Genomic DNA, 72,089 nt, shown 5'->3' with positions numbered 1-72,089 from the left:
TAAATTGTAATAATAAAAAACCAATATCTGCTATATGAGCCACTGTGGACAATATGCTGATACAGAGTGCTTAATGCAGCAGAGAGAAATCATTGAGTATGTTTAACACAAAGGATGAGACATCTATCTAGAAGGCAATATCTTGATGACCCTTTACTGCAACCTTAGCAAGAAAAGTCTTTATCAGGTGTTGCTTGATTGCTAATTTATGCCATGACACAGTCATTACTTCAGAACCTTTGCAGGTGGAGTAATGAGAGTTATTTATATTTACATAAATATTTACATTTACATATTTTACATACATATGTTTACATTCTAATTTATACTAGTAATAAATTTTATTTTAATACAGTGATGATTGACTATAAAGAAAGAAAGCACTGTTAGTAACTGTACGGTTTATTTTAAAACTTCCTGAAGTTTGAGAGAAACATGTACAAGCAAGCTTTTGTCTTTGCTTCTCCCTCACCCCTGCAACACGCATCAGCTGACCAAGGACTTAGCACTTAAGCTAGGACAGGAAACAGAGACCTGAATCTGGGTCATCCAGTCCCAATTGCAGTAATTCACATCATTGTCACCTCAGACATTTCAGTGTGTTTCATCTTCTTGCCAGAAAGTCAATCATAGACTTCAGAAAAGTTCTTGGCAGCAGACACTTGAACCTCCCACTCAAACTGTGCTAATCTTTCATATTTAACTCAACTGGGTTAAGATTACAGGACAAAAAAAAAAAAAAAAAAAAAAAAAAACAGCAAAAAAACAAAAGTAACTAACCGTATAAACCTCCATACAGATTTGGACTCAATGCATCTTTTGCATATGTTTCCAATAAAAATGTAGTATGATTTGGTGACAGCTAGACAAAAGAGCTAGCTGGATACCCTTCTGAAGGATATGCAGTAACTCAAGCAGAAGCAATGCATTCACTGCAGAAAGTAGTGTGACATTCTATGATCTGAATTTTTAAGATCGTATTGAACTGTATGATTTAATTTTATGATGTACCATATTATATGTTTATATAATTTAGAATGTATTATTCAAATGTATCTTAACTGAAAAAATCCAGCGTGGGAAAATAATGCAAGTTGCATAATTTTGAGAAATGAAACTATCACAAAGCTTACTTATGCATTTGATGTTGCTATCCTCTTTATGTGCTCAGCTACCAAAGGTAGCAGCAGTGACAGTTGTGTCATAGGGAAGTTCAGTACACACATGCACTATTGGTTAGTCTTCCTCCCTAGATCCCATTACTTCTTTCTGCCACAGTCAATTATCAATAAGTTCAATGGCTACATCATACATGTTCAGAAGACATTGCATCAATTTTTCTCATTACTCTGTCCTGTCTGAATGGTAATTTTTTCTTCTGGGTTTAGTCTGAGTCCATTTCTGCTTCTGACAATCGTGATTGTTTATTGCATTATATTAAATTCACTGTGACTGACTGGGTAACAAATGGACAAGCTGTAAGCTGGGGCCATAGGGGCTGGCAGTTGTCAGCTCTGTGATAAGCTAGTGCTTTATCACCAGAAACTAAAGACTACTTAAATGATACTGACTATAGTTGTAGCCATAATTTATTGGCCTCAAGTGACTACTTGCTGTATGGTGCCCTGCCTTTTCTCAATTTCTTTTCTTTCATAGTTGGCATTATAAAATCTCAGCAGTTCTCTTGCACAAAATCTTTATCTCTGTAATATAAGAGAAGGGAAGAAATGACATAGAGCAGAGAATTGCAGAGGCTAATAAGACACTGTGAAGTTTAATGTAAGGCCTTAGGAAAAAAAGCACCCTTCTGTCAAAACAGTGAACATACCCATCTTTACTGACATGTCTTCCATCCTACTATTTTTTTGTTTTTGTTTTTTAAGATTTTAGTTAAACGACATTTTATTTCATTTGCATTTTGATTATAAACTTAAAAAGATTTTCGTAAGTAATCCTAAAACTGCACAAGAAATCAGTATTTTGAAAACAGTGTAAGTGTCCTGCTTTCATATATGTTTACTTTCACCATCATTTTTCTGTGAATACACATAAATATTTACAGTTTTAGAATATTCTTTTGCCAAAAGGTCTTTTTCTCAAAATTATGTTTCTTGGGCACTAGTCAATGCCTAGGTATTAAGCAAAGAATTAGATCCATACAGCTAGTCACTGTGAATATGAAATGAACTTCAAAGCTCTGCTTCAAAAAGCTTAGTATCTAAAAACATAGGTGGAATAATCATTATCACAAAGATGTCCTGTTTCTGATACATTATTTTCATGTGATTTCTGTTGGTCTGATACCAAAATTTTGCATCCATGGCATTATTCCAATATCAGCTTTACAGACTAGTGAAATCAGGAGACCATTTGGTACTTCACTTTTCCTCATTGCTTTTGTATGTATTAAAGCAAGATAGACAATATAACAAAATATAGGTGATGGAGCCAAGACAATTCCCATCCCCATTTGGGTTAATACATTACGTGGATTGGAATTTAAAGCCCAGTAGACAAGGTCTGGATATCCTTTTCACTCCAGTTAATGAGTTGGCTCTTATGAATTCTTTATCCTGAAGTTGTTCTACCATTTTGGTCAAGAACCAGACTGCTGCTATGCATCTTGAGATGAATCCCATACATTTCCACATTATTTTGTCCACATGCCCAATTCCATCTAAGTAGAACACAGGTGTTCTTCAGGTCAGAAATTAACTCACATCCATATCACAAAACTCATAATTTCTGAGGGCCTGCCAGGGTGTCTGTCTGCATGTAGCTGGTGGGAAAACCAGTGTTTAATTCATGCACACATTTATACCTAGATTATTACATGCCTTGGTACTCTGTTTAGGCTATGATGTCCTGAGAGTGAAAACATTCTGTTACTATTGTTGAGTAGTTCTTCCAACTATTAATATGTTAATATTGCTTTTTAATGCACAGAAAATTACCTCTTATAGCCACTCTATTTCTTTCTACTAATGCTTTCTTTCAGTTGTTGCCAGTGTTCTGTGGTCTGAAAAGGAAAGAGAAATATGTTGTGGGTTTTTCTCCAGCATTTAAGGATCGGTGACACCACATTTCAATATTCTTTTAAAGCTTTTCCTATCAGCTACATTCTCCTTCCAATTATTACTGGTTTCTAATTTATTTTCATCCACTTGTGCTTTTCATCCACTTGTTCTTATACTTTCTGCTGCTGCAGCTTCTATTCAACTTCAGAATAAAGGTGATTATAACTTTCTTTACCCCACAGTAGCATCCTAATATGTTGTCTTGATCCAGGCTTGCCTACCACCTCTTTTTTTTCTTTTTTCTCAAGATAGTTTTTTTTTAGAATGACAATTTTCATGTTCACTGCTTCTTGGTGAAGAGAAAGAAGAGCATTTCCACAACATCATATTTTCCAAGGTGTCCAAACTTAGAAGATCTGTGTCTCTGAAATTAAATTTAACAGATATTTGTCAATTTTGATTCTTCTAGGTGACAGAGAAGAGTACATTAATATGTAAGAAGTTTTAATAAGTTTTAATATTCTATTTTTTCATATGTATATTGAATACTTGATGACTTTTGCAAGCTTTCAATGGAAGTGGCATGTTTAAAATTTTGCATGAAATTTTAGTAAATAGGTGTATTCCATTAACAATGGCAGGAAGAGATTCTAGCATACCAATGGAGTAAGGCTTTCTGTCAAATCATCTTCTATTTTTTCTGCTTTCTGGAAGAATTCTACAACAGACACAGAAATCTTGAGTAAATTCTGTCAGAAAAGCACTTATTAAAGATTATTAAAGATTATTAAGAATCGGAAATTTAAGTGGTCACAGGCAGTGTCACAGATTTCATGGGTAATGTTAGAAAGGGAATCTGAATTCTTCACGTCTTTTTTCCTCAAATATAAAACACAGATTGACTACAGTGCTTGGTCTTAATTGGAAAACACCACTGCTCCTTTAGATTTTGCTTTTCCTGGTGCAGAGCTTTTTTTTTGCTTTGTGCATTGAGTTGGATGTTGTTGTGTCTCGCTCCAATTTATGGGAGGGAGATGAGGTTCTTTAATATCTGTATACCCGGTGTGAGATTAAGAAACAACGGTTCATATGTTTTTGCATCCAGTTTATTACTAAGACCTAATCAGGGAGACGGGGAAGGGAAGGAGGGCGATAGAAAAGGTGGAAAAGAAGCAGGAGTTGCGTAAAGCGGGGATAGTCACCAGCAGGATCCAGCAGCGGTCCCGTTGCACGGTGTTTGAAGGTCCCAGGCAGAACGCAGCAGAAGATGGGGAGCAGCAGCGTGGCCGGCCTTGGGCAGCAGGCAGGTAGACGAAGAAGTCGAGAAGCCAAGTCTTGAAGCAGCAACAGCGGTCAGGCAGCAGGCTCAGGAGAGTTCGACAGTATGCAGGAATCACCTCAATCTTCAGGAATCCTCTATCTTCCGGAATTCCTCTCTGTTCTTCTTCATGAGGGATCTCTTGTCAGAAAACCCTCCCGTTCTTCATGAGGAATCTGTTGTCAGAAATCCTGCGTTCGTCATGAGGAATCTGTTGTCAGAAACCCTAAACCTCATGGTTTTCAGTTCCTCTTTTATCCTCCTTGTTCTCCTGCCTACGTGACAAGGATGGGCCTCGAGCAAGAGTCATTGAGTACCTCCTGAGATGGCCATCATCCGGAGATAAGCCCACACAAAGGAGCACTTCACAGCTATTCAGCTGCAGTTCATCTCGCTCTCGTCGCCCCTGGCCTTGTCCATCAGCGTTCCCCCAGACAAAGGATCTCACAACCTTTGCCCAGGACTTGCCTGAACTTGTTCATCTGTGTCCTTCAAACAAAGGATTTCACAATCCTTGCTCGGGACTTGAACAAGTCCATCTGTGTCCCCAGCAAGCTTTGAGACACAGAAGTTAACAGTATAGTCTCTTACATGTTGTAATAACAATAAACAGCATAATGCTGCAGTCTTTCTCAAGAATAAAAAGAAAATTTATATTTATTTCCTATTTTGATAATTCTATAAAAATTGAGCTGAGCAACAGTCTGTTTCCTATCACCTATAGCTTTCCTAGAATAAGAAAAATAATAATTTTACAACTAAAACCACTACAAATGTTTCATAAAACATTGAAGAGAGAGCCCTACGTATACGATGCCTGCAAGAGTGTAACACAGATCTCTTAAAAACCTGTTTTCCCAAGTTCCACCAAGTTAAGACAGCGTATTACGTTTTAAAAGGCTGCTTGATGATCTTCTGCTCGATTACGGAGGTTATTCTACTTCAAGTGAACAAGTCAGATTAAGTCTGAATTTCTGAAGATGCTTATAATTGATCAAAACTGCTATTGTGCTTACCCTACCAAACATATATTGGGTACCAAGATAATCAATAATTTGTTACATGCATTTGAAAATTCCTTTAAATTTGTCTTATCTGAACCTATATTCTATTGGGGAAAAAAGAGAGGGAAGGGAAGGGAAGGGAAGGGAAGGGAAGGGAAGGGAAGGGAAGGGAAGGGAAGGAAAGGAAGGAGATTAAAAAGTCTGGTTCTATATAGGCAGTGTAAGGAGACAATCTTCTAATAGATTGTGTTTGGTTGTGTTTGTGTTGTATTACTAACAAGTGGTGTTTTTCAACATCAGTTACAAATCTCTACGCAGAGAGAGTAACTTGGAGAAACTGGGCTTTATGGATGCAAATATGAAATACAAAGTTCATGTAGTGTTCTCATGGCAGTATTTTAGCTTAGGTAACCAGTTTGGTCTTGAAAAATCATGGATCCATCTAAAAGAAAGGAAAACTGGAACAGATGTTCTTGAGATCAGCTACCAGAGACACTTTGTCATTACTGTTTAAAGTGATTAAAGACAAAATGCAATTTCTCTTCTTTTGAAAAAATGTCCAGGATATTTTATATTTGAACATAAACTCAAAGCAATTTCCAAAATTGTTTCAAGATAAACAAAGAAGACTTGAATAGTCTTGCTGCTAGGACTTCATGAATTTTCTTCTTTATCCTTCCTTACCCATTTGGTTGTCTGACAGCTTCATCAACTAAAATTTCCCACAAAAGTCCTGCAGCTTTATAGATTACATTATCTATTCAACTCCATGTAGGAAATTCTATGATAATCTAATTAGGCATAGCAAGGAGAATGTAGTCCACTGGACTGCAATTAAGCTGATACATAATCTGATCCCACTTACTTCTGCTAGGTGGCTTGAGTAGTTCATATCTTCACTTTATTTTCATTCAGAAACTGGTCTTTAGACTTTCACTTGTGAAAAGGGCTGAATATTTTTGTCTAGATGTTGATGAGGTGTGCATTACCTGATGTTATAATAATAGATATTTTTCTAATCATGTATTTAAATTAAATACTGCTATCAACTCTATGCTGAGTCTAAACTAGATAGAAAGACAGGACTAAATATTTCCCTATTTAAATAGCCCTACTTAGCCATGCTGCTTTTTACAGTGTGCCTATGACTCAATTCTGAATATTTCATTAATGTGATCATTTTATGTAATCTTTATTAATATATTACATTTAACTCTGCATTACTGACTTGGACATACCTAATATACTTCCTTTTTTCATCAAGAAGTATACACATTCAGCTAATATCAATTCGTTGAATTGAAAGCCAAGCATACCACTAATCAGTTTGACATCTTTCAGTGACCTTAAAAAGTCAAATTTTCCTAATAAGTGCAGTGTGGAACAGGCTTTCCATGGGCTTTACCCAGGCAAAGTCAGACTAGAAGTCTATGTTATCTCCACAGCTGTTTTGCATCTGCTAGGCTAGCTAAGACACATTTTGTATTTTACACATACACAGTTGTAGTGAAAACATTTTTGATTAACTGTACTTCTCAGCATCTGTGCTACATATCCAGACTTGTTTGAAATCCAGGAGGAAGAGGAAGGGGAATGACATAAAGAAAATTCATGCCAGCCTTTTTTCATGGCAGTCAAAGCTCGAGCACAGGATATATATTCTGGTGTGTTCTGCTTGAAGGCTGGTGATTACATGTCCAAGATGAAAAGCTACCCTGCATTATGGAGCTTTTAGTTACAAATGAGCGTTTCTTGATGCATATTAAACTTGACACATTAACTCCTGGCTGAATTACTTACAAAGGGAGATGCTTAAGACTATTAAGATATATACAGTGAAATCCTAGGTGCTAAGTAGAGTTAACATTATTCCAAAGTGTATTTGTTGTTAAAGTGTCTGGTTTAGCTTAAGTTTCTCTCTTTAATCATGTATACTGCCCCAGGCTGCCAAAAAGGCAGCCATCAGCATTGCTTAGTGAAGGCAGCTTAGTGCTGTCAGCCATCTTATCTCCCCTGCTGCATGGGTGATAGCTTTTATCTGTAAGTATAAACATTAAAATGGAACTATAATCCTACCTTAGTCCTGCAGACGACTTCCAGCTGTTTCTCAGATATGAAGACACTCCTCCCATTACAGACAGACATATGTGTTTTAGTGTGCTTATGTTAGTTTGAACAGTAAAAATCATAGTTTTTCATTGTAAATGCATTTTATTTTGAAAAATAAATATTACATTTGGAATTTTTTGGAAATATTTAGCCAAGCCAAATAACTAATTTTATATAAGAGTCCCAGTAGAGCATGGTGAATGCCATTTACAACATTTATGCCTACTAGGAGCCTGGCATTGCAGCATAATGTTCTTTAAAACATTTTTCTTATTAATGTACAGCTCAATTCTTATTTCAGAGCATTTCTTACAAAGCATTTCAGACCATCAGTTTACATAGGGAAATAAATAGAAGGAAAAGTGTGAACATAAGAGATCATGAAAATAAGCTTTTTTCCAGCATTATTTTTGATACAGAAACTTTTTATAAATTTGGAAGGGAATTTCATCATATGTACATTGGTACTGAAAGCTCTTTCCTTCTAAATCAACAGCTGAATACAATAATATTTTCCAAAGCACGTTAAAATTAGTATACAAATCTAAATACATATAGTGTATATATATATATGTAAAATCTAAATTCAAGAAAAACATGCAGTATGGTTTAAAAAGAGAATGTCTCATCACTTCTATAACTCTATCTGCGTCTTGTCTCTAGTCCTGCCTGCAGCCACATTTTTTACTGTAACAACTCTTTTTTTCTGACCTTAAATTAAGATATCAGTTAGTCAATCTTAGTTGCTTTCCTCTCCTGTTAATATCATATGTTATTGATCTTTGGGAATACAAGCAATGCTATCTGTTGAGCTGAGGTTGGCACAAAAGAGGGAGGGTTCTGGGCTGTGTCTCTTTCACTGTTGTCATGTTTCCTCAAAATGCAGAACTTCTCTGGACAGGAAATAGAAAGTAAGAAGATGTCATCCACTGAGACAAAATTCCTAGCTTCTCTGTTATCCACTGAATTTCTGTGAAGCTTTTGAAATATTTCTACTTTGTTCAGAGATTCTGAATTAAACCCAAAGCTAGGAAGAAGTGATGAAAAAGATGGGTATATAGTTAATTTAGAAAGCCTAAGTAGTTGTCTTAAAGTTAACTGAAATGCATAGATTTCCTCCTGCATACTTACAGAAGTCCTTAAAATATGTTTGTAAGGTTATCAAAACCATACAAAGGGTTTTGATTCCCAATTATCATTAGAAATTAATTGAAATAGGATATTCAAATCCCTTATGTACAGCATATGCAATTCGTGTGATGTGAATAATCAGAAATTAATAGGAACTGGCTTCCCCCAATGCATTGAAAGTCTAGATACCAAGTGATACTGAAAATAAAGTTATGACATTTTTGAAAATTCTAACAATTCAAATATTATCCCATAGCTTCAAAAGACAATGAGGGTGTAGCATCAAACAATAGAAATCTAAGCTGTCATATTTTAAGATATCAAATATATATATTTATACAGCACATAGAGATGATTACAGTACGAATAACTTCTGTTAATTTAATGAGACAGGAGCACATTAGTAATAATATAAAAAAATAGAAATGTATTATTATACTTAATAAATTCACTTTAGCTTTTTCTATCTTTTCACCTAATACCTTTCAAGGAGCTCTGATATTAGCCAGTTTTTAAGCTTCTGTAGAAGCATTTGACATTTTTACTCTGGGAATTTATCCAGAAATATGTCCTCAAATCAAGATAAGTCTCAGCAGACTGGTATCATTACTGTTCTCCCTCACCAAAATCTGTGACTTATACTAATTATATTGCATCGAGCTAGATATGTGAGATGTAGTCTTGTTATGATTGTTATTGTATATAAGTAAACATATAAAAACAAAACAATGGAAATAAAGAAGTCAGAACAAGTGGCTATCTCCATTTGGAATGAAATGCCTTCATTAAAAACAAGCAAACACAAAAAAACATTAAATATCACTCTGTTACTGAGCATTTCATGCATATGAACATAGCCATAAATCTGGCAAATTATTCTAGCTGGTATTAAAATCAGTAGAAAAATTCTTTCTTTTTCAATAGGCAGTAGATCAAACTCCTTGCAAGCAATACAGTAGAATTTCTTATGACAGAATTTGGTCAGAACTTTTAACAATTATTCAGATAACAACTGAAGCAAAAATAATATAGTGGAAATTAAAAAGACAAAGGTGCTATTTTTAATCAAACTCAGAGGTTTCTTTGTGTAAATTTTTGTCTTGTATTAAGATTATTAAAATGGAACAAATTGCTAGAATAGTTTCCAACTTCCTTGCAAAACTGAATAAGGGTAAAATTTTACACTGAAGAGATAATTGGCATATTTAGCTAATCTTTTATTAATGTAGCACAATTGTAACATACTTCTTGTCTCAAAAAAGTCAGCATGGAAGGTTTTATGTCATTATGCTGTGGCTTCATTTTTAATAATTCTCTGTAGATTCACTTTTTCATAACAAAAATGAGATTTTTCATTTTTATGTTCTCTATAATACACAGTTCTGTTCCACAAAGAGCAGATTTCCTTCAGTATTAAATCTTTGTAAAACACACCACTATTGTGAGAACTGTGAAGAAATATCACTGATACACTATAATCTAACGAAAAATAATAATAATTACACTTCATGCTTTTGATGGAAACCATTATTTTACATAAAATCTTGTTTTATGTAGTACATAAAAATAATACATTTTCAATCTCAAAAAGTCACTAGTTTACCAAGAGATTTGTGATATCTCTCAAAGCTATACAGAAAAGTGATTAATTATAACTGTCTGGTACATTAATATGAAAAAATAACTCCTAATTTTGCAGTCAGGATTCCAGAATAATAGATCTCCTGAAGACTGAAGCAGTGCATGCTATAAGTTAATGATACACTCATAACTGACATACCTTCACTGGATCTAGATGGTAGGATTCCTTAATTATGGAAAGGCAAAGAAAAATATCTTACTGAATTTTAAAGAGGAAACAAATATCTATCATCTTTAAATATGCAGTTCAGTTGATCAGAAAATTTCAAGGAATCAGAAATGAAATAATTTTTAGAATCCAATCCTCATTTTAAATAGATATTTAGGGCAAATTTGGAAAAATTGGTTAATGCTACTCAAATACTCATACTGTGAAGATCTGATCAATAATACCAACAGCTTTGAATTTCTGCACTGATTTTTTATACTTATTTATTTGAACTGTGGCAATTTTATTAATTGCAAATATAATTCTCCAAACATCTGAGCATTCAGAAAAGACACATTATCAAGAACTTAAAAACATGATGTAGTATATCTCAGGGCTTAATAATTACATATTATATATATGAAATTAGACTTCTAGATTCACAGTAAATTTAGATTGGCAGAGAAGTCCTGAAATCACATAGACCAAAGCATTACTCAAAGCATTTCTATTTAGGGCAGTCAGCTCACAGCCATGTCCATTACAAATTTTTGTATATGCACAAGGATCAAGATCGCACAGTCTCTGGCAACATCTTATATTCATTTGCCACTCTGAAGAACAAAAAGAAATCCTTAAATCAAATGGGAATTTCTCACATTTCACCTTATGTCCATTGCCTTTTGTCCTTCCATCGTTCAATTTTAAGAAGCCTGGCTTAGACTTGTCTACATTCTGTTATTATGTAGTTTTAAGTATCATTAAGATCTCCATTAGCCACCCAATGAACAAATTAGACAAGCCCAGCTTTCTCAGCTTCTCCTTCTATGTCACATAATTCCAGTGACCTCACTGGAACACTTAACTTCCTCCATATACCAAATATCCTTCTTGTACTGGGAAGCCTAAACATGGTCATGATATTCTAGACACAATTGCACAAATGCTGACTAGAATGAAGGATTGTCTCCAGTTGCTTGATCTACACTCTCACTAATGCACAGAATCAGAGAATTGGAGAGGTTGCAAGGGATCTCTGGGCATCATCTAGTCCAACTTTCTTCCTAAAGGAAGTGGAAAAGTGTCTAAGCAGGTTTTGAATATGTCCATGAGAAGGAAACTCCACAACCTCTTTGATTCCAGAGCTCTGGCCTGTTCCAGTGCTCTGGCACCCTCAAAATAAAGTTTTTCTTCATGTTCAAATTGAACTTCCTGTGTTCCAGTTCATGCCCACTGATCCATATCCTCTCACTAGGCACCGCTGTCTCATCCATTTGACTTCTGCCCTTTATATACTTGCAAGCACTGATAAGATCCCCTCTCAATCTTTTTTTTTTTTTTTTCAGGCTGAACAGTCCCAGATCTCTCATCCTTTTCTTACGAGGAGGATTTCATAGCAATACTGACGTTTTTTGACAATGGCATACATAGTTAAGTGTCTTGGAGGATCAGTCAAGGTACATATGTTCATTTTGTCCACAGAGCCATCTTTCTCATAATGATTTACCAAGAAACTACCTTCTCTTGACAAATTCCTGCTAATTGCTCCTGACCACCACCATCTTGTTCTTTGTGTGCTTGAAAATGGCTTCTGGAAAGATTTACTGCATAATATTCTCAAGAACCAAAATGAGACTGACTAGTCTGTTGTTCCGTTTCTTATTTCTTGCTCTTCTTGAAGATATCTGTGATGTTTTCCTTTTTCTAATAAAAAGCAAATTTCCCTAATTGGTATGACTTTTAAACATGGTAGAGGTCTCGCAATAACTTTGGCCAGTTCCCTCAGTACCCTCGGCTGCATACCATCTCAGCTCATTTACTTCTGCATTTCCAGATGGCTCATGTGCTTCCTAATTGTATCATTTTCTACTGTGAGCACTATTTAACTCCTAAAGAATCTGCTAAGTGTCTCAAAGATCTGAATGATCTAAGGCAGATTTTTAAGAAATATAAATATTTATTTATTTACATTTAAATAAGATATCAAAAAGGTATTGAATGTCTTGGTCTTTTCCATGTCCTGTGTCACTAAATTCACTACGTTTATGAGGATCACTGAACAGTGAACCCTTTAAGAAAAGCTGTTTTGCTCCTGTTGTATCTGTAGATATCTACTAAGTAGATATCCCTTAAAAATAAGTGGTATTAAGAATTAATATTTTGTAGTTTTCTTTCTGTACAAAATAAAGGATAAAAAGTTTCACCAAGCACTGTTTTTTATCAGAAAAGAGTGATTGCAAAAATTACATTTTTTTCTGAACTGCTGATATTAAAAAACAATAAACACTCAATCAGCTTGTTCTTCATTAGTCTGAAATCTCCAGTAAACAACAGGTTTATTCTGGAAAATACTACATATAAGTATTGATAATTAAAATAAATAAGTTATTAACATGATTGACATGCATTTTCTATTAAGTATCTTAAACTACCTACTTTCCTTAGTAAACCAGACATAATAATAGGCCAGTAGAAGCAGAATTGAATTGGGCTACAACAGTTCCCTACTCTCTCTTCCTTTGTAGGAATTCTCTAGCATTCCCTTTAGCACTGAAAAAGTGTTTTCCAATGTTCAGATGGCACCTCATTTGTGCCAATTTGTGTATGTTTCCTGTTATCCCGTGTCATCTGTGAACTTATTGAGGATGCACTCCACTGTTTTGATATGGCAATGGAGAGCCAGAAAAACAGAAGTACAGAATCTTCTCCAAACAAGAAGCCAGTGTTTGAAGCAAAAACAGATTTCTGGTCCTGTTTATTCAGTTTGGTGTCTGACTGCTAGAGAAAGAAGAAAACAAACAAAAATAACACAAAAGGCTTATGAGTGTTTCTGTTCCTAAGCAGTCAGCTCTCCACATATGGATACTTGACTCTTCTCCTTGACTTGTAGTTATCTTTGAATGAGAAGGATTGAAAGTGAAATTTTAGTTCTCAATAAGCCAAAGCAAAAACAACATTTCACTTCCAGTTCCAGCTTATTTTAATCAAACGGTAGCTACTGAAGCTTGGAGTACAAATAAATTCTGAGATAGGTCTCTCTATGTAAGTTCCACAGAGCAGATCAGGGGAAAAGGAGAGTAGGAGGTGCTTGAGGCATAGCTGCAGCAGAGATCTCCTGGCAGCCCTGAACAGGAGATAGCAATGGAGCAGGGCTTTCCCTCAGCCCCTGGGAAGGCCCAGCTAGAGAAGGGCGGGGTATCAAGTATAGGTACAAGACAACAAAGAAACTACAGACAGTCTGTTGATATGGACATGCATTCATATTTCTGTCCCAGAAGATAACTTTGGAGAGTATCATTTGAAAAATGTTGAAAATTAATTTTGAAATATCCAGATATGGTGGAACATTAATTACTCCAACACTGTCTTTGTAAAGTTGATGCACTGAGAAGCAGAAACTAGAAATGGCACTAGAATTATAAAGCTCCTAAAAATTTCTTCTACTTTGTGTTTATTTATTCAAAACTTCACAATATAGATCACAAAAACATTTTTAACTATTTGATTAATAAGGATGTGGTTAAAAGCACTTTGAGATTAAGTCTTCACTTTCTTATCTGCTGAATTACAGCCCAATTCGGATTTCATAGCAATACTGACGTGTTTTGACAATGTTAAATGTCATTTAACTATGTCCAAGACATAGTTAAATGTCTTGGAGAATCAGGCAAGGTACACAAGTTCATTACAATAGAACATTTTCTTTATTTACATCCATAATAAAAATGCATTGTATTATCTTAAGCATTTGAATTTTATATCTTTAAAGAAGATGGGCCAGGTGAGCAGTAAGTTTTGTTCTCAATAACTCTGCTTTTACAAAGCTCAGCTCAATAATGGCCTTGAGGGCAGCAGAACAACATCAGTTGTTGCAAGAGAAAGACTGTCTTACATATCTGTGTAATCTTCTTCAGGGATATAACCCTGGATCATCAAACAAATGGAAGCATTCACTTCAGTTGAAAAGTGACTTTAGTTTCATTCTGTGTAGCTAGAACTCATTGCCTGGCATAGAAAGTTCCACTTCAAACAGAAAGACTTTGCTTTGGAAGACAGTCTCCTTGCTAAGGGCAGTTATTCTGGATGAGTTCAGGATCATAGTTGTTGACTGAAGTTTATTTGAATGCTACAGTTAGACAGATAGCAAATAACACCCAAGATTCATAAATCTCATTTTCTAATTCCACAGATTATTTGTTCTGGTACAGAAATTAGGAGATACAGCTCTTGAGGCTGAACTACATCAGATCAGACTGTGCTATTCTTCGAGCACATGAAATTTGTGAGAGTATGTGCTCTGTTGCTGAACTTTTTGTACCAAACTTTTTGTTCTATACAGGGGCTCCTTACTTAATGTAACAGTTTTTACTTACCAGCATACAGGGCATCAACATGCTTTGTGTAATACTATCTATCAAATCCATCGTGAGAAAATCACCCACTGCAAATCTCAGTGAACATGCACTGCATAAATTGACAGGTTTTGTAAAACATTCTCTGCTGTTCTTTAATATGATAGAGGTTACTGTTGTAGAAGATACTACGCTATTTCATCTGTAAAGTACTGAATTTTAACGTGTATTTGATAAGATTTGGGATGAAATAACACTTTTGTGTTTTACAATTCCTGTTCCTGAATTTGTACTTCCATATCTTATTAGTTACTGTTCTTGCTGTTGTTTGGTACTTGCAAGCCGCTAGCAACAGACCATTTTTATTTTACTTGATTACAGTTAGACCAAACTGTTTAGTACAATATAGTGTAATCAGAACTACTCAAAAAATCAACTTAGCCTTGATCTTGCAAAATCATGAGTGGTCTAAATACACAACTTACCCTTTTCAGAAAGATGTTCTCTTGCAAGAGTGTGGATGCTTTTTATTCTTTTTATTCTTTCTTTCAATAAAGAGCAAGAAGACTGAAATGACAAGATCAATCCTGTATGAACGTTCCCTTTGGGACTCCAGGGAGAATTGAAAGGAAAGATAATTCATTTCTGATCCGGAGAATAAGAAGGGCTAGCAAGTTTCAGCACAAAGTTGGAGATGCACTAGAGACACCTATATCAGTAGAAATTCAAAAAGTCCAGAACTGAAAAGGTCTATTTAGAGGTTTTGTTTTGTTTTGTTCTTACAATATATATTTTTTCTTACTTTAGAAGTTACCTCTTAATCCACCAAATCTGTGGAGATACTTCAGGGACAAACCATCATTATGTATGTTCTTTTGGACAAGGACAGAACTACTTGGTTTTGTAATCTGTTTTGTTCTTAGTCTGTACTGACTGCTAAAGGATCAGTGTATCTGACTTCATAATGCAGTGACTGCAAAAATAAACTGGAATGTAAACAACAACAGAACAACACAGAACAATTTCTAATTCTAACTGAGAACTGCAGTATTTAAAAGAGAATAACCTGGTATAAGTCACATCCTTCCTAAATCAAGTTCATCCTCATCAGGTTTGTGAGCATTTTCACTTCTTACTGAATTAAATAAACCTCTGTAAAGTGGTTCACTCTCCTGAAGAAATGGAAAAGCTTTATGACCTTGAAAATATACACCAGAACAGGAAAAAATTCCAACACTGTTTAAATAACTTGGCTAATTAAGAAAAAAAGTATTTTACGGCCACACCTCAGACTCCACAAGGACATAAGTACATAAGGTCTCACAAAATTTGAAGTCACATTGCCTTTCATTATCAATCATTTTTGCACTTGTCTGAAAAAGAATCTAAATATTAGCATATTAAATTCTAAAAATTAGAAATTTGTTTTGCTCCCTTTAAAAATTCCCCAATAGATATTTTCTTAACTTTAAAGGAGCTTACACGCAAGAGAGAGACTGACTTTTTACGCGGTCTGATTTAAACTAAAAGATGGGAGATTTAGGTGAGAAGTTAGAAGAAAATTCTTTACACAGAGGATAGTGAGACGCTGGCATAGGCTGCCCACAGAGCTGTGGATGCCCCATCCCTGGATACACTCTTTTCCAGGTTGGACGGGGCCCTGGGCAGCCTGAGCTGGTGGTTGACACCCCTGCCCACTGCACATGGTTGGGGCTGGGTTGGCTGCAAGGTCCCCTCCAACCTACAACACTCTATGAATTTATGATTAACTCCCAGGCAACTGTCAGAGTTAGCTACCTAATGACTCTTTTACTAACACCAATTGATTCCATGTTACAGTTAAACCCTTTTCCTTTCTTCTTCATGAGAAAGATTGCTGAATAAAAGAAACAAAACAAAACAAAACAACAGCAGTTTTTTTAAAGGTACAGGTACAGTTTAGAGCAACTCCAAGTGCCATACTGCCACTAATGGCCATTTAATCTGCTAGTCCAGGTACGAAGACTGCTAAAGGAGCTGATAATTCTAGTTCTTGCCCCAAATGCAAATGTTATATCAAATACATATTATTTGATTTTTTACTGGTTTGTTTTTTACCAACTCAAAACACAAAACTGGAGTGTGGAAAGATTTACATCAAGTTTATGAAGTTTAGTGTATTAACTCCATCAAAGGAAGTCCTCAAGTATTTCTCATCATTTTAGAGACAGAAATTACATGGAACAGTACAGTTTGTATACAAGTGTTAGTGGCCTTTTCAATCTAATTCTAACCTAGAGCTATAAATGCAAACTAAAGTGAGAAGCTGCCATCTTTTCCTCTAGTATTATGTTTGTGTAACTATGCCATCCGTGCCTCAGATCATTGACAGCACATATACCAGCAGAAGGATTTCTCCCTCAGTAATTTTGCTACCTGCTGCAAAAGGTACTGTAAGCTGACAGATCCTATTTGCTAGGAAAGCTGTATCCATGTAAGAGTTTTCCCCACATCAGAGCAACTTTGGCTCTTGAATTGCTTTTTTAGAATTACGGACTGACAAAACTAGCCACCAAAATTTGTGGGTCAGGCTTAACTATCTGCTCTTACTGTCTTGGTCCATTTCCATTTGTCTGCCATCTTCCTGGCAGTCAAGTCTGTCTAGCAAATCTTTAAATCTCCTGATTTAAAGCCAAAGCAAAAAAGAAAACAAATAATCTATAGGCACATTTGAACTCTAAAATAGCTGGATGCCATGAATTGCCTAATTTGTAGTTTCAACAAAACTTGATGTTATTTTTTGCAGTAAACTAAGCCATATTAATGTTGTTTTAATTATATGCTGTTTAAGAAGCATATGTGGAAATATTACCCTCCCCAAACTAAATTACTAGGGATTACAATTCTTTTTAAAAATCTTTACTTTTTTTCTGGAGTTTCTTAGAACTTTCATCTTCAGCTCAAAAACAAAACATGTATAATAGCATGATTGCTGAACGAGGCTGTTTTGATATGTAGCTAGCTTACACCAGCAAAGAGCACCAAAATTATCTTTGCTGTGTTTGGATTTTTTTTTGCCACTGGCATAAAGAGTACCAAAATTTCACTCAGCCAGGGAAAATCTTCATGTCTTTATAAAGCTTCTCTTTCTCTTCTACTCAAACTAAGTACCCAGACTTAACTTCATGTTTATACTATACATATCTATATATGTTAAAATAAAATGAGATTTAGTTATTTAGCTTGAGTTGTGGACTGATATTATCATTGTGTTAAATCATATTCTGTGTTTATTAGTATGTAGTTATGGTATATTGGCCTTTTTGTCAGTTTACCCTCCATTCATGAAACTAGCTCAATAGTATAACACTTCTTAGAATGGCCCACTGCATCAAGAGGGAGAAGTCTGTGCAGCTCCAACTTCTGTGTCCCTCAGCTATCGTGCATTTTGTCTTTGATACATTATTGGAGCTATCTCAGTTGATGGTGTTAAGCCATTTCCTCAGGCATAGGATGCCTTTTTTCCAGACCTGTTCCTTTGAGATCTGGGCAGCAAATTTGGGTTTAATCCACTTCTATCTTCATTGCAGCTTTACTAGAAGCAGCTGTTACCTCTTCTTTAACAGTTTGCAGGTTGTAAGGCAGCCTGAGGGACCCACCATATGACATCCGTGCTTGATTCTAAATATACACCTGCACACTGTGTTTTCTTGGGGCAAGAGTAGAGCAAAGGGACTCTCATTTTCTTTTGCACAACTGTACTTTCATCTCTTGACTGGAAAACTTTATTTATTCCCTGTAGTTACACTTACAAACTTATCCTTCTCTGAGCAGAAGGGTTCATTCTACTTTTAGGACTATCTGAAAATGTACTACAATTTCATTGCCTGCTTTAGTAGTTATAAACATTAATATTTCAAAATGCAGATCTCTTACTTCTTAAAGCTTATTTCAGCTCAATAGTCAATAAAGAAAATACAGACAGATTTTGGTTAAGAGAATGGTGGAGCCTACAGACACATCCCATGAGGCTCATCTCAAAGAACTATTGTATTTTTAGAAGTAGGGTCAGAAGAGATGTGTGTAAAATGGCAATATCTTGCAGAACAGAAGAGAACTGTAGGATTAACTGTGATAGTGAACATGTCAACCATAAATATAAAAATGTCAAAAAAGAGAAGTGAAATGTATAGCATGATAGGGACAAAAGAAGAAATTAACAATAGAAACCTGCTATTTCATTTTGAGCTTTCTGTGCTTATGTGAGGACATGGTATGACAAATACGTAGGTCGTAGAAAGGAAATCAAGCCTGAATGCCATAATTCATTCAATTAAATAATAATTAAAATAATTTAAAAAAAAATAAAAAAGGAAAAAAAGAAAGAAAAAGAAAGTAGAATTCCACAATAATCACAGAATCATAGAAAGGCTTATGTTGAAGGGACCTTAAAGATCATCTTGTACCCAGCCCTCCTGCCTTGGGTAAGGTTGCCCCAACCACTAGATCAGGCTGCCCAGGGCCCCATTCAACCTGGCCTTGAATGCCTTCAGAGGTGGGGCATTCAAAGCCTCTCTGTACAGCCTGTGCATGTGCCTCACCACCCTCTGAGTAAAAAAAAAAAGACCATGTAAAAGTCAGTCCCTGCCTAGTTTGTAAACTCCCTTATAGATAATGGTATTATCTGTAAGAGATAAGATAATTCTAAGGAAATGCGGTACAGAAAACTTTCTAAAATGAACAGATGAATTTACATATTTCACTTTTTAAAATTTTGTCTCAGTTATATGAGGACTGCTTCAAAAGAAATGCATCCTATTTTATTATGTTGGCCCATGATGTCAGAGGCGAATGCTGGTTGTGTGACAGTAGAAGATGAACCTTCCCGACAATATCCAGTTACATTTTCTTGTTGTGTGACAGAAGGGCAGTCTGATAAATTAGTGTCTGACATGGAAGTGCATATGAAGCAAAAGTGTGTAACTGAATTTCTCCATGAGGAAAAAATGGCATTCACTGACATTCTTTGATACTTGCTGAACATTTATGGAGACCAAACAGTGGATGTGACTCTACAGTGAGGTGGTAGGTGGCAACAGTGATGTGGAAGACAAGCTACATTTCATATGGCCATGCTCAGCTATCACAGCACAAAATGAAGAGCATATCAACCATCTCATCCATGCAAAGCAGCTAATGGTGGTGACTATTTTGGAAAGTATTGGTTTTTTTGTAACTGAGTCTGTACTCTATCAAATAGTGATACTATGTTCTTTGGTTCTTAACCATTGTAGTTTCCATAAAAAATAAATAGGGGGCATTACTTTCTGTATTACCTGTGTACACTTTTTTGTTTGGAGAACATGAATACCTCCAATCAGTGAGTAAGCATAAAAGTTTCAGATCATAGCTTTTCAAAAAACCTGTTTCTCTGGGCAAAATTCTTCCAAGAATACTAAGGATGTCCTTAGCACCTCTTTCCCTAAGGTGATTTGCAGAAGATTTGAAACTTTTAATTTCCTCCACAAACTTGGACCGATTTAAGATATAGTAAAGCAAGGATTAAAAAAAAAGCAAACCTTTAACCATTCTTGAAATGAAAACCAAAGCATAACTTACAGCCTAGTTAGTGATGAAATTTGTAAGTTGTTGAAGTAATTCAGGCCCAGAGTCAGATTCAGTGGTGAAGAAATCAAAGCAGCAAAGCTCAGGGCAGCTGGAGTCACACTTCTTATTCAGATTTATGTACCTAGCTGGCTGGACAGAGGTTGTGGTCTGGAATTTCTCAGTTCATCTTTTTATTTGGGCTGACTGCTAGCTAGCAGAAATAAAAAAGCAAACAATTGGCTAAATTAATTGCTATTTTGTTGTTTGGCAATGCTGCTATTTTTAATGCTCCAGTTTATTTTCAAGATCTACAAGTAGTATATTCATGCACTTTCGGGCAGTTTGCCCTTCTGCACATCAGATATGTAGCTGCACTATTTATTGACTCCTCACTTTCCCCCCACAAATGGCCTATAAAACCTCTCAAAACAAAGTGTATGATTTACAAGGCAATCTCAGCAAGAAGCAGCAAATGGTCTCATACATTCAAATGTTCCTGAAAGATCAAATAAATACATTGGGCAAAACATAAGTTGTTTCAAGCAGTGCTGATGTGTGCCTGGAGCATTTTTAATGCATAGAAATTATCATGTGACTTAGTCTCAAATTTAAAACTATTTGTTGTCAGGGAACAAAGGTTTCTTCAGGGTGATGAGAGTTTCTTTAATATAAAAGGTTTAGGGTTTTTGTTGTTGTTGTTTGTTTCCTCACAAAAATGGAATCAAAATATGTGGTTTGTAAACTTACCATTGCCTCTAGTAGAGGCCACTATCTGCAAAAATAAATGTGCTACAGATGCAAGTTGTCCAAGTTACTTGGAACAGCACAGTCTACTGCATGTGGTGTAAAACAGAAATGCTTACATAATGCTATTTGGAAAAGCAGTGTCTATTCCTCTACATTTTGAGATGCATATCAGAAGAGATGCAAATTGACATGCAGTGTGAGAACCAAATGTACAATTTTTCAGTTGCTGGAAGTCATCAGGAATTCATCAGCTAGTGGTTCCAAGGAAAATTTTGCACTGTAATATTCTGCTTGTTCAGATATTGCTTTTATGGACAACATGTGGCTTCATAGGAAACAGGGGAAAATAAGAATAAAGGCTATGTGAGTATTTTTTTTCTTTTTCTTTTTTTTTTGAACTTCTAGTCGAAATTTATCCCTTCAAACCTTTTTCCAGAAGAAGAAAAAAGTTGAGGCTGCTGCATCATATTCAGTATATGGTATGCCCTGCATATTCACAGCTAACAGAATATCAGGAATTTGTATCTTACAAGAAACTACTCAATGGGAGGGATGACCAGGAAATTTAAACTTTATGTTTAAATGAAGTTCTACTATTTAAGATGGTAAGCTTTCTGTCAATGGAGTGAGCTAGTGCTGATGTTTTCTTCCAAAAAAAAAAAAAAAAAAAAAAAAAAAAGCCATGTTTAAAAAAGTATTTTTGTTATTCCACTTTCCATAACATATCCATCAGCTAATATTATAAATAAATAAATAAATCACAAAAGAAACCCACCACAACAAATATTTATTATATTTATTTTGGCGGGGGGAGGGGTGGGGTGGTGATGTGCAGTTGGTTTGGAGGGAGCAGACACAATAGTTAAGAGCTTTTTGGATCAATTCTTTGCTAACTGGATCCTGAAGAAAGATCTGAAATTTTTTCCCAATTCCCGGTAAGTTAATGTTTTTATATGTCGGAATTTCTTCCAGAATTATTTTGTTGCTGTTGTTGTATTTCTGTTTGCTGCCTGCATAAAGCTACATTAGAGTTCTGATCAAGACAGCAAAGTTTTTTGTGTGTGTAAACAATGCACTTGTTAACAATAAGTGTAGTTAGCCCTAAGAGTAGTTTAGGTCTAAAAATAAAAACAATAAATAAATAAATATAAAAATAGTGGAGTGATGCTGAAAAAGTAAAGATGTAATGCTGAGGAAGCATAATGAAAAAGAACCTGAAATATATGAAAAAGAAATAGACGTATTAATGCAGCATTAAAATTTTCATTAGAGTACATAAAGCATGTTAACTATTAAGCTATAAATATGTAGAGTTATATAGCTTAATTTTACAAAAGAGACTGGATAATATTTTCAGATTTTAATTCCCAAATAGCAGGACTGTATACACACACACATATATATATTTAATGTCAGGTTTAATCTTGAATGACGCCATTTAAGAATTTGGGCCAAATACAGTGAGATTTATTCAGTGGTGCCTGTTGTACCCCAATGATTAAATGTATAGACAAATGTATGCTGTATTCATTTATTATATCCTATGAGCAGAATTTAATACTTTTTAACTTTTAACACTAAATGGCAAAATAAATACCAGAAAGTAACCAGCTTTTTGCTGGGTTACATGTGGATCACTAGAGTTGCAGTTTCATTTACTTTCTTACTTTGAGGGTTGAAAAAAGGGATTAAATCAAAAGAAACCTCTCAACACCTGTATTATCAGATAATGAAGCTTTTTTTTTGGAGGGATTGTGAATGTTTTATAGAGCTCAATACCAAGTAAAATTTCAAGGAGGATTTAACATTAATCAATTGTTTTAAAACTTTTGGAAAGTATAAAAATATATGATTTTACCCTTTTGCGGGGCCCATCGTTTACTCGCTGTTCTGTATGATTGCCACTTTGAATTAAACACCTTTTCACACCATTTGCTGTGCAGATGGCAAAGTGCTCAGCGAATGACAGAGCTGAAACCCCAGGAGCTCTGAGCAGCGCACTGGAAATACATCACAATAAGCAGACACCTATTATCTACTCTTGACTTGGCTGTAATCTCCTCCTCCAAATCCTGGGCTGCTTTGGCTTTTTTTTTTTTTTTTTTTTTCCTCATAATACACCGCCTCTACACATTTTTTAGAGTGTGGTGTGGAGATCCCTGTCAGTGTCTGGACCACCCTCTGTAAAGTTCAGCAGTTCAACAATTCGCACCTCTCGCTGCCTGGCAGCAAGGAGTGGGTATCACCTCCTCTGTGCTCTCAGCTGTGAACACGTTTGGCAGCAATGTGAGAGAAATAGCTGCTTAAAGCAGCTGTAATGCAAGTCCCATGGTGCACCTCATGCCCCTGGGCTATCCAGAATCTGCCAGTTGTGGTTCTGGAAGGCAGGCAGAAGAGCAGAGACACTGGGCTGGCTCTCCTCCATTTGTCCTCTTCACCTTAAGGCATTCACACCTCTCTCCACACTTGCACTCATCCCTTCCTTCAGGCCTTTTTTCTTCCTCTGAAAAGTGTTGTTTTTAATTCTTTTTTAATATATGCCTGTCTTAACTACAGAAGCAAAAGAAGAGAAACAAGGAAAATGAACCCCAACGCGCCTGAAATTGTTCTGAAACTACTTCCATCTTATTCTCATCTGTATTAATCTCTCTTCAGTGTGCTGTTTGTTCATTATCTCTGTCTGGTTAGCCACTAGACAGAATCTGCTTCATTTCCTTCCTGGCCACTTTCATCCTTCTTTCTCACCCTTTTCTCAGCTGAAACCCATCTCTGGATTTTAAAACCTTTTCTTCCCAGTCAGATCTCAAGAATTCTACCCTATCCACCTTGCTTATTCTCATTCTCAACCAGATTCACAGTCACTGATATTTTCCATGAGGCATTCTCCTCTGTGCTATGCAGCCTTACATGTCTGAGCCCCTTCCCACTTTTCCTCCCAGCTTTTCAGTCCTTTGTTATTTAATCCTTTTAAAGGATTTTTACTTCTTTGAACTCGTACATTTTCTATGGTTCAGTCACAGCTCGTCTTTCTCTCTATGTTCTCAGGTTCACATCATTCATAGATGCAGATTTAATTGAATTATTTACAGGCAGTATATTGCTTTATTTCCATATTACAGACACAAATCTTAAATTCTCATTGTGTCTCCCCAGCACAAGTAAAGAACACTTCAGATTCCCTCCTTTTCACACAAATCATTCGCCATTCTTCATTCTTCACCTCACTTCAATCACGCTTTGGCAACATCTTTAATTTTGACAAATATCATCTTCAAATCAAGTCTGTATATACTTGCGGGTTTTCTGTTTTTTCATTTTCAACCATGGATACAATGGCAGCTTGGTATCCGCTTGCAGTATTATTCCCAGGATTATTCCCAGAATTATTTTCACCTATCCTTCTCCTTTGGAACTCTGCTAAGAAAGTGTATTCTGTCTTCCTCATTTTTCTCATTTCTCTACTGCATTTTTTCTTATCCATTATATCAAATCTACTCGTTTTCATTTCCATTTCTCCTGAAATGTCTGTATACTGTCATATTTAAAAAGAAAATTTTGACTTCTCATAATTAAATTTAATGTTTTACTACCTCTTATTTTTAGTAGAATAGTAGATGGCTTTACTGCATTTTAAATACATTTTTAAAACATTTCAGAGATTTCTCTATGGGCATGAAAATGTAATGCTTCTGTTCTGAGATCACTGTGTCTCATTTTCTTATGCAGTTACAATTGACTGCCTCCAGTTGTTGTTTGCTATATACCATGAGCTCACTGAAGCTGGAACATATTTCCATTAAATGTTGGGACATTTTTTTCCTGGTCCATGATTATATTCTTATCCCTTCATGAATTGTCTATAAATATTACTCCTTTCACTAGGCTCATGTTTCAGGAAAAAATCCATAAAATATTTCTTGTTCTTCAAGTTCTTCATCTCTTCTCTGGCATTTTATTAATAGAATAACATAAATTAATGTAGATTCCTAAAATTAAAGGCAAGGCTTTGTATTATTTGACTATGTGGGTGAGTTATTATTGTGTTATGACAGTGAACAGGAGGCTTAACAGTGAAATGAACAATGGACACCCTGTGTCTGGATTTCTGAACAGAACTGGAAGCTGATCTCAGCTTACTGGGGGATTTTCAGAGACAATTCATGCAAGCAGGTAACTGCTTATGGGCACTTTATGTGAGACAGAAGGGAATGAGCTCAGATTAAATGCTAAGAAAAGGACTGAGCTGTGGGAAAAGTTAAACATCCTCTGACACAATACTGAAGAAATAAAAAAAGATCTGAGCTAGAGATTTTTAAAAATGGAACAGAGTAGAATCCATCTAGGACTACGGACAGAAACAAGAAGTCACACCTGTTAATGTGGAAAAATTTTATAACTTATAGAATTGGCTGCTAAAGTATTTCTGTCATGTGTAGAAAAACTGACACAAAAAGACCACCTTCAACAACACTCTTAGATAGTTAATGCATTATGCTGTTCCAAGAAAACTTTGTCAGAAGTGGTATGTGATGTGAGGATATTGTATTTTATTCATCTCCTATATATATAAATATAGACTCTGAGAAAAGGAATCATTAAGAAATCATTTAAAAGTTTTGTTGTTTTTTTTCCAGATCTAATAGAAAATATGTTGATTTTGTTGTAAAAATAAAAAATAAAAGGACAGAAAACAGCAACTAACATTTGTAGTAAGTGCTGATAGCTTTAGTAAATAGTCCAGAAAGAAAACTTAGAGTTGCAACCACAGTAATTAGTAGTGAATGATTTACAGCTATTTCAGCAACAAACTAGTGAGGTACCTGGAGGTTATTTTTATCAGACTGCTATCTAAGTGAGATAGGTTTCCTCCTCTCTTGTGAGATAACCACAAAGCCCTGCAAATGGAATACTTTCCTCATGGGAGTGTCTATGCTCTTTCCTGCTTTATTCTATCAACAGGATTACTTTCTGTTACAAAAAATATCTGAGCAAATTCAATCTGAAAAAAGAAAAAGAAAAAAAAAGAAAAGAAGGATAAGAATAAGCCTGCATCTTCCTATCAAGATATAGTGATTCCTGGTTCCTCCCAACGTGCTAAGAATGTAGTTGCCAGAATTGCTTTTGCTATTTGCCTTTTTTCAGAACCAAACAGTAGTGAAATCTGGTATCTATTTGGTTTCAAGCCTCCCTATCAGCTTCGTTCAAGACATCTGAACGAAGTGCTTCATCTGAAGTACTATGCATCATTAATTGCTTTCCTAACAGGAAAGAAAGTGTTCTCTGTTTCTCCTGATCTGGCTGCCAAATAAGCAAGCCTTGACAAGAGTCTCTCTCTCAGATTCCACTACTACACTGCATAGATCAAGTTATTTTGGAAGTGTGGATGTGGAATTTCACACCAGTCTGAAATTATTTATTTTATAATGTTAGCAATAATATATCACAAAATATCTGAAAAAATACAAGTTTTCATAGAGTGTGCAGTGTTGTGGGTTTTTTTTTTTTTTTTTTTTTTTTTTTTTTTTTCTGAAATGAAATGAAACCATTTTGATGCCAATTGAGAAATAGCATGAATTTATGTGCAACTAAGTGTCTACTGTAGCATAAAATTATTTCCAGGAAGTATTTATATCTGTTCACACAACAGAAGTAGAGCGTAGGGCGATTCCAGTGACTGTCCACACAGTAATGAACTTGGATAAACGAATCTCAGATCTGCAGTGAAGTCAACTTCTTGTGGGTAGCTACAGTTCACTGTACAGATCACAGTTCAACAGATCCCTTAGTCAGATTAACCATAACATACGAACTGTTTTACCGGAGCTTTTCTTCTTATAATTCACTTCATTATATTAATAATTTTATTAATATAAAATTAATAACAATAATAAATAATACTTGGTCTGTCCAAGGCTCCTAGTTGCATAAAGAAAATTTATATGTTGGATGCTCCAAAAATAATGCCTCCTATTTTATTGTGTTGAGCCACAATACTGAGACTGAGGCAGATACTGGTGGTATGACAGTAGAGGCTGAACTTTCCCGCCAATGTTCAATTTTGTTGCATGCAGGCTGTTATTCATTGCTGGTGAAAATGCATAGTTAGTAGTAGTAACTGTGTTAAAAAGTAGTGCTCTGTCTCTGAGAATATGCTCCATCAAATAGTATTATTGTTCTCATATCTGTTGGAATTCCCATAGAAATAAACAGGAGGCATTACTTTTGGAGCAACCTACATTCATTGCAACTAGATCCAGCCAAATCTCTTACCTGGACTTTGTACCAGGCAGAAATTACTGACCGTTCACCCCCAGCTCTGGAGTGAGAGGTGCTCCAGTACTTATGGCCTGATATTCAGATATATAGATGTCCTACATCATACTTGATAGCCCCTAGGCATCTAGCTGGAGAGTAAAAGGATCTTATCATTAATTTGATCATGAATGGTGGTAAATTTATTAGCCAATGGCTCTGTGTTTAACAGCATGAACTCAAGCTGACTCCCCATCTGTCAGTACCTTGTATTACTGAGATGTAACAGATGGCAAAGCTAATGGAACTGAAATTAAACCTCTCAGCCTAGGTTTACACCTAACTGCATCACCTTTCATTGCCTTATGATTGGCTGCAAAGGGGAAAAAGCTTAATAATCTGAAGCTGTAAAACTCCTAAATATGAAGAAAGAGAAGGAATAATACTACTGCATTCCTCAGGTCAGAGAAGAGGAGATGTTTGACTTGATAAACAAAAAAATTGTTTCCAACTCAGATAAGCTGGGCTCACTTGCAAACTAGATAGGCTTTTTACCCATTTTTACAGCCTCAAACACATTAATATGACTGATTTTTACATCAGAGCTCAACATTACATTTGATTTCAGGCAACCTTAAGTTTAAATATATTTCTTCTAAAAGAGAATGAAGTTATAGGAAACAAAACCAATGAAGCCTCCCTTGTCCAATTCAGTGGGTTGTCTGATGTGTTTTATTCAGAAGAAGAACCTGGCACATACATTAAATTTGCAATTTCCAACAGACTGAACAGGTAAAATAATAATTGCTATCAACTCAAAAAATTAAATGTTACTTGTAAAGTCTTCTTTTTTTTCTAATCCTTAAATGTGTATGTGTACATGTGTAAAAATTCTTTTGTGTCATATGGATAAATTCCATAATTTCTGAGACTCTGATATTTTTTACCTTGCAATGGGAATTAGACATTCATTTGTAGAAACTGAACTCAGCAGTAATTTCAAGTAATTAGTACCAGCTTTGTATTGAAGTTCAATGTTCGAAAAGGTTTGGAATATTTTACCTGTATTATTGTCGTATCTTCAATTCTATTAGGACCATGCAGACCTTAAGCATAATGATATAATTTCCAGTTTATAAAGTATTTTTAAATTCATGACAGAATAAGGTTGTTTTTTGTTTTGTTTTGTTTTGTTTTGTTTTTTAATAGGTAAGGTATAGTGAAAGGTAGTTCTGATTGTCAGAAATTTCACGTAATGTAGTAATTATAAAATACCTCCGATCTTCTTGAAAAGCCTGTCTTATGAAAATTAATTCATGTAAATGATTTTTTAAAAGTAAGTTTGTTGGTTTTATTCATTGATCACAAAGAAATTATTGTTGAAATTAACACTAATTTTGAGGTCATAAAAAGACCCGTATTTTATTATTCCCGTCATACCTAAAAATGAGAAATTGCTGGTCCTTCTTTACCGTCTCCAATCAAAAGAGTATAGTTGTACTTTGAAAAAAAGATCAGTTAGGCTTCTTTTTATGCTTTATGGTGGATACTTATTTGTTACATCATTGCATCATTCATCTATGTATTATTATCATCTCCATAATTACTGGAATACCCACTGAAGTAAAAAACTATTCCCCATAAAAAAAATATAAAGGCTGTGATCTCATCTTTCCTAATGGAAACAATAAAGTCCGGTTTCATTCCAACAACTTCAGTTGCTTAGATGTTAGGCTTCTTGGGTTAAAAACCAAGATTTCCTTGCTAGTGAAGTCTGCATATGCTTATTGTCAGCCTTGAAACTTAGAAAACTAAAATGGTCTAGCCCCCTAATTTTAGAATGGGTAAAATTTTTGGACAAGATCTCTATCTGTTATCATAATTTTTTTTGTAATCACAATATTTTTGTGTCTTGGAATGTAACGTGTTCATGGACAATACAGAGTCCTGCAGTACAGCAGATTTACTTAAGGCATAGGATTTCTTAGTGTTGATAGAATATGCAAAAGGAAATAATCCACAATTAGTAAAATGTTTTAACATGTTATTGTCCTGCTCTCTGGTTCTGTTTGTTGTTTGGTTGGTTTTGTGTGTGTTTCATATAGTTTCTGAATGAACTGTGAACTATATTTTATAATTACAGAAATATTTAGTCTGATGAGAGGTTAAAATATATATTCTAAGTGCATATCTGTTTCTATGTATCTATGTATTTTAATTCCGACATACTTGAGTTCAGACTTTCAAAAGAGCTGAATATTAAATAACATTTTAATATTATTTAATATTCAGATATCATTTAAACTGAAGCCAAACACACAATGATTTTGGCTTCATTTAGGTATGCTAAGTCTACAGACATTTTATTTTATTTTATTTTATTTTATTTTATTTTATTTTATTTTATTTTATTTTATTTTATTTTGTCATCTGCTGGGATATACAGCACAAAAAGCAGATTTTTAATCGTTCCACTGTGGTCATACCTCATAATTTCCAGCTGTGCTAAAAATTCAGTGTACAGTTGCATCTTCACAGGGAAACTGTTCAGAATTCCACCAAGAGGATACCCACGGTTCTCCCTGCCTCCCAGCCTAAAGCTGAAGTCATAAGGAAGTTTGTGATGAAACTTAATCGAAAGTGAATCATTCTACAGCTCCAGGCTTGTTTTTGGCTTCCCTGTGTTCCTTCCTCCTTAAGTTGTGCAAAATTGCATCCCTATCTCTGCTGATAATGTTTATATTGGGTCTGTGTGTAAATCTGGAGTAGGCCTTTGTTTGTTGCCACATTTTATATTTCATCTTCTCTCTACTTCCTCACAATTTTTTATCCAAACGATTCCTCTGATGCCACAGAAGGACTAATAGATTTTTTTTCTTCTCAATATTTCTGTCTTCACCTCAATCTTTTGCTCATAACAAAAACAGTAAGTTCCCTAGAGACACCTCTCTCCTCTCAAGCATCAGTACAATCCAAATGCCTCCCGGGAGCAGAGCGGCACCATAGCGATGCAATCTAATCAGGTATTGGTGTCGTGAGTCTTATGCTGGAGGTGATGTCACTGGCAAAGAGTAAGGCAGACTGAACTGAATACCACCCTGGGGAAAGGAAAACAAAAAAAAAAAGAAGAAAAAAAAATTAGAACACAAAACAGTCCCCTGAAAACAAAGTGGTGACTTTGAAGGAGAAAAAAAAAAAGAAAAGGAAAAAGAAAAATCAGACTTAATGGTCCACTTAATTCATCACTTACAACTTAAAAGGATGAGAAGAAAATTTTCACATTATTATCCTAAGAACTACACTATTGAAAAGGAAAATGTGAGTCATACTATTAAAACACAGGAAATTATTCCTTTTACTTAAAAAAAAAAACAACATCTAAATGTGTGTTGTTGGTACTTCTAGCAGCCATAAATAAAGTATTTTTGTTCTCATATAAACCCTTCCTGGATTCTCCATTTGTTCTGACAGTTTGGGGATTTCTGCATATTCAGGTGTATGTTTTATATTGTCTGTATGAACCTCAAGTTCATGTTGATAATTTTTTTTCCACAAAGGCTAAAAACTTCCCTTGAAATACAGGCTGAGATTTTTATGTATTCTCATGATACCCGAACAAAACTAGGACTTTAGGGTCAGGCCCTGGCTGCAATCTTATCTTCAGCTGGAAGGTGGAAAAATATTTCATTTGGGGCTGAACTGCTTATAAATATCAGAAAAGCCTGGTCCATTTCCCGAGTAAGCTCTGTATTTCTTCACTGAAGTTGAACCCAATTTTCTTCATGTTTATAATACAAATTATTTGAATTGTTAATTCATATCTTATTATTTTATTTTGTTGTACAAAACGTTTGTAATAAACTCCTTTCCTGTATACTTTCTAACTGCATATCAGGGCTATAAACCCATAGTATGAAAGTGGGAGTAGGATGCAAACTAATTAACAGGGTTAATTTTCATCTCATCAGGACTTCAAGGCAGAAATGTTAAATGCTGCTGCTATAGGCTAATCTTAGTTTTCCTCTCTGTCTACTAGCTCCATCATATGTGAATAACTCATGGCGTATTTCAGCAGAAGCAGGAGGTTAAAGGCTTTCTTTCTCTTTGCAGTTCCCCACAGACAAAGTTAAACCAATCTTGTTTCACTAGAGTTCCTCCTGCTCTGTTCATCTCTTTGAAGCCTAGCTTTAGGCAGTAGCTGATCCTTTGGTAAGCAGTGTAGTTGAGAAGCATCTTTTACTACAGTCAGCTATCCTGATAAACAAAAGACACGTCTTCTTTTCTAATCTAAAGGGGGACTCACTTTCTTACAACATTTATATCTTTTTTCCTCATCTTTGATGAGAATTCAGTCATCCAGAAAATTTTGCCAAGGAACTGACTTAGTGAAGTACAGAAAACTGTTAATAGAAGCTGGGAGGCAGCCAACTGGTTGACACCCTACTATGACAAAAAGTGAAAGCAACATGTAAGTCAAATACCAGAAAAGGGCAGAGAAATTTGTTCTATCAGTGGTGGTTGTTCTTGAAGGAGAACTTGTCATGAATGTTCTTCATCTCCTTGTCACGAACAATCTTCCTTTTGCACATCATTACAGTTAAAGTTTATAGCAGTTTTCAGATATGTCAGTCTCTTTAAAATACTCTAAGCTGCTAAATATTCATGCAACTAGAGAACTAAATGATTAATGAGAATGCTCAAGAGTAAGAAAAAGTAGTGTTCATTTGTGATATCCTGTATTATTATTACAGTGGAAAAAAATTCTGTCGCAGTCCAAATCCAAGTAGAATTAAATTTTCAAATGAAGATGAAGAAATCTGACATGGTTCTTCAGTTAGTTCAGTTAGTATTCAGAGTTAAAAATATATGCCCACAAATATTTTGACAACGTTTCAACAGGCCATTGTTTGCATTAGAAAATTGAACCTAAATGTACTTTTTCATCCTGTTATGTTAATAAAATTGCAACACTGACATATAACGAGATCGGAAGCACTGGAATGCAGTAGGTATAATTTTCACTAGCAAAACGGTCCAATTATGAAGGAATTCATCTCCAACATTAAGTTGTTTGAAACTCTGTGGTAACTGAAACTGAGATGTAAGGTTTTGACATTTTTCTGGATCCTGGGCCACTAGTTTTATACTCAAATGGGGAAACGTGAGTGCATGCCCTGAATCCATGCTAGAGTAAGGTCTAGATGTAGCCCAAATGCCTGTCTTCTTCCTTCACTTACTGGGTTCTCAACAAAGAGCAGTCCAGAGGCACATTGTGGTAGGAAGCTGAGTTTCCTCAGGACAAATTTAGAAGAGTCCTTCAGCATACAAGGGCACCTACTGACCTGCAAATTATATAGACTATTAATATAACCCCACTTCTTCGTAGCAGATAACAAAGATATCCACAAAGCAAGTAATCTACACAACAGGCTACTCCTCACCTTTCTAATCAGAGTTTAATGTGAGCAAGTAAGAGAGCTGCTCTAAATTTTAGTCAGTTCTGGCTAGTCCTTGCAGCCTGAACCAAAGCACACATTACAATCCTCTCTAATCTTTCTTCTAACTCAGCTGTAATACTTATACAAACAACGTACAGCTACCTATAATTCCCAAAAATACTGCATTTGGAAGTGGAACTGTGATTTACAACTTGAAGATAGTTAATGGCTGTTATTCATGGATTATTTAAGACTGGAGAAGCTGAATCCTCCAGTTGCATCTTCACTACACCAGCCCATATTTCTAGTCCAAATATAACAGTGACAAGCAAAATAGTCACATGGGACAAAATCAGCCAGATGTCTTCTCACCTGCTTATTCCAAATGTATAGAACTGCAGATAGCGAAGGACAGCACACTTGGGATTATTATAAAATAGTGTTAAATTGCAAGCAAAAAAAAAAAAAGAAAAGCGAAGATGAGAAAGTGAGAAAACTGGCTAACGTGTTCATTGCTATGATGTTGTTTGTTAGGTTTTTTTTTTTTGTTCTTTTTGTTTTTAAGTGCCAGGTCTATATTTGCTTCCACACATACAAAATTATATGAATATATATTTTTTTTTAACCAAAAAGTGTGATCAGTGCAGATAGCAGAGTGGATGCTGCTATATTACCATAACAGTTCTTCTGACACAGTTATCAAATGTGAATAAAGTAATTCAGTAGAATGTTTTTATACCAATTCACCTAGATACACTCTAGAGCTTGTACCTTTTTTAACCTTACCAAATTCAAGTTGATGCAGATAAGGTGGTGCAAACTTCACATGTAAACAAACCTCTTAAATTCTGTAGGTGAAATTATGACTCACCAACTTCAGTTTGACCAGGTATTCACTCAGCTGTGCTGTTTTCCCATTCTTCATTTGAGATTAACAGTATTTACTTAGAACATATCAGTGCAGGAAATATTCATTATTATCTGTATGTTTTCAAACTTTTGAGGATAAACAGTACTAGCCAGCTACCAAACACTCACCACAAAGGAGGCTGTAATGACATACAGAAGAAGGTACTGTAATACTTTCAGTTGGAAATGGCTGCTCACAAGGAATAATCCCTTTCTAAAATCTAGAAAATGGGTTTGGGGAATATTTAGATCTGAGAAAAAACAACTGCATTGCTTCTCAGTATCTGGTGAGGAGTGGGGGGGGGAAGAAAAAAAAAAGTACTTCTAAACTATAATTAATTGTGTCTCTATCAAGACAATAATAATTCTGCTAGAAGACAACTTGCATTCACTTTTCTTCTCCCAGAGGAGCTCCAAGGCCTGTCCCATGTTAAACACTAGTAACTGCACACAGAGTTTTTCCCATTGAGAGGCAGCAAGTGGTCCTAAAGCAACAGTTAAGATCACAGTTGTCACTGTTGAAAAATTCAGTCCCCCTATGCCTGTACACTACCTTGGGCAGATCTTTATTTCTTATCTTACTACAGTGGTCAACATCTCTCTTTTTTTCTTTACCAGGATTTGCTTGGCATGTGTTTATTTTCAAATACCTATACATGACAATGTATTTACATATCTGTGCCACCAAAATAAAGTAGAAATCATGCTTCATGGTACTTTAAATCATCTGCCTCATTATCTCAGAATTTTTACAATAAACAGACTAAAGAACGAAAATGGAATATGATTCAGATCTGGCCTTGGGAATGTCGTCATATATGAATGTGCTTCATGCTAATAATCAGCAAATTAGTGACCAGTGTCATAAGGAGAGAAAAGGGTTTGTAATTCTATTTCTTTCCTAATTTTATTCTTTATTTATTTTTTAAAATTGAATATAAAAGCAAGGATGTGAGGTCTCCCACAGTACTACTGAAGTCTCGATCAGCAAATCAACAGTTATATGAAGGAAAAAATGTTCCTGATGAATAGACTACAGAAGGAACTTTTTTGTGCCATTTAAGTCTTTCTTTTGCTACTGAGAAGATTTCTGCTGATATTCAAAGTTTACTGTTAATTATTGAAAATGCACTTCGTTGATTTAAAAAAAAAAGGCAACAGACTACTGTTACTTGAATACTGTTCCGTTTGAAAGGAAAAAAAATGCCTTAATTTATTTTAATTATTTGACTTCCTTACTAAATATGAGAAGGGAAAATACACAGGTCTTCTCCTCAGTCATTTAATGACCACTGTATGTGGCAGTAATGTCCCTCCAGTTTTCATTTTAAACTATTCATTAGTTAAACTCTGCTGTCATTACTACTTAGGGATTTTAGGGATTTATTCACTTTTCCTTGTAGGCACGCAATTCCTATTAATGCCAATTAATAAGAATTTATTGAAAAAACTTATCATCTTCATTTTGTACAGAAATGATTTCAGCAAAGCATTTGATATTTTTTATAGAGATAAAATTACATTTACAGTAAAGATCAATTAACACCAGAAAATGTAGATGTGCTGATATTTTCTTCTATTTCTTGCCATATTGAGTATATAAAGACTATTAACAATGCGAATGTCCAAAAAAAAAACAACCCAGTGAGGTGGGTTTGACCATAACTTTCAGTGGCATAAATGGCATTTACATTTGAACACAGAATAAAATCCTTAATACCCAAAATTTTGTCATGTTCTTCTTGAAACAATACTGAAATCTTAGAAAAATTTGATTTCTCTTAAATTCTGAGGTAATATTCAACTGAGACAGTTTCAATATGATTCTATAGAAGCCAATGTGCAAGAAAGATGCATGCTGCTTACACAGGAAGTGAAAATCAGAGTCTAACAAGAAGATCCTTTAGAAAGTGACAAAATATCCCGCTCTGATACCTTATATTTGATGTCTTCATAGGCAGATACAACTGTAGAGAGTGTGCGCTATTTTAAAAACAACTTCTTCTACTGGTCTTCTGGATGCACTGTTAGACATATTTATAAGTAGATCAATTGAAATCTACAAATTCAGATGCTTCTAAAAGTTGTTCCCTTATATTACTGCGCAATTTTCATTTTCTTCTTTATCTGAAATAAAAATAGATTTTAATAGTCAGCTTTTATAAAAAACACACTACATGATTTTTTTCCACCGTAGAGGAATTCAGTGACAACCTTTTGCTTCATACACAGTTCCATGTCAGAAGCCATTCTGTCAGACTGCCCCTCTGCTGCCATATGTGACATGGCAATAAAATGTAATAAAATATTGGTGGGAAAGTTCAACCCATAGAATCACAAAATCAAAGAATGGCCAGGGTTTGAAGGGACCTCAAGGATCATGAATCTCCAACCTCCCTGCCACATGCAGGGCCACCAACCTCCCTATTTAATACTAGACCAGGCTGCCCAGGGCCCCATGCAATCTGGCCTTGAACACCTCTAGGGATGAGGCATCCACAACCTCAATGGGCTTATATCTTTGGCCAATGTAATAAAATTGGAGGCATTACTTTCGGACCTAAAAATCTCTAGCTGATTCATTTTATCTAGTTGAAAACTCATTTTGAAGAGCAGAGTACCAATAACTCATGCAGCGCTCCAGGCTTTCGTGTACCAGTCAAAGCCCTTGTTTAAAAACCATGATAAACACAAAACTCTGGGCAACCACGCCAACAACAAAGAACAAATGGTAATTTGTTTAAATGGAAATCAGTTTTGGACTTTAGTTTGAAAGATCCATGCACATTTGCAATTGCAAACAAAAAATATAAGTTATATAGATAAATGACTTGCGGAATGCAACTATTAAAATGGCTAAAGCTGGATATGCTTAGGCCTGGAAGGAAGTCATCCTCATGGATAACTAAAACTTGAAAAAACCTGTTTGTAGGAGAAATGAGAAAAGCTTATACCCCTCATATTTCATTTTCCTGCTGTTGTTCTGTAATATCCCCCAGAGCACAATGACAAGGCAGATTCCTTTCATCTTCATGGAGTTTCAAACAGTTAAATGAGGAAAATCTAAGAAAGAAAAAAAAATTGTTTTCAAGAGCAAAATGAATTATTTTATCTTCAAACCTGTAGTCTTCATTCTGTGCAAGCATTCAAAACAACGACAACAGCAACAACAAAAAACCCTAAAACCTTTAGTCATGCCCAACTGAGGGTATTAACTTTCAAACCTTTTTAAACTGGTTATGCTGTTTTAATAGAAAAGTGCATGGCATGCACTGTATAGTCCTGGTCTAATCAAAAATAATTTAATTAAGAAATTGCTGCATAGGTGCTTTTTTCCACTAGACTACACACAGCATTTTAAGTTATCTCTCACTTTTTCCCTTTGGACTTTAAGGCTTACAAATGGAGTTTCATGCTTCATGAAACAAAGACTTGCAGGCTGCTTAGGCAATCACAAACAACAGGACAGCAAAATGACAGTCAGAATTGGAACCTGAAATCCCAGGCAGAGCCATATCAGGCTGGCAAACCTATGCTTATGGCGACCCCATTACTCACGGGAGTGAGGACTAGCCTATTTCATGATTTTGTTGTGAGATTCTTTATACTTGTGCCACTGGCCACTGGCCACTAGCTATTTTGTAGGCCCAGCTCTAGGAATCTTACTTCTATAGAAAATATTTGTTCTTTCATACCCTTAGCTTTTGTGGTTTGAAGAATTCTTAAAGCTCCACTCTGGCCCAAATAAAGGGAGAGGAAGAACGTTATGTAAGACTCAGTCCTTTTCAGGTATCCTATTATTTTTAGAACAAGCTGCTATTTCTTGTATTCGTCAAAATTGTACTCATCCTGGATGCATAGTCCTATCCCCAGTGACCAAAACTTTAGCCCAGAGAAGACTCCCTTTGAGAACATAACAAAGAGTGCTCCTAAGAATAACATGAATGAAAGGAATTATTTCTGCCTCAGCAAGCAGACCATTGCAGATCCTGAGGGCAGCGCACAATTGCTATGTTGACTCACTGAAAAGCAAGAGAATTCATATTATCTTGAGGGAATGAACCTCTAGCCTCCAAACACATACAATACATGCTTGCCCCTTTACTATTCAATCTGGTTCACTGACTCATTTTTTCCTGGAATGAATACTGAGTAGCAACTTGATTTGCATGTTTTATTTTGCTCTTTAAAAAAATATTCTTTGAACCCAATCAAATAGAGGAAGGAAAACCAGCTCACTCTTAACAGCAACTGTTGAATCAATTTTGAATCAAAATTATCCTTAAAATATGCAACCGTGTTCTATAGTCGAGTACAGCTATGCTACTGAATTGTTTGATATGGCTTTACATTAAAACAACACTACTGAGATGTTTGAACCCTTGCACTTCTAAGCTCACGAGGGACCACCCTGGAGCAAAGCTAACAGGATAAATCAGAAATTACTTCAGGACCAGGAGTAATTAAATTCACAGTGCTGGATAATGCAAAAGAAAGAACTGAGCAATTAGGCAACCAGAGGAAAAATAATTGCTCACACAGATGCAGAGTACAGCAAAGAATTAACCTGAAGATTCTGTTCACACAGACTATATAGACATAAGGTTGATGTAACACAGAGTTGTATGCATTGCCTTGAAGGATGCTGTATGTATAATGTAGTACAGATTATGTGCTTGACAAAAATCTGTCAGTGAGGCATCCTGACAGTGGAAGTTCCCACTGGAGCCTTGCCCTAATGCTGTGTGTCCCTGGGAGCAGTTCACAAGAGCTGAGAATACACTATGAACCAATCTGGTCTCCACAGCACATACCTCCTGGCTTCATCCAGCCAGTAAAACTGTAACTATGGAATCATTCTCTCTTATAGGCACAGTTGTTTTCTTTATAGTGATGGGAATCGGACTAAACTGCTCTTTTTTGTAGTGTTGCCTCATAATCTGCCTGAAGGAGTTACTCACATGGTTGAAATGGCTTGCTCCACAAAAGTCTCAGATAATCCTTTGTGTCAGTATTATTTCCCCACTCTTACTTCTGGCACAGTTTAGGAGTGGCCCAGAGTGTCCTGAGGACAGCTTTCCCCAAGGACAGCCTCCCAATCCTGCATCCTCATGGCCTCCACACCACTGCCTGACAACACTGCACCAGTCTTGGTCACATGCAGCACAAGGGTCAAGTAGCACAGTACTTATGGCATGGCTCACCACGGGCGTGATGACTGAACCTAACCATAACTGCCACATTTGGGCACTTCACAGGTGATGAAATTTAATACCTTCCATTTAGAAACAATTGAACTACAATTACAGTACTGCTGCTTAAATATGTTGTTGTGTATAAACAGCAGTGCAATAGAAAACAGGGACATTAGAAAGATTGCAGTCTACTTAATTTTTGAGAAGATAGGGATTCTTTCCAGTGCTCATTACTGAAAACCAATTAATCAGGCTTTTGCAAATGACAGTGCAAAAGTGACATTAAACATGACTGATTTTTTGTTTTACTTCAGTGGTAGAGATTTCTAAATATTTTAGTAGGAGTCTGCAGCACACATCAAAACATACATATCTACTTTCTTGGATTGCCACAGCCTGTCTTAATTCCCACTGTGTCACTAGAAACATCCTGGTTGACTTAAATAGCTTTTTGATCCATGCCAGTCTCTTCTGAAACAGACAAATTCTGTTGAATAGCCAGCTCTCAGACTTTTTACTCCATGCATCTATGTCCTTAATTCATTTTTTTTTTCTTCTGTCAGCACCATTAACTTTTTGAAACAGTACTAAGAAATCTTTTGCTGGTTATAAACCATAATATTAAATACCCTCTACAGACATCCAACTCTAAAGATAAATAAGTTTTGATTAGAAGAAGAAAGAATGAGACATTTTTTGAAAGATCCATTAGAGATCCTAAATGTTCACAAACACTGTAGCGTCTTTTAGCTAAAATTAGTTTTCTTGATATTTTATTTTCATTTTTATGCCTTTTTTAGCTGTTCATATTACTTATATATTCTTCTCAAAGTCAATAAACCATTAAATTAAGAATAATGACTGCTTGCCCACTGCATCCATTTGCAAAAGTAGTATAAATTGACCCAAACCAGTCTGTAGACTGTTTTGTGTCCATGAAATGAAAATCTATGCTATAAAAGTTGGACCTTTCTAAAGCACTCAGAGGACTCTACATGTATTATTCGCTCTTACTTGGTACTACAAAGAATTACATCAAGAAATAGGCAAGAAAATTAGTTCCTGAACACTGATCAACCTTTGCACTTAGTTTAACCTTTTTTTCTGAGCAGAAATTTGCTATATTTCACGATATACCAAGAAACAGAAAATTTTATTCCATCAGATGATGGCAAAAGGGGCAGTTCTAAAACATTATCATTGCTATTGTAATCCCTAAACCAGTCCTTCACTTTTCAAACATAACAATAATCATATTCAATAATGTATTTTATCATTAAAAATTTTATCTACTCAGGATTATGCCCCCTTCTAACGGCAAATTTTAAAAGTCCAGTACAATCCTTCTTGTCCTACGTCAAAAATACAGATACATGTGTTTTGAGTTATGATGGTCATTAATGACATTTGGGGAGGAAACATAGCAAATCTAAAGTCTGACTAATATCTCTACTTGCTCCTCTGTAGTGTTTCTGGAGTGCTCTGAAGACTAGGGTACCAAAGCAGAGCTTGAAAATTGGGCACATGAGAACATAATGAGGTTTAACAAGTGGTGCACTTGGGTTGAAGAAATCCCAGATATGTGTACAGTCTGGGAGCAGAACTCATTGAGAACAATCCTGTGGAGAAGGATCTGGGGATCCTCATGGATAAAGTGCTGGACGTGAGCCAGCAGTGTGCTCCTGCAGCCTGGAAGGCCAACAGTATCCTGGGCTTCATCAAAAGGGAGGTGGCCAGCAGGGGGACTGTTCCTCTTCTCTGCCCTCCTGGGCCCCATCTGGAGTACTGTGAAGAAAGGTTGAGGGAGTTGGGCTTGTTCAGGAGAAGGGAATACAGTAATTGGAGAATACTTACAAGCAGGAGGGGGACTGACTTTTTACATGGTCTAATAGTGACAGGACAAGAAGAAATGGCTTTAAACTAGCAGAGAGAAGATTTAGGTTAGGAAGAAATTTTTTACTCAGAAGGTGGTGAGGCACTGTCACAGGGTACTCAGAGAGGCTGTGGATGCCTTATCCCTGGAAGCATTCAAGGCCAGGTTCAGCGGGCCCCTGAGCAGCCTACAGTAACATAGATTCTATGATTCTAAGGCCTTTGACATCAGAATTCTCTAAATAACAAGATTAATCCATTTTAATTAAAACCCTTCAGAAAACTGCTGCAACCTATAATTGTTGGTGATCTGCTCTATTGATGCCAAGGTGATGTCACATTTGTATCATATTGGACGATATTGCTGTTTTTCATGCAGGATATTGCATCTCCTTCAATGCTGTGCTTTTCATGTAATGAAAACATGAACTGTTACCTGTTAAATTATTTGTAGTTTATTATTTTTTTTTGAAAGTCCTTTCTGAACTTGCAGTTTCCTGCAAGTAAGCAGACTCATTTATTTCTTAAACACATTTCCCTCTGATGCGCTCATGATTAAATTGCATTACCATTACCTGATCTTAACTGCACTGCAGGTGGAACTACAAAGCTATACAATTGCAAATTTGAAGGAAATGGTTTTACATTCTCCCACAAGCAGTCAGAAGCACCTACTGTTTCCTGTACACAACAAGAAGCAGCTCTCACTCATTAATGAATTCTCCAGCAGATCCAGATACTCACCTACATCCAGATTAGAGGCTTACATGCAAATTCTTAATATGCAGTGAAGTTTTCCATATAGAAAAGTTAAGAAATTTTTCACTTTTCTATTTAAACTATTTAATATGAAAACTTCATTCCAAATTTATATTCTAATATGTTATATTATATAATTTTTTCAATTTCAAATGCTAAAAAAAACCCCTCTAATTCTTACTGTTAAATTCTGGATTTACACTCCATCTTTTTATTCCTCATTTGACTGGAAGAAAAAATGGGGTGAAAGAATAACAGGATGAAAAAACTAGCTCTCATACTGCTGTATGAATTTATTTGTTTCTTAATTTAAAAGTGTTTTTCAGGTTTACTTGGCTGGAAGCTAGGAATAATGGAAAGGAACTTTTTGTCTTTCTCCTACTTCCTTGCTCCCTTCAATATTCTTAACTGATATCAGCAGACTTTTAAAAGACTAAAGCAAATGTCTTAATATCGGTTGCGTGAAAAGACATAATGTGGCTTGGAATCCCTTATGACAAAATTTTTAAGTGAAAACAGTGAGAAACATGGCAATGAGTAGTGCTCATTTCTGCCTGAAAATAAAAATATATATGTCAAATAACAGCTGTTAGCAGTTGTCATAAGCATCATCAAAGTAATATATAGTCAAGCATATGACTGTGAGATACTGCCAAATTATGTGTACTCAACTATGTAAAAAATCCCCACATTGTTATGAGTACACACAACAACCACAGATAGAAGCAGTGTCACATTATTTTTTTACATATAAGAATATCATGGACACATTATGAAAATTTGGTCTTCCAGTTGAAAATGTTTAAGCTTAGGCACAACTGTCATGTTAAATGCTAGATTTTATTTATGTAGATTATAAAATATTAGTCAAGAATAAGGCAAGACAAGCAATAGGCTTGTTAAAGAGTTGTGTTATGTCTTTCCATGCAAAAAATTGTTGCTTATTTGCATATATATTGTGTATAGAATGGCACAGTTTCTTCTAGCAAATACCAAATGTGCGTCTCAGTATGCCAAAGTATGATAAGCCATGCTTTCAAAGTAAAATGTGTAATTGCAAACAATTGCAATCTGTGGTATACATATCAGTGCATCACAACTGAGTTCTCTCATGCACCTACCAGCAAATGTGTATGTCAACAGTTTATGGGCTGGTCCAGCCTAGTTCCATGACTAGTGGGGCAGAGGGATTTCACAAAATCCACACCTCTGGAAAAGGGAAACAGGAGACCCTAAAATAATTAAAAAACAGCAGCAACGATCTGAGGAGAAATAAACTACATATACTAAATTACTAAATATATTATCGGAATGCAAGGTAACACACTATAATACAGTATAATTAGAATTGAAGCTAATAAATCAAATATAATGAGAGAGAGTGGCCGAAAAGTGGAAAGGCCTCACCATAACGCTGAGGTGAGATGCACAGTCCGGTTGAGCAGCAGGTATTGGATTACCAATAACCAAAAAATCATGACAGTGTATCAGTCCACTGTGTTCTTCCCGAGCACAGAAAGGAAAGCTAAAAAACCCTGTAATTCATTAGCAATACACATTCAGTATATTTCTCTTAATTATTTTCTAATCTCCATCTCATGTATGCATAGCAACTGCCAAAGGGAAGAGAATTCTGTTCTTTATTCTGCCACTGTCCCGACTATTTGACCTTTGTCATACTGGAATATTTCTGTTACTTAATTGATTCTTCTGCGTCATGTGCATAAATAAAACTATTTGCCTTTTAGGTCTTAGGTAGGCCTGAGCAGAAAGTTTCTAAAAAAGAAGGGAAATTTAGTATTATTTTTCAAATTTTGTATTGATACTTTACAAAGCCGGTAGAGTAGCTGACTCAAAATTAATTCATTAGATTACATAGTTTTATCCAGTAGCTACAAATAACTTAAACTTTTTAAATGGTAATAAATTCTTTTTTAAGGCTAGAAATATTTTTCCCTTTTGTTCATCCAAGATGAACCCCACCATCTAAGACTTTTTTTTCTTTCTTAATACTACTTACCAGGACCTTCCTTTGACTATTGAAAAAGGGGCTTGTTTGAAAGTTTTATACAAGATAAGCAGGATCACAAAGTATTGATCAAAATGTACAGAATCTGCTTGGAAATTAAGACAGTGGAAATCAATGGCCATTATAGGTGTAATTTATACAAAGAAATAACCTTTTTTCTCTTCTTCTCCTTCTTTTTTTTTTTTTTCTCATAGATACTTTCCTAAATGGACATATTGACTTCTGCATGATCATCTGCAGACAAAGGAACCAGCCAATATAGTGGTGATTATATGCCCCAGCACACCTTATAGTGCAGTCTCACCTGAAATATAGCCAGACAAAATACCTCTCCAAAACTGCCTGTGATATTAAAGAAGAAGGCAACTACAAAGGGCAAGTAAACAAGACATAACATGTGGAGATTAGACAGTAAGAACAGAATATATGTATCAAGATAGATTTTGTGTTCTATACTGAATGGTAAGGCAGACAAAGGGCTAGTACAGTTACTGTTACTCAACACAAAAATTTTCACTTTGAAATGCCAACCTTGGCATTTTTCTGGTAGATCAATTATACCTTATCGTCAGTTATGTGCTAGTGGCAATGTGGAAGCAGTCTTCAAAGGAAAATATCATTTCAGATGCACTGTACGTACAACAAAAATTAAATCAAATCTTCTATCTTGATTTGCTTATGTTGTTTTTCTTCCTTATGGTCCTCAGCAAAGCAGCAGCATCTCTTGTTAAGATAAGTCACTTCTGTCATTCAGCCTTCATTTTTGTGAAAACTGTCAAAGAATTCCCAAGAGTAAACTCCAGAAGGCAGGAATACATCATAGTGACTCTTTCCGTACATTTACTAAGTACAGAAAGAGTATGCTGCATAAAAGAATATGAAGTTATGCACAAAAACAATGCATATCAACTGATCAAAAAGGAAAACGAGCTCAAGTTGTAATAGTGATTTCATGTATGCTTACTCCAAGCTATGATCACAATACAAACTGAGATTATAAGAAAATATATCAATAAATAATAGAAAATATATTTTCAATTGAGAAATCTGTGGCAGGAGATTGCTGAAAACTATCCTATAAAGAATGGATACTGCTCACATAATTTAAAACTGTTCTATAAGCTGTGCTGAAATGCCCATCAAGAATCAGTCAATACCTTGCACCTTCATAACTTCCCATGCACAACAAATGGAACACATTCTTGTAATGATCCACAAACTGAAAATATCAATTTGAGTATATCTTAGGACTCCATTGGCAAAAAAAAAAAAACCTCCAACAGGTAAATTTGCACAAATTTGAACCATTCTGTAAGTAGTTAACCTCACCATGGAAAGACGTACTTAACCTAGTTACAATGCATGTCAGTTATCAAAGCAAACAAATATATTTCAGGGAACATTACTGGTTATATTTGTCAAAATGATGTATATTATGACTCCTTTAAGTTACAGGGCATTGTATTGAGCAAAACCTCATGTGGAAACGTGGTTGGATCTCCCAAACTGCTAAAGTAAAAAGGATTTATTCTAGCTATTGATAGAGATTATAGTTACAGCTCAGCAACTCTGATTCTATCTTGCAGAAGTGAATAAAATATATCAGTACAAAACAGGGTGATTCTGTTGCTATACCACAGCCATATTACAGAAAACAATGAGGTAGCATAAGAGCTGTGAAGGTTTATTTATATATCAGTTATTTAACACTGCATCCCTTAAACTTGTATTGCATGGGACTTTATGGTAAAACTAGTTCTCAGTCTGATTTGAGTTGCTGGAGCATGATGAAAGTGATAGAGCTGATCTTGCTTGTAAGCAAAAGTCTTAATAGGGGTACATTTAGTGCAACTAGGTTTAATCCATATAAAGATCTGAAACCTTGTAAATTCACTTGGGATTAAGAGTCAGACCTTAAACAAAACTTTTCTGTAACTTCAACTTACAACTTCAAAACACCATCAGGCAGTGTTTCTTGAAGTTGTGCGTTCTGTTACCAGCTTTCCCTCCTCAATCTATCAGATATGTAACTTAACCTCTGTATTTATTGTTTCTTTATTCTTCACTAAAAGTTTTTCCCTTTGCTTCAAGTCTTACAAACTTGAGATGTGGCTCTAATACCACTGCCAACTTGCAGTGAATGAAGTGAGGTGCCTTCCAAGACATCAACATCCTAGAGCATTCCTTGTCTTCTGCAGAACTAAATCACTGAAAGAATGTGTCCCCAGCTCAGTAGGCTATGGTGCTTTCAGATACACCAGCAGTTGTCTTCTGGATATTGTTGGTCCACAATATTAGCAATAGTGTAACTGCCCATGTCAAAAGATTGAGTCTCTGATTGATAAAGGAAAATACAGTCAGGTGATGCACCCAATTTTTATTTTGTTTTGTTTGTTTGTTTGTTTTTGTATCAAGATTGATGCTCTCTTAGATACAGGTTATTGATACACTGATGCTGGAGACATCAGCTTGCTATAAATTGTCGTTGCATGTACATTCTTTCCTTTCAGAAGGTAAGAACTCACAGCTGCTCTATCTTTTTTCTAAATACACACATGATTGCATGGGAACAACAAGCATATCAAAGAGACACATTGTGTCACACTGCAAAATCTTGAGTAACTGAGACATTAGGCTTCAAAAATACAGACAACTAAATATATTTTGAGAGATGCTGTCAACTTGAAATCTAGTCAGTGTTTTAAAAGAAATGAGCTAAACGTAATTTCAGGTACTCTGCATGACCCTGTGTCCTCCAGCAATTTTGCTTTTCCTGAAAGAAACCATCTCACTTATTCTTTGGGCAGCTGAGACTAAGAACAATAGACGGAGCAGGGCGAAGTACAAGATATGAAGAAGATGTAATTTACTGTTCCCTCAATTTAACTGATAGATATTTTCTGAACACTGAGGGAAGAGAAAAGGAAGCAGCAAAAAGAAAATCATATATGTGACATTTACTGAGTAATCAAATGACTTTTTCTTTCAGTTTATTGGACTTTGGATCAGATCTTTTGCGGTCAACATTTTTAAGTGTCTGTTTTTCACATTTGCACACATCACCCATATAGGATTATCCTGTTTACTTATAAAAACTACAAAGAACTATCTCTCCTTCCCCTCCTTCCCCTCCTTCCCCTCCTTCCCTCCCCTCCGCTCCCCTCTCTTCTTTTTTTATCCCATAACTGAATTTCTCAAAATTATCTAAGAACTGTAACTTCAGCAAGGTAGTGCTATAAACACATTTTCATTTGGTAAGCATCATATTTGACATACTCTTTATATCCACATAGAAGTAGTTTGAGGCTTAACATTTATTTATTCACTAAATCTCACTTATAACTTACATGAATAATGATAGCTATAATTGTACTAGAGCATGAAAAAACCTCCCACAAACATGAAAACAAATAGATAGTAAAGAGGATCTGATCCTTCCTTACTGTATTCCTATTTGATTTACATTTTAAAATTAAATCAGAATTCAACTAGTATCAGCAGAAACATCTTCCAAAACTTGGAAGTTCCACATACAATAACTGCCCGCTCACCAGAGCAATTTGAAAAGATGACAGGGACCCTTTATTATTCAAGGGGACAGTTACTTTGAGACACTGAGCAGGTAAACTTTGTTGTGCACCAAGTGAAGAAATATTTTATTCTTATTTTTTCCTTGGAATGATGGAAATGCTGTGGCCACACTGAGGTTTCTGCACCTGCCAGTCAGTGCCTGCTCACCTGTTCCCCAGGTGTGTGGGAAGTCATATCTGAATGCTGCTTGAATAGTGTCTTCCCCCTGCTTGCCACTTCGCCCTTTGATGTCCTTGAATGATTTCTTATGGGTTAAACAACCACATCCAGGGCAGTTAAATCAATTTACTGCTTGTTATTTGTGCAATCCCAAGCTCTCTCTTTTCTTCAGTAAAAAAGGATCTCACACACAGCCACCATCAGTGAAGGAACTGTTGTTAATGATCCTAGAAACCTTTGCAAGTAACTTATTATAAAAAGTATTTACTGTCATGGCTTTCTTCTCCCTGCTTTAATCAAAGTTTAAGAATTATCAAAAGCTCTCGCCTCAGGCTAAGGCTAAAGCAAGAGCAGAAGGTTGTCCTATGCATATCTTTTTTTCTCAACTTCAGTCATTACATTTGAAAAACAAAATTCTACCCTTTTGCTCTGAAATTAATAGTAAGGCTGAACCATATATATTATTGTCATGTACTTTGCTGATCATGATTTTAAATTTATAGGAAAAAAACTTCCTGAAGCCATCAAAACTGAAACAAAAAAAAAGGCTTCTAAAAAACCATCAACAATCAGAACAGCATATGAGATAAGCAGATAGATAAGAATAAGGAACAAAGCAGCAGACAGACAAATATTCCATAAGAAGGAGGAGCTAGTTACTGTCTTTTGGCAAACCTGATTTTATTTCCATCCAAAAGACATAACTGCTCTGGAGAATATGTAATAGAAAGCAGCCAAGGAAAGGTTTGAATTGTCAGAATATTTGTTCTCATAAGGAAAAAAAACAAAAAATCCAAATTTATTCTCTGTGGAGAAAGGAAGACTTTGAGGTGACCTGCTTATCTTCACTGGTCTTAGTTACTTGGCAACATATGAAATAAGATGGCAAACAGAATAAATGCATTTAAGAGCCAGGAAAGACATTTTTATAGACAAAGAGGTTAAATGATGTAGTTACAAAGCTGAGAGGTGAGGTTAAAACAAATCTAAAGGACACAGTCTTAGAGAGGCATGTGGCCTTTTCCTGACCAGAAATCTTTCATGTCCTTGTGATAGGTTTATTAATTGAAATAAAAGAGAAAGTTCTATGTGTGCTGGCTCTAGTAGAAGTATGTAGTAAATGAAATGGTACGTTTAAATATGAAAAAGATGAATTTTGCAAAGTTTTCTTTTTATTAATTCCTATGAATTGTTTTAAGAAATAAGCCTATGGTTTCCACTGACTAGAGGTAGGATGGAGGACACCTTTTAAATGCATTAGGGATGGCAAGTCTGTCTCTGTGCTGATTCTGCCTCCTTTCCACTACAGTTCTCTGCTGCCCATGCATGCCGCTAGTCTAATGAAAGTGACTTCAGTGACTTCAGTGACTGTTAATGACATCTAGGCACAGAACCATTCTTCAGTCTTTTAAAAACCCTCAGAACCTTGTCAGAAGTCTTTACATCCTGTGAGAAAAATTAAGGAATATTAAAGTATTTAAACAATAACAAAAATAACAAAGAATGCAGGGGTGAGAGAGCAGAGAGGATTGCTCAAAACCTTCTTGATATCTTCTACATTTTGGTGTGTTTAATTCTACTAAATTTTATTGGGGACTACTCTGCAAAGCATCATTTCAGAAGACCAAGTGAAGGTGAATCTTAGGGCATTCTCTGAAAACAGCTATTTTAAAATATTTCCCATGGGAGATCCAAGGTGGGAAGGAAGGAGGCAATTCTGGAAGAAGGACCTGACAGAGACCGCGGACAACACAACAAAGGCCTGTCCCTGCATATGGGAACCACGATGGTGCTGCCCTCAGCAAGGTCAGGAGGGCTTCAGGGTACTTCACATGGGAATCTACAGCAGAAGGCAACATAGGAGAGCAGATGGTCCCACCCAGAAAGCCATGGCACTTCTGACAAGGCTTGGCCGCTAGCCAAACTGCCTCATTTCCTTATATTTGACCTGAAAATAGTTACTGTGTGCCCCTCAGCGTAGTTGATGGGGGTGGCATGAAGGTTTTGACCCAGCTCCACACAGACTGGATTGGTTACTTGTCATTTTGGAAGGATAAAACTCCAAAGTAAGAACTGCAAGGCATGCATCCAGATAAAACTGTTCCCTATATGTACAGAAATGTACATGTATATATACACTTAGAGATGAGAAAGCAGGAGATTTAGTATGTCTCAAAAGCAGTGAATTTATTTTTTTTTCCTATAAGGAAATTTCACCCATTTGTAATTCTAAAAAATTTGGCCAGTTTTCAACTGTATTTATTCTTTTATGTTATAAATTCCAAGCAGACAGAGAGATATCCTTAAAACTACAATTCTGTGAGTGTGTAAACATATTTTTAGATGAAATCTGATAAAATTAAATTTAAAAATCACTGTAATATAATATTTAGCAGAAAATTGCATTAAAAATGATAGCTATACAAATGCTTTAAAATTATTTGGTTCTGATATTTTTAACTGTTTCAGTAATAACAGTTCAGAAGAACAGCTGTTTGGATACACTATTACCAAAGTCTAATATGAAACAACACAGAGAGATGCTACATCAATGAAATGAAAAATGCTAGCAGAAAAATTAAATCATCAAATTCTATCCCTCATTTCCTTTTACCTCCAAATGATACCAGATTGGTCTGTGATTTTTTTTTTTTTTTTTTTGACTGTTTAAAGCAGATTGCCACTGAAAGAAATGTATTGAAGAGGATGCAATACTCTGTTGTCCTGTCACAAGGGAACAGAGCACTGGCAAATTATCACTGCTGTCTTATTGATCAACAGTTCGAAAGACAAGAGAAATAATGTAGTGTAACATTCCTAAAAAGCAAACAAACAAGCAAACAGACAAAACACAACTAGGAGATACATGCTAATCTCAGTTATTTTAGCCTTGATTATCCGAAAGTCAAATTGCTTGAAATGTGGACATATTGTTCCTCTCCAATTTCAAAACTCAGATAGAAACATATTTTGCTTACAATGAACTGTAATTGCTTGAATTTTTCAAAGGATCCTTCAGTCATCTAGAAAATAGGGGATAAACTGTATTTAACAAATAGAAGCAGAAAATACACATCCAAAGCAGCGTAATGCAGCTCTCACAGGCTCTTTGCTAGATATCCAAGCTTTTGTTCCATGAGGATCTTGCCTTAAATCTCTCCATGGTAATATAAAGAGATTATATACTCAGCTGAAAAAAAAATAAATCATTATACCTTCACAGATAATTAAGGTCATATAAACTAGTTAAGAAATTTTGCTACTTATGTTAACGGTACCCTGTGATTCAAGGAAATCTCCCTTTTTTCTGTCTAAGTCCATTTTGGTGGTTGATTACTAGTCTGAAATATATATGTAAGTTTTGTAAGTGTAAAATTTATGTGAAAGGCTTTGTTTCACTGCTGTTTTGTTGTTGTTGTTTTTTAAGCACATCTTTTGCGGTAAATACCCTTCAACTGAGAGATTCTGTTTGATCCCTGAGCATGATGGCATTTTTGATAAAAATGCTAAAATGGCAGAATACTGAAATGTCTCCCAAAGGGTGAATCAGTACCAGAAAGTGATAGCAAAAATTGATACTGATACACTGAAAAAACTGGCACATATGAGCTATTCTGTCTACCTATTAATACATCAACAATTTAAGAATTAAGAGCATTTTCTAATGTTTGGTTGATATATTTTCATCTTAAAAAACTAGAAATGTAACTTCCAACTCACAATACTTGTAATGAGAAGCACACATTATGCCTTCCCCATCTATTTATTGGTTACTAGAAAAGATATTTGCTTGCACTGTATTGTAGATATGTATGTAGATGATACATATTATAAACAAACAAACAACAACAAAAGCAAAAACACCTACCCCACATACTTTATAGAAATACTTCAACTACATGTAATTTTGTCTTGGAGGAAAGACTGAGGAAAAATTAGTGATAAGATTCCCAGCCCTAGCAAAATATTTCAACACTTTTTTTCATTTTCTCCTTTTCCTCCCAACACCTGCCACTGGTTCTTCACATCCCTTCATTACTAATAGTTTCTCCTCACTAATGCACTGCTAACTATTCCAGCACTATATCAGCCTCTAATCCAGAGCTCAAGTTTAAGTTAAGAACATGGCAGAAGCCATTGCTTTGGTTTCCATCTGCCTTTCCCTCATTTTGACTTACCCAAAATGCCAGAATACCTCCCTGGTGCAATATTCCTGAAAATATGGGTCTAGATTTCCTACTTGGTTCCATTAAAGATTCCTTGCTGTGATTACTTATACTTCATCACACATAGCCAGAAAGAGAGATATTCTGAATACAGTTCATGATGACATTTTATAGAAATGGGAAGACTCTTTATAGTATCATGTAGTTCAGTCTGAAAGTAATGCCTCCTATTTATTTCCATGGAAACAACAAAGAATACAAAGAGCATGATAACACTATTTGAGCGAGCAAATTCTCACCTACAAAATAATATTTTTCATTGATCACAACATTAGCTATGCATTCTCACCAGCAATGAACAACAGCCTGCATGCCATACTCAGAAATGTCTTCACAAATGTCTTCACGGCTGTTATGATAGCATAATTATTAGGAAAAATGTTGCCACACAGTCTGTCTTCCATTGGCCTGAAGAGATGGAAATTGGAAGATACTAAATCCGGACTGTATGATGAGTGGGGTAGGACAGTACTGCAGGTTTTACAATGTGTGCTGTGGTCTTCAAATTGATATCGGACCTCGTATTATTGTGTTGAAAGAGAAAGATTATTTTCTTCTCTGGCCTGACTCTAGAAGGTTGAGCCTTCAGCTTAGCCAGCATTTGTATGGGTTCCAGGAAATTCAGAAGGATCTCAAGAGACAGTGCACATCACTTTACCTGCTGAGTGTACTTTTTCTTCAGTGGGAAATTCACACGCTGGTACTCAATGGACTGCTGGCTTTGTAGTGATGACACCACATCTCATCTCTGGTAATGATGCAATTCAGGAAACTGTCACCTTGAGCCTTGTATTGGTTTAATAAGTCTTGACAAAATTGCACATAGTGTTCCTTCTGTTCATGTGTTAGCATTCATAGGACTCATCTAGTGCAAAATTTACAATGTTCCTAAGTTGTCACCATTGCTTCCAACACAGTGAAGGCAGTATCCATGTCTGTACACAGTTCCCTGGTCGTAATCTGCTGATTCATGCAGATGAGTTGATCGAGATGCTTTTCATTTCATGGAGGTATGCCTGTAGGGGCTGAACCTTCGCACCAACACTCCATTACATCTTGTTGATGTCTGACAGATGGCAGCAGAGGGACAGTCAGACAAAATGGTGTCTGACATAGAAGTCCATTTGAAGCAAAGGAGTGTCGCTGAATTCCTCCATGTGGAAAATATGGCACACACTGACATTCATCAACACTTGCTGAATACTGATGGAGAGCAAACAGTGGATGTGAGCACAGTGACACAGTGGATGGTTAGTTTCAGCAGTGGCAACAGTGACAGTGGGTCATCGCCACTAGCGCAGATAGTTACTAGCACAGCATGCAGATTCTTGTTCATCATGGACAAAAATGCATAGCTAATGGTGGTGACTATGTTTGCTATCTGAAAAGCTGCTCTATCAAATAGTGTTATCGTGCTCTTTGTATTTTTTGGTAGTTTTCATGGAAATAAATAGGAAGCATTATTTTTGGAGAGACTTGTGTAGATCATGAGATTCTCAAATAGAGGGAATGCATCACACTAGCTACAGTAAGAAGGAACTGCCAGTCTTCTGATGTATATTTATAATGTCAACAGTAGTAGTGTCCTTTTTCATCTCGAGGCAGCACAAATGACTCAGGGAAGAAAAATATATTTTCATAATCATTTGCAGATGATTATGACTCTAAATTCCCCTAATGTTTACAATATGCAGAGTCTCACTTTAGATCTTTATTTTGCTCAGTGATTTACAAGCATCACAGATTTTTAGTTTCAGGTTTAGACTCTGAATAAATGTTTTTAATTGTAAAGCCATCACTTCTCCCTTCTGCATACGTATCAGTTCTTAGCATAGCCTGCAGCTCTGAGTTAAGAGCAACTATGCCTTACATACAAAAGTTATCTTTGTTTTCAAAGCGTAGCAGATAAAGAGGGCAAATAAGCTCCCATTCAGGTGCTGCTGAATCTAGATATCCTTCAAAATAACTATGTCTAATTATGTGCTACTGACTAATCCAACAAGCTGCCCTCACAAGTGCTTCTGGCAGTAACTTTGTTATTAATTTAAATGTTAATTTTCCAGTGAAGTTGAAATTTGTAGCCAAAATTTTCTTTCAATACTTAAGCAATTTTCTAATTTTAGAATCTGTGTTTTCATTAAATATGTAATTTATTGCAATCCTATATAAGGCTCAATTCAGAACCATCAGTCTATGTATACCTTTGTTTTGATAGACAAAAGCATGCACACACCTGCAAGAATTGTAATATTGGCATTTACTAACTGAAAGAGAGAAACATGAAAGGAAGTTTTTGCAAACAGTAGTACTTTATCTTTCACTGGCATTTGTCCTAAAATTGAGACTCCTCATGACAATTTTTTTCTGATTCCTGACATGTCAAATTCATTTAGAAAATATATTTGATAAGAATAAATCAAGAAAAGAAACACAATCTTCAATAGTCTTTCAATTGATAATAATGCTAGACTTACTATTCTATATTTTGTATTAGTCTAAATTTTTAATTTTCAGCTTTGACTCAACTTTGCATTCTAATTTTAACTTTTCTTAGTTAAAATCTAAGAGATTATCTGGAAGCTTGGAAAGAATATGAGCAAATATAAACACAGTAATTGCAAGGATGCTGTCATAAATAAAAATTGAGGCTGATAGTCCCAGTGCTAGTTTAGACTGACTTTGGAAAATTTTCTAACATTGACAAGGACTAATTTTTTTACTCTCAGGTGTTTGCTACAGGAATTTCAACAGATGTTGACAGTTTCTTCTTCATACAATGCAAACTTGTTTTTCAGCATCGTGTCAGAAGATACAGTGCCAGACCTGAGTCTGAAACATATCCAAAATCACATTGTAGGGAAAAATGATAATAAGAAATAATTCTCACACTCACACCTAACCCAAGAGAAGGTTTACACTCTAGAGAGTTTTAAACCACTTATGCTTTTACATCCTCTGAGTAACCTTCTCTGATCAACCTGCTAAGAGGTGCTGTATGTTGTGTCTTGACCACTGCAAGGCCTTACCCTCAGACACTGGTCTTCTGTTCCATCTCTTACTCCAATTGGAAGCACATTTGCCTTGCAGAAAGAAAAATAACAGATTTAAATAATCTTTTATTCTAAATTCTGAGAAGGTCACTATAAAATGCTTTGAGTACTTTCCTGTAAATTTGAGAATTAGGAAATTCTAACCAGTAGAACCTCTTACCTAAAATTTCATTCTTCCTCAATGGTAGAAAAAAGATATAACTTGAAATAGAATGATGTTTTACAATTCAATATGCGAGTCTGTCTCTATCGTTTTGTTTGCCTGTCACATTTGAGTGTTGTTTTTTTCCTTCCCCCCCATCACTTTTTTCTTCCTGTATTTTATTGTAAATAAGTATTTAGGAGTAAAATGTACACTCAATCGTGGATCAATATCACTAGGCAAAAGCTTATTATATTAAATATTACAAACTTTGCAGAAGAGACAGTTGATAAGCAATATCTTGCATCTAATCATTGGTATATGAACAACAGGTATATGAAAGAACAATAATACACTGAAGGTAGTCAGAGAAAAACAGTCATTTTTCAATAAACTAAGTAGTTTCTTTTTCCATGGGGCACCCTCTTCTGCCACTCTGTATAGCCTATTGCTCAGAACTGACAACAGGTTTCCATTAACAAACCAGTATATGTCACCACAGTAGTAGTCAAAGAAGTCTTTTCTGCCTCCAGAGAGCCTCCTTCTACAGATTCATGATGGGAAGAGTGATGAAGAGAGGAAACAATCAGGTCTACAAAGCTAAAATGGTGAATGAGAAATGGTAACAGAAGGCAGAATGGAAACCTGAAGCTTCCCCAGCCTCCTTTTGCTACAGCTTCCTGAAACAGTGCTGTGAATGTTACATGGAATCAAGACCAGGTGAACTCCTCTAATAAAATGCATAATTTATTCAACCCTGGCCTCCTGAAATGCACCTAGGCCTTAGATGGGAAAAGCAAATACCAGGGAAAAAAACTCTAATGTCATGAGGCTATTTTAGATCAAGACTCCTTGTTTTCTAAGCCATTTTCCTCCTGTTCCCATATTGCACATCATTTTCTTTTCCATTGTTACAGAAATACTATGTGCTGACAGCAACTGGATTCCTCATCTGAATTTAAAAAGTCAAGAGTGCAACACTTTTTTTTTAACTTCATTAAGCACATGTATTTAAAACTCTCCCATTGCGAGTGATTAAAATCTGTACTGAGTAAGGGTTAAAGGTACACCAGCACAGAGATAAGCTATTTGGATTTTATTTGTCTTGTGCTTGTTCTCACCCTTTGAGTGCTGGCAGTAGAGGAGTACCTGTGTTTACATAAAGGAATAAATAAGAAATACACAGAATATCAGGTCTTTTTACATCAGTCATCATTGTATTCCTTTAGCAAGCAGCAAGTAACAAATGAATTACGCAATGTTTTAGTTTGCTGCTTTTTTCCTGTGAGTATGCACCAGTTTCCAAGACTGCACTGCTGCAGCAGTCACTGGGCTCCTGAATGACAGGCAGCAAGAAAACTGACAAAGCATTGAGAATGCTTCTGCTGTTTATCATGAGGATGTCTGCAGAAACAGGAAAAAATGAGGGCTTTGACCTTAGCATTTGACTTACTTGATCTGAGCAGGTTGCAATTACAGGCCACCTATCATTTCTCTATATACAAAAATACAGAGCACAAGTGAAAATGCAGTTAATGAGAGCTTAGAAGCAGATGTTGTCTTTTCCCAGCTACCGCAGTGTGAAAGGTAATAAATACCAAGAGCTCTTTATTTTCATGCTAGGGCTGCACAGCACATTCTTTACTATCTATCTTGTGTGTTTCGTTGGAGGCAGGCATGCCAGGAAAATTAAAGTATGATAAAGGTTAATTTATAACAAGAAGCAGAGATATCTCTTCCCCTACACTGCTAAAAAAGAGTAGATTGTGGTTCTGACTATGGTGAGTTACGTTGGCTAAGTTTTCACCCTGGGTCTTACTACAAGGGCTAGAATAATCCTCAGAAATGTATATTTTGGATGTATATTTTAGATAGTCCCACATCTGAACAGATTAAAAACAAGCTTGGGATTCTGAATTAAAAGACAGTAACAAGAAGTATCTGCATTGCATTTTGCATGTACTGCTACAGGAGCAAATCCAACTTAAAATGTGAAGGTTTTTTTTTTCTGAATAAAAGTGAAAATAGATTCATTTCCCCAAAAATAAAATACAAAAAACTTAAACAGCAATGTTTTCTTCCAAAGTTATATTCAGAGACCCAGGATCATGAGAGATAATTGTCTTACTCAATTGGCCTTTAAAGGCATGAGAACCTTTCCATGACTCCAATTCCACTCTAGAGCTTCCATTGAATCAACTTTACTGATATGTCTGGTTTTCCTTTATACTTCTTTCTCTTCTTATCAGAAAAAGGAAAGTATTAAAAGCCTACTTTAAAAATAATGAGGTAAGAAAGTCCTCAAATTGCTTCACTTCAACAGTGAAGTAATTAACGCAATTGTGACATTTTCTGTACTACATATGGCAACCTGTATTTACAGGTTATTATTTCTACAGGATGTAGTGTATCTGTGAGGAAACTTAATAAATGGAGACAAATTACATAATTACAGAATCATGAATTTAAAATAAAATTTGAAGAATATTGTCTATATCTCATCAACCAAATCAAAGAATTATAGAATCACAGAATGGTTTAAGTTGGAAGAAACCTTTAAGATCATCTAGTTCCAACTCCTATTCTATAGTCAAGGACACCTGCCATTAGACCAGTTTGCTCAAAGCCCCATCCAACCTGGCCTTGAATGCTTCCAGGGTGGAGCATCCACAGCCTCTCTGGGCAACTTGCTCCAGTGTCTCACTGCCCTCACAGTAAAGAATTTCTTAATATGTAGTCTAAATCTACCCTATTCCAGTTCCAAAAATAAGTAATAGAGTTAGGCAGTTTAAGGAACCTCCCTGTTTGACAGCATATAGAGAACACACTTGATCTTTATATGTAATCCTTTCTCAAGGCAGAGTACATTCAGTAGCTCTTGAGAACAAAATTTTTGCTTAAATTAATGACAGATATTCATAGAAGACTAGATCACAAACAGAGCAAACTTACACAAAAGTGTATGCCAGATTGTGGCCCTGGATACAGTCAACAGACTTGGGGTGGTGAGAAGTTAAAAGAAATATCATTAACAATTACGATCTTCTTAAACAACTGCAGTACATAATTATCTTTGCCTATTTTCTACAATGCAGAAATGGTAAATCCATTTTTTTGTAAATAATAAATATGCTGCTTAGCTAGGTATTTCATAATGTCCTCCTAAACTATGAAAATTATGCTTAGTCAGTAGAAGAGAATTTGTTGCACTCTTCTGCAAGAGGAATTTTAGCTAGCTGGAATCTTCCTCTGCATTCCAGCTCTGGTAGGACCAGTCACCCATGCTCAGTACTAAACTACAGGAAAAGGATTTATGGCAGCAGAAGGGTCACTGCTCTTCTGGTCGCCTTAGAAGGAACTCCATGTCTCAAAGGGAGTGTAAGCTTTGAGCAGCAAACAGCACCCTCTAAACATGCCACTGCTTACCTTTGAGGAGGAAGCTACTGCAAGCACACTTGGAATGAGCCATAAGCACCAGACCAAGTCTAGCTGGGATGCAGGAGTGAACTGTGCTTCACAGTGCAGCTGAGAACAGTTCAGTGACTGTATGTGGAGAAACATTTGATAAACTTTTGATCTTTGATAAACTTTGTTTCATGCATGCAGTCACCATGGCACAATGCACATTTTCCCTTTTTTTCTGTTGATAAGCCCTTAACCCGCTGTGCTGGTGCACTCCTTGCCCCCCACCCAGCCTGGTCTTACATCAAAAGCCTAGTGCATATAATGAGGTGCAAACATTGTATGACTATGTCAATCACCTTATCCTATAAATAGCAAGCATCTTAAGAATCCTCTTTGAGTGCTTCCTTTGCAAGAGGCTGCCCATGCACCAGAATCTCCCCTTGAGCAGGGGCAGTTCTTGAGGTTGCTTAGTTCCTGCACAGAAGTTCACTTCTCATTTTTCATCTTTTCTCTTGTTTTGCTCAGAAACTGTCTTCCTCCCACTGAAGTTTCCCTTTCTTAATATGTAAATGCAATAGAAGTGTGCACAAGTAAAGCAGTGAAACAGCTAAGGAAGCAAACAGTATTGCTGTTATTTCATGTTTCCCATTAATTCAAATCACAAACTTATTGCGAATTAATGTATTGTACTGAAAATTAATCATTTGAGTTACATGGCAAGCTTGGGAAAATAGCCTTCTTGATAACTGAAAAGTTAACTGAATGAAGTGTACTGTAATTGATCACAAAGGTGGCTTAAAGAACTTTTTTTTATCCTACTTATCCACCTATATACTACTTTTTTGCTTGCTCATGGCCACAGAGAATATTGGAAATGCACTGTAATGTATATTTTACATTTCAACAAAGTATTGGGGAAAAAAAAATAAGAGCTTAAATTATCAAAGATTATGCAAAGTTTATTTCTGTTCTCTTTTATTTTGTTTTGTGTTTAATACAATAATTCACATGCACAGTGTATAACTTCTTCATTGCTATGGAAAGTCCTATGTACCTTCATCTTTGCTGCCAAAACTTATGTACGTCTAATTAACAAATGCAAATAAAAATAAAACTGCCAAATAAAAACTCTGGTACACTCTGCTGGCCATGGACATGAAGATCTCTGCTTACTGTAACCTTTTCTATTCACTCTGGGCAGATTTACATTTCTCTCTTCAGCAATGCTTCAGTGGACTGCAGTCTTGTTCTTCCTTCTGACCAGCTTTCTACAATCCCTTCTTGCTTTGAAACTGCATCTATGGGTCAGCCTTCGTGCCAGGTAGGAGGATTAGCATTTCTTTGATCCTATTAACTTTAATATCAATAGGTTATTTTCACAGAAGCATCTTCTGCTAAATCCCTTCTTGTGCAGCGTTTGAAGTAATTCCTTGTCTGTATGGTTACTGTATAGCCTGGTGGGTGGGCACGCTCCTCAGAGGTATAAGACCAACCAGATACAGTTTCATCGTCATTTGGAACAGTTGTGAGTAACAATCTCTCTGACCTTCCAGAAAAGTGCTTTCTACATCAAAACACAGAAATCAGTCTTTTTTAAAGGAGTCATTTAACTTTTAAACAGTCCAAACCAAATGCAGGTGCATCAGCTGGACATTGACCAGCCTCTAAGCTCATTAGCAATCTGGCACTTCAGGCAAGAAGAGAGTGGGAAGGTTAAAGAGGGGCATGGAAAGCATGTGTCCTCTCAAAGGAGAAAAGTGAACTATTATACCACCACTGTTTTAATTAGCCAATGGAAACATCCCTCCTCTTCCTGAAAATCTGCACCATTTGTCTCAGTGGCCTTTGATGCAAACAGCCAAATTTCCTATTTGAACATACAATTTTAATTGATAAAGTGATGTGGTTTTGTTTTTTGTGTTTTGTTTTCTTTCAAATTTCCTTAGAATAGTATATTTTTATTTTAGCTGATTTTTACTAATATAATGGCTACTGACCTGACGTGCACCAGTACTCCCTGCAGTATTACTTATATCCATATAGAAAATACCCATGGTGTCCTAATAGATCTTAATACCTGTAGATAAACACAATTTTTCCACTAGCAGCTTCAGTGTGGGCTCATGTACTCATTGCTGAACTGTGTATGATTTATACATCATAGTAGATGGATGGAGTAGGTGGATGTTATTACATTTTTCAATAATTCTTCCATTTTGTTTCATTCCATATAGAATGTAGATAATTTATTTTTTAAACATGAGAACAACTTGCTGCTATTACATCTTTGTCTCTGGCATCCAGTCTAATGACTAATGAGTGAGATGTTCAGACCAAAGTCTTGTGCTTGGCCTGTATTACTATATCTACTATATCCAGTACCCTAGGGTTTTGTTTGTTTCTTGACACCATTTTATCAGTCAGTAAGCACAGTGATTTTAAAACAAGCCAGATTTCAGCCAAATTGAACTTCTTAAATATTTCTCTATCATCACAGACAACAAAATTGTAAGTCCCTTTATCTTCCCATCCCCATGTCAGTATGTAAAAACTGATCATTGATAGGACGCATTCTAAAATTAGAATTTTAATTCAGGAATAATATTCTTCAATTCTAACTCACACTAAAGGATTCTCTGGTAGCTGGCATTCTGTTATAAGACAGAGATTAAGAAAAAGCACAGAGAGAATAGAAAAAAAGTCTTTCAACCACAAATATATGAGATACAGAGGGAAGAATTTTCCATGGATGAGAAAATGAAGTATTATCAGTTTCTAAAGTTTAAAAAATGGAGGAAGAATATGAAACAACATCAAACTGTGAAAAGACTCTTTCAGCAGATTTGGGACTGGAGTGGTGTTCAATTTTATGTGTCCCATTTGTTTGAGCTTTCTGCTCTCTTCTCTTTCTGGCTCAGGTCTCCTCTCTTTCTGGCTCAGGACATTAATCATTATAGTTCAAAAACAAAGATTTTAGCTACATCTGCACAAAACTTTTGTAATGAAACTGAAGAAATTCAGACTAAACTGTTTTGGGGGTTTATTTCTGCAAGTAGGAGAGAGAAAATCAAAACTAAGACAAAAAAAACCAACAAACAGGGATGGGGGGTGGAAGCATGCTATATATTTCATTTATGATGTTAAAAAAAATCTAAGTATTCAGACAAATTAATTTAGCTAAAGATTATAATGTTTTCTAATGCTATTTTTCATATTGCTTCACCTGATTTATCTAGAAGCCACCATGAAGTCCCCATAAGGACTAGCTAAAATTGAATTGTTTTCACCTTTTGTTCTTTTATAGTGTAATTTTAACTGTTCCAGACAAAAATAAATAAATGAAATTCGTCCTCATTCAACCAATTTCATAACAGCTAATGTGGAAAGGCATGCTCCTGTGCTAGGCCTGCTGACATGAAGCTATCAGGATGCAAGAACCCAAATTTTAGAAAAGAAATGCAAAGTGACATTTTTGGCAGGGTTCTGGCTTTCTGCAGCTGGCATCATTGTCCTGAGTCAGAATCACATTCTTGGAAATCATCCGACATAACAATTACAATAAAGTTTTCATGATCAACATTGTAAAACATAATTGAAGTGTAATCTTCATCATTCCACATGTGTTTTGTAGATGAACATCATGAAAGCAAAGGTCATTTCAATTTGGACTATACTGATAGCCATTTATGTAGAATAATTCAAAACACATAAGCTCACTTGTAAGAGAACAATTCTCTTTCAATTTGTTAAGTTTACATTTCTTCTTGTAGCAGAAATACCATTGGCAGTAAGTGATTAACAAACTTCAGAAAAAGATACTAAGAAATCTAAGCAAAGCCAGTCTGGCTTTCAATTCCTTTAGTTAGCTTTTGCATCTTTCACAGACATCATCGTGCTTGGCTTTCTTTCATGTATTGGATGTTTGCATTCTACAGAATCCTGAGATGACTACCGGGAGGAGAAAACAACAGGAGCACTGTGTTCATATTCTTTCCAGTGTCTCACTCAGATACATGAAGAAAGGATTCAGAAGATGAGACACTCTGATATCATGTCAGATTTCTAGAGCACAGACATTACAATATGCATTGGTTATCTAGATTTTCTTTTTTATTTATTGATCAGTTGGCGTGAGTTGATACTGGCTGGCTGCAAGACCCCACTCAACCATGTCCAGAACATGCTTGCCTTTCACATTGCTGTCACCACTGCTGAAACACACCACCCAGTGCCTCACTGTGCTCACATCCACTATTTGGACTCCATATATGTTCAGCAAGCATCAGTGAACATCAGTGGGTGCCATTGTTTCCGCATGGAGGAATTAAGTGACACACTTTTTGCTTTCATATGCGTTTTCATGTCAGAGACCATTCTGTCGTACTGCCTCTGTGCTGCCATCTGTCACACAGCAACAAAACATAGTGGTATACTGCTGGTATGGCAACCTTAATTGCCATACCACAAGTGTCTGCCTCTGATGCTGAGGGCCAACATGATAAAATAAGAAGCATTACTTTCAGAGCAGTTTTTGTACTTTCCTATTTCAACAGCACATTTTCCCAAAAATTTCTCATTCCTTTTGTAAGTAACATTTCTTTTATGAGGAACTTTTCATTCTCAATGAAAATTATTTTATAAAAGAGAAAAGGAGAGTAATGATTAATTCTGTATTATCAACCAAGTCGTATAGGATACATAGTCCTCTCTTTCTGGATTTGTACTAGTGATATCTGCAGGAGATTGGAGGCCTTTTTCCATTGAGAAATACACTGTTAAATATATACATATAGAATAATCTACCACAAACTGAGAAATTGGCATTTGAGGAGAAAGGTCTTTTTTTAATAGCATGGAAAAAAACTTACCAGCTTCTCTGATTTATGGATACTAGAGGCATAGAAAGTAAGCTTTTCAAAATTTCTTTTCTTTCCAATAAGGACAAAAGTGTTATTCAACAGAAAATATCTAAACAAACAAAAAAGGCACAGAACAGAAAACTTAATGTAATAGCTGTGAACACTGATACTTCCCACAGTCACAGAGGAAAACAGAGTCCAATGATTTTTAATGGGAAATGAAGAGGGGAAATGAATTCTCATCTGAAAGGATTAACTTAAATCTTTAATCTCCACATTCCTCCATATGGAAAATACCACCCAAACAATTTTTCTCAACAAGTGCTGAAAAACCACTGCAACATTCTTTACAAAGTTTTTTTTTTTTTATCAGCAGCATTTTAAGGTTCCAGCATCCGTAATCCTACATGCATTGCTTCTTTAGCTGTGTTGGTGTGTGGCTGGGAAAGAAGAAAGGTCATATTAAAAGTTTTTCAAAGGTCTTAGTGTTTTAGTATATCCTTAGCTCCTACTATACTGTCACAGCACTGAGAGTAAATAAATCACAAATAACCAGATCTTTGCACCCCCATGCTCTAGGAAGAACTTGGAGCTGGTTACATTAATCATATGATTCCAATTCTGCTGGAGGTAGTGTCTGACAGATGCATACCAGCACAGTAAAAACATTTAGCCAAGAAGCTATAATTCAAAATTAGACAATTTTTAGACCTGTGTTCCTCTGGAGTGTTTAGATCCCTGATGTTAAAAATAAGTAAAAGCTTGATAAAGTTAACAGGAAAAAAAAAGAAAGATGTTCCTTGTGGCAGAAATTACTTTCAAGAGAACTCATTACTCCCCAAAAATTCTCTGGTGCAAGAAAAAGTACATAGGTCACTCCATAAATAATGTTCCCTATCTGTTTCCATGGAAACTACTACAGCTACAAATAGCACAATAACACTATCTGATAGAGCACATTCTCAGCTACAAAACTATGCTTTTCAGCATAGTCAGTACTATTAGCTATGCATTTTTCTCAGCAATGGTCAAGAGTCAGCACACAGTGCTTGTAAACCCTTTCACAGGTGTATGTGATCTCCATAGCTGAAATGCAACACCCATTGCCTCATTTACTTCACATCTGCTGTTTGGTCTCCATAAATGTTCAGCAAGCATCAATGAATGTCAGTGGGTACCATTTTTTCCTGCATGAAGGAATTCAATGACACACTTTTGCTTCATATGCACTACCATATCGGATGCCATTTTGTCAGATTGCCCCTCTGTTGCCATCTGTCATACAGCAACAAAATGTAATAGAGTATTAGTGAGAAGGTTCAGCCTCTTCTGCCATACCACCAATATCCACTTCTAATGTTGTGGGCCAACATAATAAAATAGGAGGCATTACTTTTGAGCAGCCCTTGTATTTTTCATATAGATGCTAATTTTGTATATTAATGGTTATGGTGTATTTTAATATTTTACTTCTTGCAACATTCTGAGAAATGAAAAGGCTTTGTGTTATTAAGAAAACATTTGCCTGTTTCAAAGAACAGATTGGTAGAAATTCCTACTTCAAAGGAAATTTCAGAAAAGTTGGTCTTCTGTTCTGGTACTGGTTGCTCCCGAGACAAATTTAGAAAATAAAAATATTCTGCTAGGTTAACTCAAGATACAAAGGAAAACATTTAGGAAGGAGAAGCCTGAAGCATCAACAAACAAACAAAAAAAACCCTGACAGATATGAAAACTCATTTAGTATTGTTTCCAAGCATGCTTATACAAATTCTGTATTAATGTGTAGACTTGAAAGAATTTGAATTTATACATAAATGTATTTAATCATATTTAAAACAATATTTTATCATAATGAAATCATATATGCCATGTTATTTTTTAGCTGTATTCAAAGTGGTGTTGTGTACAGATTGCTTCTCTTCTATCATTTCGCATTCCTCTACATGTATTTATATTTATTAATCTCTGTTAATAAGACCTAAACCCCTACCAGGAATAGTTTTACTGAACCCTCAACTGGTGTCAACAAAATTGATCTACACAGTATATAAATTTTAAATGACGAAATATAATACTGTGTTAAAAAATAAGATTAATAAAGCCATGTACAGGAAAGTGTTATTTTTTTAAATTATTTTTCTAAATTTTAAACCAGTTGTAAAGTATCATGAAACAAATACGCCTAAGGAATAAAGTAAAAAAAACAAAAACAACCTACAATGGAGGATAAGCCACTTTAAAAACATATGCTCAGAAATACTTAAAGTATTTTAAAAACCCCTTTGTTGACATTCTGACATTAGCACTCAGTAACAAGTGTCCTGGGAATAGGATAATATTGGTCAGCAGTCACACACACATACTTTTATTCTCAGACATATTGGCCTTTGTACACTTTTCAGCCTGATCTAGCATTAAGTAAATTTGAGGTCAGCTATGTCAAAGTGCTCTGCTTTAACTGCCAGTGACATTGTCACCTATGCCCAAAGGTTAAGGGAGAAAAGTAAAGCAAGCTCGGTGCAAGATTTGACAAAACAGCAAAAATGTTATTATTCTCCTTTGTAAATCATTTTACGTTTTATCCTGCTCTAACAACATTGATCTGAAGTTGTCTCAAAGTATGGACATGACAGTTATTCCATAAGTCTGGAGCAGAAGTGTTAAGACAATGCTAAGAGCTTTGCTACTATTACAAGCAGCACTAAGCTTTAAGAGGCTCTGTTCCACCTGGTATTTCTTGGAAGGAGAAAGGGAAAAGGTCGGAGTGTTATTAAGGCTTTTGGCTTTATCTAATAATTAATAAAAATTTCTCCTTTTTCTTTCTCTCTTCCATAAATAAAAGTATAAAAATTTGCAAAGCATATTTCATACCTAGATGATTAAAGGATGAAAATATGGATCCTCACCTTAAATTTCTTTCCTTATCATGGTTTGAGCTAATTACATTCTTTTCAAGTTTGGATATCCAAAGATTTTCGTGTTTCCTTTTACTTTAAGTCTCTCCACTCTGTCACTAATGTTAAAATCCTTTTTCTTCTACGCTTATATTTCAGATGCATTTATTATTTCCCCATACAGAGAGTTCTGCAGAGTAGATACCATTTACATACGGTATCTTATTCAGTATTACGATGTTTTTAATCTTTTTTAAAAATAACATCACGAAAAATTAATTGATATCATTAAAAAACAAAAAACCTCAATGGAATAGTTCGGAAAAAAGTCCTGAGCCCCAAAATATTAACTATGTACTATCCAGATGGTATTCTGTTTATTTTGTTAATACTAGGAATGTTCACTGTTATTATTTGCTAAAGTAAGAGCAGATGCTATTCATTCTTGTACAAACATGAAATGCCTGGCAAAAACTTTTTTTCAATTAGTAGTGCTAACAGCAACGAATTTTCTTTGTTAATTATTTGTTGTGTACAGAAATGTGCCTTTCCTTTTCTACATTCATTGCCTGTCAGTTTCCAACAAATATCTCTTTTTACAAATGCTTATTTGTGCCTCTCACCTCTGGATAAGGTGTATCATAACTGAGCACATTGCAGTTAAGCCAAATACACATGGCTAGTGAACAAAAAAAAATGTAGTATACTGATATAACAAAAAGCATGTTTGTGCACTGTATGATTTTGCACTATCTGCATGAAGGTGCCTGACCTGACATTAACATTGTGCAAATTAATTCCCTCAGCATAGCACAGCTTATTTCTGACTCAGCATGATGCAATTTCTCTAGGTTATATATACCATGCAAAAAATCATTTCTGGCAGTCAGAATTATTAGGTAAATAATTCTTAGGCAAATGCTCTGTTTTTCTGTCTCTTTTTTTTTAATATTTCAGTCACGACTAATTACAATACTTAATCTCTTTGTAACAGGTTTCTTTTATTTAGTTCTGGTTACAGGTTTGCTTTGGGCAGCTTGTAAATAATCCTGACAACTGTTACAGAAACACCTTCCATTTAGAAACTGTCATGGGTAGGAGACTTCAACAGTTTCTGTTGAAGATAAGCAATGCTTAAAAATTTTAAAATCCAGAGATATGTGAAGTTAGGGATCACTGAGTTGCTAAAAGAGCATACAGGACAAGAAGTAGAACTTCAGAGGGAAAAGGTTTCTTGGTAATGTGAGCAGAAATAAGATTTAGTACAACAAACACTTTCAGGAGTTCGGCCCTCAAGCAGCAATTACAATCAGAAAATATTTAAGGAAAAAAAAAATTATATGTAGAGAGAAAAACTAAGCTTAATGAGAAAGCATTATTTTCCTGATAACTATAGCATGCAATGGTAATTACATTTTCATAAAAAGTTAATAAATCAATATTAGAAGATACAAAAATTTAGTGAAGGAGTTTGAGGAATGCTGTAACCTCATGAGTAATGGAATTTCTGGAAGTTTTAGATGGGACTTCAGAGAAAGTTGTGATCTTCTTTTGTTTTGTTTTTCTTTTGGCTTTTTTTGTCTAAAGATCTACTGGGATAGAGTACTCAAAACTCTCAGGATGCATGAAAATATTAAAAACTATTCAGAGAGGAGGAAAAAAAAAGATGAGAAGGCAAATCAGATGTACTTACCTATTGGTAAGTAGCTGATCAGAGGCAGAAGTAACTGGGAATCAGTAAGTATTTCAGCAAAAAGTGGGAGGCTGAAGAAAAGATTTGATGAACTGTGCAACTTCACAGGCAACTTAGGCGTTGCTCAGAGTCTGAAAACATCAACATTCACAAGAGACAAAAATATTTTGTAGTGATTTGCAATTAATGGAAGTACAAGCAAAACAGTGAAGCTGCACAGACCACAGTGATGAGGTTTTACACCAGTATAATGTCTGAAGCTTCTACGCGGTCTTAATGAAGGTTCATTTAATTATAAACTGAAGTTCTGTTCGCAGACATTGCTGCAGAGGAAAATGTCGCAAAAAAGAAAGAATCCAGAGTACTAATAGAAAATTACCAATAGGAGAAAAAAAACTTTTGAGAGATTTCATAGTCTTGCTTAACTTAAATGAAATTAGATACATTTATTATGGAGAGTACATATAAAAATATGCAAAAAATTGTTTAAAAGTCACTATAAACAAAGAAATGCATATGGAGGTACAAATTAGCCAAGGTTAAACTAAAAAAAAAAAAAAAATGCAAACTTCAAGAAATTTCACAGAGAAAAACCCCATGATGATTCATCAGTATCTCTTTGAACCACTGGTTTAAACGAAAATGTTTACATTAAAATGCATTAACACTTGATGATTAGGGCCCTACTAATCCCAAATTGCAATATATCACCAATGACATCTATTCTTATAATAAAACTGTGCACCGGTATAAAGAATTTTACAAGATAAGGCCTAAGTGCACATCATTATTCTCCTAAAAGTGGTTTTCTCATTTCCTGACATGCACAAATTTACTATGCTTCCAGAACAGCTAAACAGAAATTGCACACCATAAAGACACAAAAACCAAAGCAAAACAAACAAAAAAGCAAGCAAATAATAATAATAAAAAAACCAACAAAAATGACACACAGAACTGAAGAATGAGATAAATTAAATTGCAACTATTCTGCTTTATGAATTCAAAGAAGGGAATTTTTATGCATAGCTTACAATTTCAAAACAATAATGAGAAACATCAGAGAAAATTTCAGACACTTAAAATATCTTTTTGAAGGATATTTAAAAGTTTCTAAATAAAACACTGAAACTCATTTATGTGAACAGCTGATAGGTAAAGAGTTGAGAGACATCAAGGGTTAATCTGAGATTCAAGACAGTGCAGAGAGAACAAAATAAATGGGAAAAAAAATATATGGTCTAACTCTAAGCAGTAGGAGTGATTTAAAAATGTTAGTCAGTGTATCTCCAACAAGGAAATGCATTAAGGATGCATCATCAGAAAGGAAGAGCAAATATCTCTGAAAACGTTCCACTTGATGGATTTCACATTTTATACTGGAGAAGTGCTAAGATTCTACAATGCTTCAACCATGTTTGGAGCACTGCCACTACTAAAGGCCACACATTTTACAGCAACGCATAATCTACTTCTGAAGTTCACAGTCCTTCTGGATAGCCAATCTTATATCTGACACACAGACAATTTATTCCTTCCTGCAGTTTATGTTTGTTCATCTTTTTGCAAGGTGAGAGTTTCAAGGCTTCAGTGTTCTTGAAATTTTAGGAGGAGAACATGAATAAACCACTTTTCAATGTAAGTTTCCTTGTTCTGAGATACAAATTTCAGTGATCATGAAAGTATGACAAATAACAGTAACTAAATGAGAACATTATGTGATTGTCCTTATAATTCTAGCAGTACGGTCCAGTGGCACTTTTCCCTAGTACAAAAATGAATGCGGCACTCCCCATGGAACTACTTAGATAGTACATTGTTTCTTTCCTAAGAATAAAAGGAAGCTACTTGGAGACCTTTAATCTTGTTTCATGAAAGAAAAACTACACATTGAGTCCTGCAGTTTTCAGAAGGGAAAGCTAACATATTGAGACAATACAGCATTCCGATATGCAGAGTACCAGTTTATGATAATTACTTTTGCATCTGCATTTAGAGTACCATATGTAATTACTGAAGTATATACTTTTCTCTCAGCGATGGCATGCAATTTCCATTAGTGGTCTTGGCAGTCATGAGCATGCATTACAGGACCTCTAAGTAATCCGTAGGCCCTTGTAATTAAATGCAAAAAGAATTACAGACAACAGAACATAGTGAATAATTCACAACCAATATCTTGCCTGATGGTTTTAACCTGTTTTTATGCATCAAAACACAGTCAGATATTGTGGGTTTTTTTTCATATGTCTTAAATTACTCATTTCATTCATCCACAGTCCTTTTGCTTCTTTTTTTTTTCTTAATATATCCAAATTGCTAATGGAAAAATACTCGCTGTTCACATAATTTCTCACTAAACCTGTATATTAGGGATTTGGAAAAAACAATGAAACTTTGTAAATTTGAGGTTTTTTTCTTCACACAAAGCCACTTGTTTGAAAGATACTATTTACAAGTAATGAAGCCATTCATAACTACCTACCTTAATGATATGCACTAGAATTACTTGAAAAGCATTATTTCTAACCAGCAGCAAAATCTCATATTTTGAAGTTGTTTTCACTGCAAGTATATGCAAGGTGAAGGAGACTCCTACGCCTTTACACTATTTTTTTCATACTTACACTTGTCATATCTGTTTAATAACTCGCCTAGAATTTTCTTAAATGCTAACTACATTACTTTCCCCAAAACAGTTTATTTACACATAGTTTTCCACAGGCTCAGTAAGAAAACTTATTTGCTCTTCCATCAGTTCAGTGTTTTATTCAAATAACTCTTCTCTAACTTTGGTGATGTTACAATTGGAGCATTTGGAGATAGCAGTTGTTCCACGTTAACAGTTACTTTACTGGGCTAAAACAAAAAAAAATAATATATTATATATATAATATATATAATATATTACAATATAATATATAATATATATAATATAAATAATATATATATATATATAGGAAAAGAGAAAGAAAATAGAAAGAAAAAAAGACAAAAGCCAACTACCACAGTCTTGCTTCATCTGGAAGAGTAGTCTTTTACTTAATTGGGTATTTCCTTGCATAGCTGCATAATCAGTGGATATCAAGATGTTACAATCACAAAATAAACAAGAGAGTTAGGCAAAGTGGACTATGCTAAAAAGAGAGAATAAATGGAAGGCTTACCCTTATGCTAGGCACACCACAAAACACCAGGAGGAGGGATCTCCAGACAACAACCTTCCCTACTGGTAGCCAGCTCTTAAATAGGTCTAGGAGGGCTGGAGCCTGGCTCCACCCCTTCCGGCATCACAGGTGAATTGCCTTCACCTGTGCTCCTCTGGCTGACTCATGGCTCACCTCAGGTGATCAATCAGATGTTCAGGCCCTGACTCAGTAGTACCCATACACATAGCTGATGCCTCTTTACTGCACTTCTATTACTCTGCATTTGTTTTTTTTTCCTCAAAGATGAGTAACTGGGATTTTTTACTGTATTAACAAACAAGAAACATTTCATGGGTGTCTGAAACAGAGCTAAACTGTTAGACACAAAACACTGTGGTAGAAAAACATCCATAAAATTAATGCTGGAGTAGTTATAACAATGCATCATAGTAACTTTTCTACAGGAAACATCACAATGTCAAATTTAACTTGGAAATTTCTAGATGATCTTTAAGGTCATTTCCAATCTAGCCCATTCTATGATTCTATGATTTTATGATTAATAAATTCATTTGTTTAAATGCCATCATTGCTGCTGTGGAAGGGATGGTTTGAAATCATGAAAATATACACCACTAAATTTTTATTTAACACCACTGTTTGTAGTGTTATTTTAGTACAAAATACGAATAATTACCTGTGTTTTTTTCTTTTGTTTATTCATTTGGTTGGTGGACATTTTGTTGTTTTCATTATTATTTTTTTTTTACCTGAAGCTACTGGTTCTAGGAAATTTTCAACTTACAATGACTACCTGGAGTTTATTCTAGGAAGAATCTCTTGTTTTTTTCTAGTGATGATCAAATGATAATTTTAAATTCAAGTTTCATCTCGTATTTTTAAATGTAAATAAGAAACTATATATTGCATGACATTAAATAATGAGGTGGAGAAAAAAATCTGTGCTTGTCAGACAAAAGTTAAAAATATTGCTATTCTTGAACATCAAAATATTCTTTATTCTGTCACTGTCTTATAAAAGAGGCACACATTTAATAGCAATTTGACTTAATTGTTGTTTTATTATTCAAAATCTTCCAATTAAAAATGAACTGGTTATGCAATTCAGAAAATAAATATACTTAATTTGTTGTGGAATTTTTTTTTGTTTTCTGTTTAGCTTTTAGTGAACAGATCAATCCAGATGCTTACTAACTGAAATACTGCACAACTGATAAATTGTTAATTAGTATTGTTTGTGTTCTGTGATGAATAAAAATGAGATTTTGCAATTCATAACATAGCAATGTGTCAGTAGTATATGTTCATGGTCATTCATAAATAACTTTGTTTTCATAGGATATCAAAAAATCATTAGCCATCAAATTAAGGACTTCTTTTCATCAGCTGC

The 72,089-nt window shown here is 35.4% G+C and overlaps 1 long non-coding RNA gene across 1 annotated transcript; it reads right to left on the bottom strand.

Moving 5' to 3' along the window:
• Nucleotides 1–61,389: 61,389 nt before the first annotated feature.
• Nucleotides 61,390–70,739, bottom strand: LOC125690778 (uncharacterized). Its single transcript, XR_007375789.1, has 3 exons — nucleotides 70,697–70,739; nucleotides 67,530–67,660; nucleotides 61,390–63,379 (listed from the first exon to the last, which is right to left on the bottom strand). It is a non-coding gene; the product is annotated as an uncharacterized LOC125690778 (long non-coding RNA).
• Between the last annotated feature and the right edge of the window lie 1,350 nt (nucleotides 70,740–72,089).

This window comes from Lagopus muta, chromosome 3, assembly GCF_023343835.1.
Source record: "Lagopus muta isolate bLagMut1 chromosome 3, bLagMut1 primary, whole genome shotgun sequence".
Taxonomy (NCBI): Eukaryota; Metazoa; Chordata; class Aves; order Galliformes; family Phasianidae; genus Lagopus; species Lagopus muta.
This window is presented reverse-complemented; position numbering and strand designations above follow the sequence as displayed.